The sequence below is a fragment of the Anolis carolinensis genome, chromosome 6 (genome assembly GCF_035594765.1).
Source record: "Anolis carolinensis isolate JA03-04 chromosome 6, rAnoCar3.1.pri, whole genome shotgun sequence".
NCBI classification, from domain to species: domain Eukaryota; kingdom Metazoa; phylum Chordata; class Lepidosauria; order Squamata; family Dactyloidae; genus Anolis; species Anolis carolinensis.
This window is the reverse complement of record NC_085846.1, coordinates 31,555,560-31,627,648: the sequence shown is the minus strand read 5'-3', so window position 1 is coordinate 31,627,648 and position 72,089 is coordinate 31,555,560. Positions and strand designations below refer to the sequence as shown.

The 72,089-nt window shown below is 39.7% G+C and overlaps 3 protein-coding genes across 4 annotated transcripts in view; all 3 read right to left on the bottom strand.

Moving 5' to 3' along the window:
• Positions 1 to 4,474: 4,474 nt before the first annotated feature.
• On the bottom strand, positions 4,475 to 13,756 carry LOC100553064 (keratin, type I cytoskeletal 10). The gene is made up of 8 exons (XM_008113391.3): positions 12,941 to 13,756; positions 10,193 to 10,275; positions 9,730 to 9,886; positions 9,055 to 9,219; positions 7,913 to 8,038; positions 7,511 to 7,734; positions 6,392 to 6,822; positions 4,475 to 4,816 (listed from the first exon to the last, which is right to left on the bottom strand). Exons 1-8 carry the CDS (start codon positions 13,700 to 13,702, stop codon positions 4,791 to 4,793), a joined length of 1,974 nt encoding a protein of 657 aa, XP_008111598.3. The 5' UTR covers positions 13,703 to 13,756; the 3' UTR covers positions 4,475 to 4,790.
• A 16,274-nt stretch (positions 13,757 to 30,030) lies between these two features.
• LOC100553253 (keratin, type I cytoskeletal 10) lies at positions 30,031 to 50,157 on the bottom strand. Of its 2 annotated transcripts, none has more exons than XM_016994584.2 (9): positions 46,995 to 50,157; positions 44,463 to 44,545; positions 42,148 to 42,304; positions 38,329 to 38,490; positions 37,388 to 37,513; positions 36,023 to 36,246; positions 33,666 to 34,411; positions 31,542 to 31,630; positions 30,031 to 31,434 (listed from the first exon to the last, which is right to left on the bottom strand). In XM_016994584.2, exons 1-8 carry the CDS (start codon positions 47,871 to 47,873, stop codon positions 31,587 to 31,589), a joined length of 2,421 nt encoding a protein of 806 aa, XP_016850073.2. In that variant the 5' UTR covers positions 47,874 to 50,157; the 3' UTR covers positions 30,031 to 31,434; positions 31,542 to 31,586. The 2 variants fall into 2 exon arrangements, with proteins under 2 accessions (XP_016850073.2, XP_008111680.3); XM_008113473.3 differs by having other exon boundaries at positions 31,542 to 31,633; positions 46,995 to 50,155.
• A 20,685-nt stretch (positions 50,158 to 70,842) lies between these two features.
• Positions 70,843 to 72,089, bottom strand: part of LOC100553450 (keratin, type I cytoskeletal 19) — a 10,960-nt gene continuing 9,713 nt past the window's right edge. Inside the window, exon 7 of the mRNA XM_062983889.1 lies at positions 70,843 to 71,118. Within this exon, the coding sequence (XP_062839959.1) occupies positions 70,998 to 71,118 (121 nt within the window). The 3' untranslated portion in view covers positions 70,843 to 70,997. The remainder of the gene's footprint in view (positions 71,119 to 72,089) is intronic.

The window sequence follows — 72,089 nt, the reverse complement described above, 5'->3', positions numbered from 1 at the left end:
AAATGTGAGAAGCATACAAAGAAAATTATTAATATCTGAAGGGTATGTAAGGGTTAATACTGTCAGAGTGAATAAAGGAGACAGTTCCTGTGTCTTTAATCGTCTCACCAAACTACAACTCCCAGGAGTCTGTAGCATTGAGCCATGGTAGTTTAAAGTTGAGTGTCAAACAGCATTAATTATTCAGTGTAGATGTGCCCTGACTCATTGTTTTAATTTGTGTGAGATTTGTGTGAGATTCCTATCCCATGGAAGAGCCTGTGCTGAACTCTAGCACTCTTCTAGAAACAAGCTTAACTCGTCTAGCAGCAAGTAGTAAACACATTATTAGAACTTAATGTAATAATAACAAAAATATACCTTAAATGCACATAGACCTATATATTTACTGTTTCAATAAGCATGTGTGTTATATTGGCTCCTGCCTGGTTTTCGAGTGCTTGCGCTGCCTTGGGGTGCAACAAGGTCCCTGGTTACTTAAACAAGTGTTCAGTTTGTCTGGAAACAAAATAAGGACATAGTTTTTAATTTACTAAATAATGATTGACATAATAGAGAATGCAGGTATTGCCAGTTTAATCTTTTAGAAGATTGCTATGAGTTTTCTTCTCACACATAGTTTGATTCTTTAATCTATCTAAATGCTTTGCTAGTATTTCAAAACCTAACAAAGAACTCGGAAATGAATTGGCTAGCTAGTTCCAGTGTTTGGGGTTTTTTTTTTTGAAGGGGGGGGGACTTCCGTAATAGAGATTGGAGAGGAAAGCCCAGTTTTTCCAATGTGACATCTCTTTAAGATCAGTGTCTACAGTCTTCTCCAGAGCAGTAGGATTGAAGGGGAAAGCCCAGTATCTCCAAAGTTTTTTCCCAAGGCTTTTTAAATAGAGTAGACAGGAACTGTGCTTGCTTGTGTGATAAATCTGAAAATGGATGGTTTTGGAAGAAAAGGGAAAAATCAACATGTGATAAGGAATAACAAATGGAACTATGTGCTTTGTAATGCTACAGAACTGACACTCCCCTCACCTCACCCCACCACATAGGATAACATCCTAAGGGAGATTTACTTTGGGAGCAGTGAAAAAGCAAAATGGAGTTAGAGAACAGAGGAAAAGCGATCCCCAAAGAATAGAGATCCAAAGATGTATCTACACTAGAATAATGGTACTGTAGTTGTAGTTTTACAATGTCTTTAGTCTTCTCTGCCAGAGCGCTGTTGCTTTACTCAACAGTGTAATGCACACTAAGAAAAGGATGAGCGGTTAAGACATTAGGAGATTTTAAGTGACATTAATCCTATCACTGCTTCGATCGTTTAGGGCTCATCCAGACAGGCCCAAAAACCAGGACCTGTCTCAGTTTTACCGGAGGCATCCAAATTGGCTTTCCTGGTATGTCATTTCCTCGTGCCAGAAGAGTGCAAGGAGGAGCATAATAGTGGCTAGGTAAGTTTTTAAAAAAACTTTTTAGGGGTTATTTTGGGGGGGCTTCAGGATGGCTGCATGCCATCCCGGTTGTTATCAGGATGGCATGTAACTACCTGCCCCGGGTTTAAATTATGTCTGGAAGTGCCACTGAGGTGCATCTACATTGCAGAATTAATGCCGTTTGAGCCAGTTTTAACTTCAATGTCTCAGTGCTATGGAATCAAGGGAGTTGTAATTTTAAAAGATCTTTAGATTGCTCTGCCAAAATGCTGGTGCCTTCCCATATTATAACTTCCAGGATTTCATAACACTGAGCCATTGTCAACAACAACAACAACAACAACAACAACAACAACAACAACAACAACAACAACGCCTAAAAGTCTACTTTTGGTTTGACAGACAGGTTTTTAAATGTTGAATATTGCAGAGGGGCCCTGAACTTATTTAAAAAGCAAATTGGCATTCTATGAGGCAATTCACATATCCCACAATGTTTTATAGATAAAAGTCTGGACATATGTAGCCAAACAACAACAGAGGGTGGTCAAGGTGGCAAAAGTTATTTCTTGGGAAGAGCATACAAGTTAGGAGATGCTGCAGTAGTTTGTTTTTGCCAGACCCATATGGGATCATGAGAATAACTTCACTATTTCATTTATTTTTATTTTTATTTGCCCATTGAGTCATTTTAGGCAAAAGAAAAACCTTTTCTCACAAAAAAGTGAAAAGTAATTTTCATTTTCTTTTTTTTCCTTTTTTTAAAAAGGCCTATCTAGGGTTAAAAAAGCCAAATATGCCATGTGCCCTAGAGGGAATTTAAGCCCAAGTGAGAGCACTTAGGAATGTTTGTGACTCTCGGACTCACAAAAATAAATATGAAAAGCAGTAACTTTCCTACATAAGATTGACTTCTTCCACGGGATGGAGAGCACTTATGGCCTGGTGACACTGTTAAATTGTAAAGTACATTTGAAAGCTCTGATATATAGAGCAAAGCTTCTTAAACTTTCCCTAACAAAATGTGGGGATCATGACAAATATGGGTACTTTACCACCTAGTGACTCTTTTATACGTCTACATGAATCTGTTTGCAATGGCATGCAGCAAATATTTATTTATTTATTTATTTACAGTATTTATATTCCGCCCTTCTCACCCCGAAGGGGACTAAGGATGGATCACTTTGCACACATATATAAGGCAAACATTCAATGCCATAACATAGAACAGAGACAGAGACAGACGCAGGCATGGACTGGCCTCGAACTCATGACCTCTTGGTCAGAGTGATTTGTTGCAGCTGACTGCTAACCAGCCTGCGCCACAGCCCAGCCTTCTTTTAAGCTGTACTTCTTTTTTTAAAAAAGGAAATATGCCCGCTTTGTTTGGTAAGCCTTGAAAATGCTGATTTTGCTTGATAGCTATTTTCTATACTCATACCTGGAGTCACATAAAAATTTCTCAGACAAAAAAGGGTTGCCAGTAGAAAACATTTAAGAAGCCCGGGTGTAGAACAATTAACTTTATCTTAAAACACCTAGTACACTATAAAATCTTTGTTTATACACCATCTATTTAGGCATCTGATGATGGATCCTGAGCTATCTGTATTGTGAAATTTTTCAGAATACTTGCTTAAATGTAATATGATGTCTTGGGGATGGAACTCTAGACTAAACACAAAATTCATGTATGTTTTATATACATCTTATACCCATAGCCTGAAGTTAATTTTATGTACAATAACAAAGTTTGTGTGTTCTGAAACCTCAGAAAGCAAAAGTGTCACTATCTCAGCCACCCACATGAAGAATTTTGGATTTTGAAATATTTCGGATTTCAAAATTCCAGATAAGAGATGCTCAACTTGTACATTAGCTTTTCAGAACAAAATGGGAAAGCTATCTCTTACTACATTTGTATAGGTCAGTTTCAACAGGTTTGGCTATTCACAGCATGGAGAAGCCTGAAAACTTGGCTCTTCCAACAGGCCTTTGGCGAATGATTTTCACCCTCATGGTTAGGGATTGTCCTGTTGTTTATAGCATCTCTGCAGCACTTTATTCCATTCCTTCAGTCGGACATAGTTTCTGTGTTTACGCCTTCCCGAGCATCTTATCTGGATAACAGTTCTGGGTATCTACCTCTCCCCCAGTTTACATTTTATGCTATATGCACTTTCTCTGGCCCAGTTCATTTTTAGGAGCCTTCCCAGGTTTTTATCAAAGTATGTTTTACTGTAAATGTGATTTTAAATATGTTGTATTGATTTGTTTTTATATTGTTGTGTTTTTTATACTGTCTGTATTCACCTGGGCCTAGCCCCATGTAAGCCGCCCCGAGTCCCTTCGGGAAGATGGAGGCCGGGTATAAAAATAAAGATTATTATTATTATTATTATTATTATTATTATTATTATTATTATTATTATTATTATTATTATTACCTGACTGCCATGAAATTCTAATTAGAATGATTGCATAGTCTGCCCTCTACATTTATTATGATAATGTGCTCTGAACTCCTGCAAAAGTGGAAAAAAAGAATTGCTGCCTCTATATATATATATATATATATATATATATATATATATATATATATATACACACATACACGCCGTTCTGAGTGAGAAGGGCAAGGTATAAATATGGCAAATAAATAAATAAACACAAATTTAAAAACTAGAGAACATCTTTCTAGTAATTGTTAGATCATCAAGCATAATTCCAATGAAAGTTGATCATGGGAGTTACACTGGAGGACCTAGAGATTCCTGGAAAAATCATTTTAATCAAATCTGTGAACGTCAGTCAAACCCACACATGTGAAGGGCCACAGTGTACAAGGATTCAAGTGCAGAACCTATCAGTTTTGGTGTATCCTCTATTTGAATTTTCAAAACTCTCATCTTTTTTCTATCCTAAAATAGTAGGGCTAACAAATTTGGGCAAATTCTTATTTTATAAAAACAAAATGTTATATGTGTATTTCTTTATACGCTCCTTGAATGTTTGCTTGTGAAATATAACACGGGACACACTGATTTTCTGTTTGCAACAAGCAGCAATAGACTTTATTGGGTGACAACCAGCAATATCAAAAGCTGAAAGTCAGCCATTAATAAAAAAAAGTGAGAACAAGTTCTGCAAGAAAGAACTTTAAGGAAGAAATGAGTGGTAGAGAGGATAATTGGCTGGCACTTATATGCAGTAACAGCCAAAGCAGAGTCAAATAGCTAGAGGGAGCAATCCCCTCTATCTCGAGAGTCCATGAAGACAATTTCAGCAATCGTGCTTTTCCTCTTATTTGCAGAACGACTTAGAGGGTTTGAGACTGGATTGTCACTGTAGGGCAGCCGATTAGTCAAAGGATTTCCTTCCGTGACCTGTTGAGAGAGAGGGAAATTGATAAGTTTTTAGAGAACACAGTGGTAGAAGTGCTATAAATCTTACCACTGAAGAGTCAAGAATGCCTCAGTGTGGGCAGTAGTAAAAGATAAATAATTGTTTGAATGACCCAACGTGTCTTCCCTTCTTGTTTAGCTATCCTGGCCCCTCTGTGATAGAAGCGGATACTCGTAGAAAATTTCCCCCTGCTTCTCTTCCCACCAATCCTCTCTCAGCTCTTTCCTAGAATGAAGCCAGTTTAGAAAAATAGCCTGAGTAACTTTCATATCTTAGAATGGAACTACTATAATAAAACTTTTAGTTTTCTTCTCTGAAACTTTGGTGACTTTGATTTTTAATCAGGATTTCTAGCCACAGCCTGCACTATCCACAAAAATCTACAAAAAGGTCAGGATTCTGGAGGGGCTTTATGCCGAGTAACTGGCCACTTGTCCAAATGGCTGCATTTTATATGGCTTCCATCAGTAGATGTAAATCAAGATGTAAATCACCAGACTCAAATCAAGGAAGGGCTTCATGAGAACCACGACTCCTCTTGATGTTCCTCCAGCAACAGCAAGGGTGTCCCTCTGGGCAGCTAAACCTGGCAATTCTAACTGGATGGCCCCCCAAGAGGGTCTTCCTCCAGGGGCAAACCAAGAATGGGCAACTTGGAAGTCCCTAAACAGACTCAGAAGTGGAGTGGGCAGATCAAAAGACAACTTGGCAAGGTGGCATTACCTGGAGGAATCCTCCACCTTGTGTGACTGTGGAGCTGAACAAACAACTCAGCATATGTATGCTTGCCCACAATGCCCTGCCTCATGTACGGAGGAGGAGTTGTTTAAAGCTACAGACAATGCGGTTGCTGTTGCCCGCTTTTGGTCCAAAACTATTTAGTTGCTTGTGATTTCTTTTTTTTTAATTTCCATTATTTGAAATGTATTTGTTGTACAATGCTTTTGACACGAAATAAATAAAAGTAGATGTAAAAGACATACTTCCAAAAGTGTTCCATCACGTTGTGCAACAATCTATCGTGTACTCTGAAATGTACACACTACATAGGCATAATTCTACTCTCCATTTACTGATCTGAATATTTGGTTTGCTTGCAATCTCATGAAATTGCAAGAACTCACTATCTCTTGGAAGAGCCCACTAGCTCTTAACTAGATCCTGGCTAATATCTTCAGATTTACATTGTATTTTTTTCACCATAAAGTTAAAGACATTATATAACATTTGAAGCATTATGTGTTCATGACTTTCCTTACTGCCCCATGAAAAGGTTATAAAGACATGTTAAGACACAAAGAAGCAAAATTGCCCTTGTATTTACAGGATATTTCAAAATGATGAACCCACTTTCAAAACAGTATATTGCATAATAGCAGAATGTTACAATTACTCAAAAAGTCACACTCACTCTTTCAAGTGGTAAGAGTTTCATTCATGGGAGATTTGTGGTTGCAGGGATATAGTGATTTCAAATTGGGTTCATCTTTCTGAAACACCATGTATTCTCACAGTTCCTTCCCTTGGTCTTGTAAAGAGTAAAAAAAATGACTTACGTGAAGACCCTCCGCCTCCTCCAATCTGACTTCCACCACCACCACTTCCGATGCTTCCTCCTCCGATGACTCCTCCGCTGCTCATGCCACTACTGCTCATGCTTCCACTCATTTTTCCTCCACTGCTGATGCTTCCTCCGCTCATGCCTCCTCCACTCATGCTACCACTGCTCAGGCCTCCTCCACTCATGCTACCACCACTGATGCCTCCTCCGCTGATGCCACTACTGCTCATGCCTCCTCCGCTCATGCCTCCGCTCATGCCTCCTCCGCTTATGGTGCCACTGCTCATGCCTCCTCCGCTCATGCCGCCACTGCTCATGCCGCCACTGCTCATGCCTCCTCCACCAATCCTGCCAATGCTACCCCTTCGACCACCTCCGTATCCTCCTCCGTATCCTCCTCCATATCCTCCACCGCCTCCTGAACCACTGGAAAAGAGAAATGTCATGATTAAATTCATCGCAAAATCCTTTTTAGAAAAAGAGCATTAGTTCCTATGATTAATGAACCTGCTTATGGACTAGACGTCAAATGGTGACACGTCAATTTAGTCTGGGAAAGATATGTGCCCAAAGTTATGGAGAAATAATACATGGGGACTCAACAGTGTAACTTTGTACTAGTTTGGGGGTGAGCCATTTGTGTCTTTCCAGATGTCGTTGGGCACAGTTACCATAGTCAATGATGAGTAATGGCAACAGTTGCAATCCAACAAAATCTGAAGAGTCTCAAGTTGACCACCTCTTGTTAAATGGATTATTAAATCACTCAATGTGAGGCAACTGATATGTTCACTCGTCACATCCATCCATTTACCACTTATTCAGTATAAAAATTGTAATATGATTAGTAACTACGTAATAGAAACAACCAGATTTCTCTAGAAGCTTTTGTAGGTAAGCTTGTTGAGGTCCATTATTGGCAGCATCAGAGCAACAAGACAGATATAAATATTTGTTGTGAATGGGCAGAGCATGAAAAGTTTCTTCTTTTTTTTTAAACCAAACCTCCCATAATCTATGAACCAGCATTGCTAGATTCTGATACTAGGATCTTTGCAGTCAAAATTTCACCATAATGGATTAAAAGGCCTAAAACATAACAGAGTAAACATACATTTCTTGCTGTCCTTCATCAAGCAGTTGGCGATATTGGGCAATCTCTTGCTCCAGGCGTGTTTTGATACCAAGGAGGGATTGATACTCCTGACTCTGGCTTTCAATCTCCCCACGGAGGCTGGCCAATTCTCCTTCTACCGGTTGGATCATGGACTGTATCTGTTGCAGTTGCAGGTTGTACCGACGTTCTGTGTCTTCCAAATTGCTTTGTAGAGACTGGATCTGAGAGCAAAAAGGAAACACACATGGGAATTAATCTTCAGGCATATAGGCAGACATGTTTTGATGGAAGGTAGAAATAAATTTCACTTTTGCAAACATTAAACCAAAGCTAAATGGAAAAAAATCAGATGGATGAGTCTCCTATGTACAATTTCCCCAAATGTTCAATGTCACATACCATGCTGAGTGCAGACTGCAGCTCGATCTCCAGTGTCTGATATTGCCGTCTCAGATCTGTAACTTGCTGGTTGCCTGAGCTTATCTCTAAACCGCTTGAGCTGACTTGTTGACGAACCTCCTCCATCTAAAGGACACAAATTAAGATATATGATTTCCATTTTGAGACAGAACATGTTTGTTTGCATAAGGAAGATAAAATAACATGTTAAGTATTATGCTAAGCATCCACCTGTAATGGCACCCTTTTTCCTGCATCTAAATATTGTTAATCTTTAGATATTTTGTCTATTCTCTTTAGGAAAAAATAGATATGTGTTCATTCCTAAATTTGTCTTGTCTCGGTTTCTAAATCATTTGTGCTTCAGAAGAATCATTTTTTAAAAACCCAAATCCAATTCATTTTGCAATAGGTCAGTTTGAATTTGACTGAGGAGCCCTTTGTATTTTCTCACTAAACATTTGTTCTAATGAAATTTTCTCACAAAACTGTAATCTGATAGATAATAGTTTTGTATACTTTTAGTTCGTACTCTATAGAGGATAACCTATTCCTTAAAATTGTCCTCTCTTTGAAGAGTTGCCCAGTTTAATTGCCCAAGTTTAAGGCTCAAGAAAACTAAGACGGAAGTGCAGTAGCAGTCTTGAAGTTTTAGCATTGCAGTCTCAGGGTCTGGGATAGTTCTGACCTGAGAAACATAGATGTTAATAATATTGACCAAAGAGGGATATGTCTTCATTCCTTTCAACTGGATGGTGGAAATAGATTGACCACTTCACTGTTCCCACTGGGGTCTTCTTGACTTATAGTAAACTAGTCTGCTGCTCATAAGTTAGATCACCATCTTCTCTTGCATAAGACTCCATTATTACATGTTCTTTCTTTTGGGCTTCAACTTCCTTTAGCATTTCCCTTATCCTAGCTTTCCCCTGCTGACCCCTCCAAGATATAGAAATCTGTGACATTGGGTGCCAACCCAGATACAGCCCCACCCTAATTTTGTCCTTGGGACAAGACTGTTGTCATACTCTTGCAAGAAGCTCCCTCAAAGTATCCCAAGAGTGTAGATCGAGCAAGAAATCATATATGGTGCAATAATCACTATTGAGTACAAATTGATATATAAAATATGTATTACTTGCCTTGCTTTCAAACCATTGCTCCACTTCTCTGCGGTTGTTATCAATGATGGCTTCATATTCAGCCCTGAGTTGATCAAGACGTTGCTTCACATCTGGACCAGGAGCAGCATTCACCTCAACATTGATGTCACCATGACCACGTTGGCTTTGCAGTTCTCTAAGGGCCTGTAAAGTTGGGAAAGGAAAATGCATTGTACAGTGAAATATACACAATAAACAATGTTCATGACTCTATGAAACATAGATAAGGGATGTCGAAAGCATTATCTATCTCTGTGCAAGGGGGGGGGCAGTAAATGTGGAATCAAAATATAGAGATACATATTACAATTTGATGGCCAAAATCCAATGAATAGTCCTAAATAGAATAGAACTATGTAAATAGATTTCTGAATGGTGAGTGAATCCTATTGAGTCTAACCAGGAGTCACAGCAACTGTTTGAATGCAAATCTTTCTTTTAATTATTTTTGATTGGTCATATTATTGAGTACAGCCTATTTTAAAAAAGAAGACAATTGCTTGATTGGTAAAACGGATGTTTATGAAGTTGGAGGCTTACCGACAATATATGCCTACTATGAAATGGTAAATGAAAAAAATGGTGGTCATACTTGATAAATTACAGAAGACATGATTTTTTATTGTTTTGTTCATGGGTTACTAGCGTGCTTACCTCCTGGTGGTTCTTCTTGAGGGTGATCAACTCCTCTTTCGCAGATTCAAACTGAGCCTCCAGATCAGACCTTGCAAGGGTCAGTTGATCCAACATTGGGCGCAACCCATTGATATCAGCCTCAACATTCTGGCGGAGACCAGCTTCAGTTTGGTACCTAATCCAGAAGAAATGGCAGGGAAAAGCCATGAATGATGAGCTCAAAAGAAAAGCACACTTTAGGGAATGAGGGCTAACAATTTCTGAACAACCCAATTCAACACTTGGCATGTTCCAAGGTTGCAAAATGCTGACTGACTGTTGGGGTATTCAAATGGAAAACTGAGAAAGGAATTGAATGAGCTATTTTGGAGAAAAGGTATGGATGGTTGGTTGCAGCTGTGTGAATGTGAAGGACTGGCTGTATATATTTATCCTGTAAAATCTCAAAGAAAAGCTAGATTTGAAAACTAGTTGAACTTACTTAATCTGGAAATCTTCAGCAGTCATCCTGGTGTTATCAATATTCAGAAGAATCTTGTTATAGTCATCAGTTTCATTAACCAGCTGGAATTGATGAATGAAAGAGTTTATAGCTAATCAAGATGTTTGCTCCTCTTATTAAAACATAGCAGATCCCTGCAGTTTGCCTTTTCCAAATCTGGCTCCTTCCAAGTCATTGCCAGACAACATGCCATTGCCCTTCATATATGTTTAGATTGACCTGGGACTAGGTAAAAGCAAACACTTTTCTGTTTTGATCTAAATTAAGCAGTTGAGGTAGATGGAATACAAATCTAGATCATTTTACGAATTACTTTACACATTGTCTTTTTGTTGTTACACGTGTTTGTCTGATCTATATAAGCTAAAATAGATAGATAGATAGATAGATCAAGTGATTCATGACCTCATCACATACAAGGAGAGAAGTGTCTTCTCCCTGCTTATCTCCATTGTCAGCATGGAGTCTCCTGAAGCCCATCACATGATGCAGAGCTACTTCTAGCAGGACTCAGTGGAGCTCCATGTCAGCAGTGCTGATCTCATAGAAAAAAGACAGAAGAGCCAAAGAGAAAGTGGGGCACAGCAGGGAAACGTCATGTGAGGCCCGGGCTGTGGCGCAGGTGGGAGAGCAAGCCAGTGCAATTAATTGCAATGAATCACTCTGACCAGGAGGTCATGAGTTCGAGCCCCGCTCGGAGCCTATGTTTGTTTGTCTTTGTTCTATGTTAAAAGGCATTGAATGTTTGCCTATATGTGTAATGTGATCCGCCCTGAGTCCCCTTCAGGGTGAGAAGGGCGGAATATAAATGCTGTAAATAAATGCTGTAAATAAATAAATAAATAAATAATGTGAAGGGATATCATGAACCCTACACTGCCCCATGGTCTGCACTTTACATAGGGCCTTCTGATGAGGTCCTTAGAAATGAAGACACCTTACAGAATTTATTGTATCTCTCCCTCTGATGTTGTCCACTGAACATGGATGAGGCTCTCCAAGAATGTGTTGGACTATTGTTTATTATTTATTTACTGCACTTATATCCCGCCTTTCTCACCCTGAAGGGGACTCAGGGCAATTCACAACAAAGGCACAATTCGATGCCACATATACATACATAAGATAAAAACCAAACATATACATTAAAACCAAAAAATTAAAAATGTATCAATCTTAAAAGCAATTACTTTAAACCATGTAATCCAAAGACATATTCAGGGAGCCATTCCAGTCATATATTGCACTGTTCCATAGTCACATATTGCACTGACACTGTTCAAAGGTTTGGTCCCACATCCATGTCTTCACTTTCTTTCTGCCTGTAGACTACAGCTCCCATTATCTTTGAGCAATGGTTATACTGGCTAAGGCCACTAGGAATTAGAGTTTAAAAAGATCTGGAGGGCCAGAGATAAACTTATGTCTCTTGATTTTACCTGAAAGTCTGCAGTTTGACTTCAGATAGAAACTCATATGACCTAATATCTTTAGTCTCTGTACATAGAAAATTAGTTTCTACTAGCCCTTATTTCCCTTTGACATGCTAGTTTTCTGTAGTGCTACAGGCCTGAGATCTTTTTTTCTTGTTTTGAGAGGCATTTATTGCTTCATATTTACAACCAACAAGAAAAGAGTTTAGGGTAGAAGAGATATGGAATTGGGGAATTCAGGTTCTGTTAAGAAAGTTGGAATGCTAAAATGAAATTGCATATAGAAACAGGGTCCTTTTTAGATACTTTTCCCATGGTTCCTTTACAATTTAAAAATGAGCTCACTGTAAAACCAAAAAGGCAAGACCAAATCTCGAACAAATTATCTTTGGAATTACAAGTTCCAGAATACTTCAGCCAACATGCCAGGGAAATCAGGGAGTTGTAGTTCAAAAAGTAACTTCTGCTCAAGGCAGCTACTGATTACTTTATGCTTTGGGTACTCTGGTTAGTCTTTTCTTACACCAACAGTACATTAATTTAGGCTTCTAATTCCTAGTTTTACCTTAAAGCATTATATTACATCACATAGTCTTGCTACATCATGCCTTTCTAAGAAGGTTAAGCAGCTGTACACCTCCAGACGTTAGGCTATATCTCTCAGCATCTTTTGTGAGCATACCATTAGACCACAGATTGCCCATTGCTTTTCTGTTAACCCTTTTTGTGCTCCTTTCCTCACTCTAAGATCTAAGATGGATTTAAACAAAGAAATTCCACCTAAACTTTAGGATGAACTTTCTGAATGTAAGAAATGTTCAACAGTGGAATGCACTGCCAGAGAGTGTGATGAAGTTTCCTTCTCTAGTGGTTTTTAAACAGAAGCTGAATGGTCATCTGTCAAGTGTGCTTTCATTGTGTACTCCTGCATAGCCATGGATTGGACTGGATAGCCCTTGCGATTCTTCAAACTCTATGATTCTATAATGCTGTATGTACAAGTGTTTAGAATTTCTGTGACTCATCCGAGACATTAAAAATAAACATGCTATTTATAACGTGCTCAATACTGCTGAAATGTTCCTTAAATATGCATCAAATATTGTACTTCTCAGATTAATAATAGTCTGGGAATCCAAGGATTTAGAAGAATGACTCTCAAACTCTTGCCACCTGGGTGTTGTGGACTTCAGTTTCTAGAACCCACAAAATTAGTAGAAAACCCAAATACCTACAGAAACAAGAGGCTGGGAATTACTGCTTTAAAAGGTCTGTTTAAAATGGGAGATCATACCTCATTGAAGAGTTGGTCGATTTCTTGGTAATGATGGGTGTAGTCCCTTACGGTTCCCACATCACCATGTTTCTGGTACCATTCTCTGATTAACACTTCAAGCTGAGCATTTTCGTCTTCCAGGTATTTCACCTTATTCATGTAAGCGGCCAGGCGATCATTCAGGTTCTGCATAGTTGACTTTTCATTGTTGGAGAGGAGGCCCCCATCGCCACCCCCCATCCCAAAACTACCACGTCTGAATGGGTAATAGCCACCACCATAGCCACCTCCTCCATAGCTACCACCACTAAAGCTGCCACTACTGTAGCCTCCACCACTACCATAGCTAACTCCACCATAGCCACCACCACCATAGCCACCACCGTAGCTGCCACCACCATAGCTGCCACCACCATAACTGCTACCACCATATACTCTCCCCCTGCTTATTCTGCCAGCGCTCCCACTGCTGAAACCACCACTCCTGGATCCTCCTCCACCATAACTTCTTCCAGAATATCCCCTGGAGGATGAAGAAGAGCTTGTGATTCTGACACCTCCTCCACTACTGCTGCCACCACCACCACTGACACCACCACTGCTGAGGCCCCCACTGCTGATGCCACCGCCGCTGGTGCCACCACCGCTGATACCCCCGCTGCTGATGCCAGTGCTGCTGATACGTCTAGAACTTCCTCCACTGGCGGTGTGGCTGCCTCCTCCACTACCATAACTTCCACCTGCACTCCCTCCACTGCTTCCACCTCCCTTAACACTCATTGTAAAAGATGTTTAAGATCCCAAGAAACCCTTAGAAAAGCCCCAGAATTCAGCTGCACAGCCTGGGATTGGGATTCCGACTGCAAAGTCTTCCTCCTGGTTGATCCTTATTTAAATCCTCCAGGGAAGGTGTTGCCACAAAGGGTGTTCCCCCACTCCACCCATGGCATTTGCCAATCCCGTTGTTTATGCCAAAGATGATCCACCAAAGGGAGGGTGATTTTTCTTTCAGGTTTCAAATTTATCAAAGATAATCTAATACATCCCTGGCATTTTGTCACTCTCTCTCAAAGGGCTTTTCTAGCAAAGATGCAGTGCCTTGATGTAAATTTACAATGGAAGAAACACTTGCATTATGACTTTCAATTTTGCTTCCATCTCATGTGAATTAGCTGTCAACTTCTCCATGTACAACAAACCATGCAATTATTCATAAAGGTTTACCTTTGCAAAAAAAATGGATGTTCGGGTGGGAAACAGAGCATCATGAAGAGATTGTTGTTGTTGTTGTTGTTGTTGTTGTTGTTGTTGTGTACCTTCATGATATTTCTGAGTTATTGGGACCTCTTATAGAGTTTTCTGGATTGAGAGTGTGTGGCTTACCAAATGTCACTCAGCAGGTTTTTATGACCAAGCGGGAAACTGAATCCTGGTGTCCAGAGTCAAAGCCCAGTGTGCAAACCACTACACCAAACTGGTTCTCTTTGTCTTATTTTAAAGCACAAAAGGCTGAACAGAATATAGAAATTCTGGATATAATGTATAGAGAAATTGTTTTTTTCTGAATAGGAAATACAATTCTCTAGTGTATATTTGGTGCAGATAGAAACTTTGTTAGGGACATAACAACATGCAAAGACCTATCCTAAGGAGTATAGATTGGGACGTAATATACCCCTCTAGTCTGCTATGGCCAGATCACATCTGGAATACTGTATCCAATTCTGAATACCACAATTTTCAGAGAAATATTGACAGGCTGTAACATGTCTAGAGAAGGGTGACTAAAATGATCAATAGTCTGGAAACCATGCCATATGAGGAGCGGCTGAAAGAGCTGGGTATGTTTAGCCTGCAGAAGTGACATTGAGAGGAGACATGATAACCCTGTTTAAATATTTGATATGATGTCATAAGGAAGCGGGAGCTGGCTTTTTTTCTGTTTTCCTAGAGACTAGGACTCAGAGAAATAGGTTCAAATTACAGGAAAGGAGATTCCACCTGAACATTAGGAAGAGGCTTCTGACTGGAAGAGCTGTTCAACTGTGGAACTCATTGTCTCAGCGTGTGGTGGAGGCTCCTTCTTTGAAGGCTTTTAAACAGAGGCTGTATAGCCATCTGTCAGGGTGCTTTTCTTGCATGGCAGGAAGTTGGTCTGGATGGCCAATTTGGTCGCTTTCAACTTTATGATTCTAATTACTGTAATCACAAGGATCAGGCATCAATAAAAACAATCTCTGAAGGAAAATAATTGAAAAATGAATATACTCTCAATCTATGGACTCAACCAATAGTGAGGGAAAGAGTCAGAATCAGAACTTGGAAAATTTACTTTTTGGATTACAGTTTCCTCAGTCAATGTGCTGTATGTACTTTTGGGTTGCATGCACTCTAATGTGTTTATTCCATTACAATCAAATTTAGAATCCAAAGTTTAGAAACTTTTTTTGAAAGTTTCAGGATTAAACTAGAATGCCACTTAAGTAAGATCAAAAGGGCCAAATTGATTACTGATTTGCATAACATTTGTATAGACTACAGGTATTGAAGCAAATTTAGTGGCAGCGACAATCAAATAGAAACCGTATTCATCTTTACAGTGGGTAAAACTGTAGTTATTGGGTTATATTGATCTTGATTTACTTGTTTACTGTCCTAGTTTCCAGCACTTTATTGACATTCCTGGTCCTATTGTCCTGCATTTTTCATAAGCCCTGCCCTTTCTCTTGCAATTTTATTTATCCCACTTTATGATCTTTTGATGCTCATTGATGTATTTTATGATGCATTTATTCTGTTATTTTAATTGCTTTTAATTACTGTATATTGTTGTTATGCATTTTATTTTACATCTTATACACTTGTTTTTGGGGCTTGGTCCCCATGTAAGCCACCTAGAGTCTTCGGGGAGATGGAGGCGGGTTATAAGAATAAAGTTATTATTATGATATTGATGCTCTTGAAGTAATTTCTTGATCAAGTTTTCACACACACACACCAACAAATTATTGGGAGATCTAGAGGCTACTTTAACTATTACAAAATGCATTGCAATGAAAGATTAGATGGACTAGGTAAAGATAAGATTTTTCACCTGACATTAAATCTAGTTGTGTCCAGCTCTGGGGGCTGGTGCTCATCTCCATTTCTAAGCTGAAGAGTCATCGTTGCCCATAGACACCTCCAAGGCCATGTGGCCAGCATGACTGCACGGAGTACTGTGACCTTCCTGCTGAAGTGGTACCTATTGATCTACTCACATTTGCATGTTTTCAAACTGCAAGGCTGGCAGAAGCTGGGGCTAACAGTGGGAGCTCACCACGCTCCCCAGGTTCGAACCTCTGACCTTTTGGTCAGCAAGTTCAGCAGCTCAGCGGTTTAATTCACTGCACCACCAGGGACTCCATGATGGACTGGGCTCCCTGGATTCAAAACCTTCTGTGAGAATATTCCTTTTGTACATGCATGGTAGCAAAGATTTCTCTACTGATACATATAAATGCAGCATGAGGTCATTGTCTCTGTTCATACCTTTTCTAATAAATTGCACTCTCTGAATGTAACTCAATTCAGATGCATAAATTGCTAGTTTTCTTTTGTAATTTCCTTGTTCAATAACTGCAACCTTTAAATCTCACACTATATGCCCAGGTGGCAATGTTCTGCAAATAGTTTTTGAGTATTGCCACAATAGATTTCAAGTAGACGTACTGAAATCAATGTGGCTTATGTTAGTTATGACTAATTTAAGTTATTGATTTCAATGTGTCTGGAGTTGGCCAATATTTATACTGTAATTGCCATTTACCAAGTGTTTCATTTCCAGTTCGCCTGTTTTGGGATGCATTGCACTGTAGAATTAATGTAGTTTGACACAATTTAATTGCCATGACTTATTGTATGGAATCCTGGAATCTTTAGTCTGGTCATGCTGTACATGCTATATACATGCAGGCATATTCTGTTGGCCTAAAGTTACATTCATCACAAGAACCATATTAAAAATGTTGTTGCCAGAAGTGGTTTCAAAACATGTGATCAAAGTTCTGATTTTGTATGTCTAGAATGGACAACTGTTATGATGAAATAAAACTGATTCAACATTATAAAGAGTGGAAAGTGAATATAATTCTAACTCAGAGTTGGGAAACATTTTTGGGGTTCCAGCTTTCAGAATCCCCCAACTAGAATAGTTAATGGAGACTAGGAGATTCAGAGAGATCTATATCTTGAGGTTGCTTCAGATTAATCTTCAAATTAATATGAGGGTTTTCCAGAAAGTAGATTACGTTTTGGAATTAAAAATGAACAAAGTATAGGAGAAAACATTTACCATATGCAGTTGAAAGCCACACCCAAATACCACATCTCATGTAGTCGCCATTCAAATCTAGGCACTTATCATAACGATAAATGAGCTTGGAAACCCCTTCCCCACTAAATTCTGCCACCTCCATCCTCAACCCTTCCCCTTTTCACCTTCATGCAGCTGCGCAGTGTCGCCAAAACGCTGCGTTGCCAGCTGCGCCCCCATTGTTGGAAACAAGTATTTGGGTGTGGCTTTCAACTGCATACTTTGTTCATTTTTAATTCCAAAACGTAATGTACTTTCTGAATAGCCATCGTACTTGGGCAAATTGCAACCCCGTTTACTAACTGGCGAACTGTAACTCCCAGTATCCCCTATGATGGATATGTTGTCAAAGGACCTTATCACACACACACACCCTCTATTCTGTTTCGCCAGCAAGTGTGGCAAAACGGCAGACGTACAGGGTGACTCCATAGCCCTACGTGCCACTGTGGTACAGTGACGCTTTCTCCATCACACAGGTGAAGCTTCAATGGATCCAACACGACATGAGAGCCTTCCCATGTTGACAAGGGAGCATCCTAGGACACTTCTACACTGGTTAGGGGCAAGGTCTCTGCTGGAAATGGAGGGATGTTGTGTGATGGGCTGCATGTCCATTTGTCCCTCAGCTAGCTGGCAAGCATCCTCGGACACTTAATTTGGTAAATGTGATGAGGCCCAAAGTTTGCAAAGAGAGTTGATTCATATTTTGACCACTCCATCCTAAATCAATATCCCAATAGTTGAATCTGTACATATCAGATTTGGATCTCTCTTAAATGTAGCACCATTTCACATTTTATATTTTAAAAATAAATAAATAATTGATTGGTACATGAGAGACAGGTACAGCTGTATCAGTCTTGCTGGGTGTTACTCATGTAGACGAAAGGAAAGAACAACACTACCATACCTCTTTTGTTCAATGGGCTGGGCTGCAGTATGTAAGATGGAAGCAACTGATAAAAAGAAGCATTTTCACCTTGTCTGCCACCCACAAGAAGCACACCCAGAGTTTCTTCATCAATTAGCTTTCCTTGCTGAGAAATCATGCATTTAGTCTGAAGCTCCTGAATAATATGGACGATGTCTTGGTCACCCAATGCATAGCCTGCAAATGTGGTGGGCATGGATTCCAAACATAAGCTACATGAGAAGTGCTCACTCTACTTATTAAATGACCAAAGTCAATTTTTACTTCTCCTCACACTTCTGACATTCCACATCTTCATCCTTCAGAGTCACATACCATTCACAGTCTGAGGCTTATCTGATTCCATTTTTGGGAGGTGCCCAATGGAATACAGGTGTCATGTTGTAAGCATTTCTTTAGTTGATGATGATGCAAACATGCTTTGAAGATGATTGTCTTTGCAGTGACTATCTTGTCACTTGCTTTGTTTAATCGCTTCATCATGAGGGAGTGGTTTCAACTCCTTAGTGATCTGATGATCACTTGTCCCCATCCCATAACCCAGCCATGAGCATATTATCATTAAATACACCATCTTGTAGGCTTTGGTCTTCAATTGTAGCTTCCACACTGAAGATTTGGCATGATGAAAGTTACAAGGGTGTACTGGAGTTCTGCAATTCTTCTAAGGAAGGAGTCACAAATATACAGCCCTCCAGATGTTTTGGAACTCCAATTCTCATGATTTCCAACTAGCATAGCCCGTGGTAAAGGATAATAGAAGTTATGATACCAAAAAATCTGGTCAAAGATCTTACAATCTGACCCTAGAACAAGTGCAGAAACATGCCCCCCACTTAGAGCTGGTTTTTGTACGACAATAAGCACATTACTGTCTGTTTTTAAAATCTTCAGTCAGGCTCCAACAATAAGGGTTATTAAATAATCTCACACAGAGAGTTACTCCTTAGTTGTATTATACCATCTCATCACAGAATTGTGACTAAAGGCACCCCTCACATCGATGTACAACTCACAGTGAGAGAAACCACGCAACAAATGTACAAAAATGTTCTAATATGCAACAATTCACAATAGCAGCAGATGCACAACTCTACTTCTATAACAGTCAAGTGAATATAGCTATTAGACATCAATCATATTTCTACCACTCTATGTAATAGAATAAACACATACTGGTGTAAGAGACCAATAGATGCAATCTCCATAGCCCTGATCTGGCTATAAAAATGCTGGTAAGGAAATTCTTTCCCTACTGTTGGTATCATTCTCCACACATGAAGGGAATGAAGGTTTATACAGGACCCTCCTCTATATGTTGAAATAGAGGAGGTGGCATTTCCTTACTTTCCAGTTGGCATGTTTCCTTTAATTACATCACAACCCATTTAGTAATTTTTGGATGATCTACTGAAGAACTGTCTTCGTGAAGCCAGGTTGCACATTGCCACCACTTGTCTGTGACCTTTAGCTAACCCCCCTCGGTCTGCTCTTTGTGGTGTCCACCAGGCATGGAAATGTCTCTTTTCATTCCTCGGGACCTGGAGTGACGATATCTAGAGTGGTGAAGAAATGAGAGAGAAGGGAAGGGGAAAAGGAGAAATTACATGCTTCTTTCAGGCCTTCTGGTCAGATCTGCCAAAACTCAGGGAAAGCAGGATGCTGGTATATATTGATTACACATTCTCAAATCATGAATTTGGAGAAAGCTCTAGAATTTCCTACAACTTCTGTTCAAGACCAAGTTAACTGGCCTTGGCTTGTATGGCACCAAATCTGTGCTGTGTGCAACTGCTACAGAGCTATATTGGCACCCCTTTGGCATAAAGTGCCAGTGAAGATGCACTCTGAGATTCCCATAATTCAAATGAATAGATAAGGGTTTGATACTTTTATTTCTTAAACTATACAATAGTCTTGTGCAAATCAGCCAAAAGGCATGTCATTTCAGGGCCCACTTTCGGAGAATCCCTCATTATGTTGACCAGGAAGTTACTTAAATTGGGAGGAGTGTTGTCATTTTCATTCGGCAAAGGTTTGGTCCATTGGATACAATGGCTGAATTTATTATTTATTGTCTATATTAATTGTACAGTTGTATTATTTTAAGATTGTTCTTAATTTTTGACTATGTAATGTATGTTGTTGTTTTTTATTGGAAACCGCCCTGAGTCCCTTTGGGGAGATAGGGTGGTACATAAATAAAGTTTTATTATTATTTATTATAAACTTTAAAGGTACAATCCTCAGCCATTTTAAGATCTATCTCATGAAACCTACCTCAGTTTTAGACCCCATTTACAACTGCAGGCCTGCCAAGTTTCAGAACAATTCACCAATCTACTAATTTTTTAGAATTATTGAAAGTTTTTGCCATAACATTTTTTAAAATAAGACAAACCACAAGAGAGGGTTCTGGGAATTATAATCCCCAGTTGTGTCCATCCTCAGCCAATCAGAGCATGGACACAACCAGGTCTTTTATTGGCTGAGAGACAGAGAGAGAAAAAACTTCAACTCCCAGCATGCTCCGAGAGAAACCCAGAAGCTTTTCAATGCCCACCCCATGCAAGTGCTACTGGGAAAGTGAGTTTTCAGCAGGGCCCTCGCTGGAGGAAGAGCCTAGGGAACTTTTCCACTGCCAGGAAGAGAGAAACGATGCTACAGTGAATCCAGTTCTTCTTCAGGAGCCCCCTCAGTAACCCCTCCCTCTGGTATGTTGCAGATTTAACTCCATACTCTCCAGTAACCAATAAATCCGGCTCTCTTGATCCATTTTGGTTGGACATCTGGTTTCCGCTTCTCTGTTCTGTTTTTGGGGGATTATACAAAACGAACTACAGTAGAGTCTCGCTTATCTAACGTAAAAGGGCCAGCAGAACGTTGGATAAGCGAATATGTTGGATAATAAGGAGAGACTAAGGAAAAGCCTATTAAACATCAAATTAGGTTATGATTTTACAAATTAAGCACCAAAACATCATGTTATACAATAAATTTGACAGAAAAGGTAGTTCAATACACAGTAATGCTCTGTTGCAATTACTGTATTTATGAATTTAGCACCAAAATATCACGATATATTGAAAACATTGACTACAAAAATGCGTTGGATAATCCAGAACATTGGATAAGCGAGTGTTGGATAAGTGAGACTCTACTGTACATCAAACTGATCCGGGCCCAAGCCTACTATTCAAGTGTGCTGAATAGCAAGTTCCCCACTGAAGTGTCTTCTTTTTGCAAATGAAGTATCTGTTTATTCTTATACCTGGAGCAAGTAGCTAGAAATTTCATAGCTTGAAAAATACTTGAACAAAGGCATTGAAAATCCCATATCCTGTGTGTCATGAAAATTTTAGTCACATCACTAACTGTGAGAATTGCAAGCCCCCAAGCATTGTTTATGCATAGGAAGTTTCAAAGCTTCAAAGGTGTAGAACCTCTTGTACTTGTGGTAAGTGTAATATGTAGTTGGCTTTTAGCTTTCATACACAGAAGATCATCCCAATCCCTTATAACAGACATGATGTTAAGCAGAGCTTGAAAAAATTTAAGCATCCTTTGGGCTAATACTTCCCATTTTGGCTGGAGGATTCTGTGGATTCTGCTCCCAGTAACTTTTCCTAGTTGTGGTGCAGTTTATGTAAAATGACTTTGACAGTTTCTCTATTCAGAAACATAGTCTTTGTACCATTCTTGTTGCATTAGTTAGTTTCGAAGATAATAGAAGAGCAAACCAGCCAAAAGAAATGCAGTTAATTTTTGAAATAGGCATTTGGCAAACTGTAAAAATTGAGTCTTTTCTTTAATTTTGTTGCAAATAGTTTTGCTACTCCAACAATTTCTATGCAACCTTTCCCCATTTCTTCCAAATTGAGCTCCCTTTCCATTTATAATTCACCTCACTTACAATCTTTTTGATGTCTTCTTACACTTAAACCTTTCACTGCACACACTTTGAAGAGCATTTCGCTGATCTAGTAAAAAAATATGTCTTATATCTCTGTATGAATGCAGGTTTCTTTTTCTCCTTGATTGATTTTTCTAGTTCTTTAAAAATATAAAAATATGAGAACTACCGTAGTGTGATGTAACTTTGGGTACTATGAAAATTGCATGGAAATAAGAGAACCCCACCAAGATAGCTGATGGTAAATGACAATGAGGATTGTAGTCCAAAACATTTGGAAGAAAGTGGATGCCTCTACAGAAGAAAAAATATTTCAGTTTTGTTGCTTCCACCTTTGAATGTTTTAAATCTCAAGATTCAGCATGGATTTCAGTTCGGGTGGTGAGATCTGCAAACAACTGAGGTGTTGGAAAAGATTATTCTAACACAAAAGAGCTTCCTAAACTCCTTCTTTTTTCTTTCCCACAGAGCAATTCTTCTTTACTAATTTTACTCCCGAAGGTAACAATGAGAATCTTTGAGCTTTCCCCCCAATTTTATGACGATCTTCAAAAACTGTACAGTTTTCAAAGACTATGTGATCTACACACTGGGAGAGCAAAAATAGTGTTAGAACAGAAAACAGTATTTGTGCACAAGGCAGCTTTTTCTGCAGATGAAATGAGATTTTCTGCATAAAATATTTCATCATATCATAGAATAAATATTATGAATATTTTTTTCTGCACAGAAAACATTTCTTCTTATGGAAAAAATGCGGAATCATGTACAAAAACTCTACATGCACAGAATAAGTCCCAAACTGTGAAGCTTCTTTTTCGTTCCATATATTCCTCATCAGGGCTTCTTGACACTCTAGAAATGTATTTTCAACAGTTTTTCAAACACTATAAAATAGGCCTTCCATCCCTATTCCTTCGTTCCTTTCATGTCCCAGAAAAGTTATGCTGTCTTGGCCATTCCATGTCTTCTCAGAAGAGTTCAGAACTTTGTGACTCTCTAATTTGTACATAAACAACCCTGGGCAATGGGAAGTTTGAACATAAAAATTTAAATTATTGTCTTTGCTTGTGCCATAAATGAATCTGCCCTGAAAGCTGTGGCATCTGAGATACTACTTTACTCAGTAAGTGAGGTTTTCTTTTTGCCAGGAGACATTCCAGTAGGCATGAACCAACCTGAGTCTTACTGAGCAACCTAAATATAAGTGGCTGATAGGATCTGAGATGTTGTGACACTTGATGCTCAGTAAACAATTAAACAGCTGATTGTGCTTATTAGAATGTTGCTTTGCAATAGCAGGTACAACGTCACATGCCCACAGCGGCTTGGTATTGGCTTTCCCATGATACATGCCCAAATCTAACCTACCAGGGCCCTGAGATTCTCAGTAGTTAGAATGGTCTCAACATAGTGTAATCTTCATTTATGCCTAAATATTTGTGGTTTTGGACTACAAAGTTTCTTTGCCACTGGGGCAATTGTGGTCACAGCTCCATCCCCTCAGCCACCAAATGTTGACAGGGTGTGCCCGAATGTATGCCAGGGTGTGCCCAGCTGCATTTCAGGTGGAGGCTGCTACTACGTCCCCAGGTGTGCAAGGACAATCCGAAGGTTCCCAGGTACACCTTATGGCTGATCAATGGCTGAGGGGACAGAGTTGTCCTCATACAGTGCAGGTGGTCCCAGTGGTGATCGGCACATTGGGTGCCATGCCAAAAGATCTCAGCCAGCATTTGGAAACAATAGACATTGACAAAATTACGACCTGCCAACTGCAAAAGGCCACCCTACTGGGATCAGCGTGCATCATCCGAAAATACATCACACAGTCCTAGACACTTGGGAAGTGTTTGACTTGTGATTTTGGGAAACGAAATCCAGCATATCTATCTTGTTTGCTGTGTCATAAAATAATAATTTTATTTATTTATTTATTTATTTATTTATTTATTTGCTATCTGCCTCTCTTTATGGCTTGAGGCAAGGTACAATGATGTTAAAACATCCAGATAAACCACAATACTGTAAGATAAATATATTAAAATACATCATACAAGTATTAAAGCACAATACAATAGATGCAAATGTAAAATTCATAGTTTATAATTGACTGGATAGGTCTTCCAGAAGAGATAGGTCTTTACTTGTGTGTTAAAATTTGATAGCTTATTTAGCTGTAAAATCTCTTCCAGCAGCAGGTCACTACGCAATCTAGGGCAGTGGATGAAAAGGTCTTCTGGGTGCTGTTACCAGTTAGGTTCTCGGTGGTTGAAGTAAATGTACCTCAGTGTACAGGACAGGTTATATGGGAGAAGGGAATCCTTTAGGCAACCTGGATCCAAACCATGTAGGGCTTTAAAAGTCAAAGCACACTGGATGGTGAGAGTTGGCACCTCCTATATCAGGAAGTAGTGAAAAGGGAACAATTATCAGCACCAATGATATAAATTTATACTTCTCCAGTGTACTTAATGGGTATTTAGATTATCTTCATGATTGTCTTCCAGAATGGGTGCATGGTTCAGCCTAATGGGCAACAGCTTGATCAACTGCCGGGCCAAGTTGTGAAGCCTGATGTCCTATGATATGATATGATATATGATATGATATGATTGTTGTTAGTTATTGGCTGCTGTCATTAATGATGACAGTGACACTAGATGTCATCGTCATCATTGCTGTGATTTTTGATTTTCCAGTTAGTTCAGTCTAAAATATTTCTGTGAGACTGATAAAGGTTATTTCTGACCTATGGTGAGCCTAAGTCGATCTTATCACTGGATATTTGGGCTGACTTTATTCAGGGTGAGCTTGCTCTTGCCTTCCTCTGAAACTAAGAGAGTGTGATTTGCCCAGTCTTGCCCAATGGCAATTCCTTTATACGTACAAGCTTGGTCACTATGGAATGACACAGCATGGTTGGTCAAGAAGGAACCAGGGGAGGGGCAGGGGGAGGGTTCTCTGGGTTCTTGTGCACAGGATCAAAAAGCTGACTCTTGTAATAATTACGGCTAATTACAAATTGCATGTTACTACATCCATGTTGGGTTGCAACATGTTACAATACACACTCCTCTGAATATTCATGATATATCATTGCAATACCAAATAGGACGCATCCTTTATATGAACCTAAGTGTAAAGAGAGTACAGGCTAGCAGGTTTCCATTACCTTCCTTGTGAGACAAGTCTCTCATGGCCTTAATGCTCCAAATGAGACAGCACAAGCCAGCATTGAGAGCAAAGCTTGTCATGTAGGATCTCAAAAGCTAATATATCTGATTTACAAAAAGTTTCATGGACTTCATCTCTTGCAAATAAAACTCATTAACCTTTCAGATGCCATACAACTCTTTGACTTGTGCAACTTCATTAAGTGCAACCAATGAAGTAGGCAGCAGTCCACAAAAACTTACACCAAATCACGCTTGCTAGTCTTTTAGGAGCCATAAGACTCTTCGCAGTTCCTATTGCAAGAAATGAAAACAGCCCCCTCCTTATGATGAAGGTAAAGATGCATCAGTATTTAATGTCTTAACAGATGAGAAAACAATGAAAAATGTATTATTTGTATTCAGCATGCTAATAAGGAATAAGATTTTAATCCTGGGGAGTTTATGAAAATCATTCCTCTTCTTATGACAGGCCCCACCTAGAGATTATTAATAATTGCTCAAACAATTCAGTGCCTAATATGTCAAAATCAAAATAGCACCAAGGGGTAAGACGGCTCCAGATCAGGCTGGATATAATTCTATGTTCCAGAGTAAACACAGGGCTGCTAAAATTATGTAACTTTCACAAAATGTATTTGCAGAGGATTTGGAACAGAATGGTTTGCTTATTGGAAACTTATACTACCTCATTTTTTGTTTGTTTGTTTGTTTGTTTTCAGAGAGCTGGACTGTCCCAAAGCTCTAAGGCTAGAAATAAGAACTGAAGAAGAAATGGTGCAGTGAGCATTTGGCATTTGCAAATAATCCCAAACAAATGACTTCACAAAAGAAAAACTGGAGTAATCTATTAAAAGACAGTTTAGATTTTTAAGAGTAGAGATTGACAATCTGTGACTCTCCAGAAGCTGTTGAATTACACCTTTTATCATTCCAAACATCAGCATAACTGTCCTGATATTCAATGCAGAGTTTGAAAAGTTGAGAACTTTTGAATTGCAGCTCTCAGAATCTACTAATGGCCATGCTTTCTGGTGGATTCTGGAAGCTGTATTTCAAAAACTGGAATTTTAAAGTTTTGGGTGAAGGACTGTAAATGCTTTAGCCCAACAATCTATAGAAAGACTCACATTTTTCATTCCTGCTATGGAGAAAAGGGGAAAGAAGGATATTTTCAGGCAAGATGTTGCAGACAAGTCTGCAAAGCAAAAATGTATCCTGAATCATCTAAGCAAGCATTTCTAAACCTGGGGGTCGGGACCCCTCAGGGCGTCATGAGGGGGGTGTCAGAGGGGTCACCAAAGACCATCAGAAAACATATATTTCTGATGGTCATAGGAACCTTTTGGCAGAGAAAGCTGAAGATCTTTTCACCTGCTGAACTCTTTCAGTATTTTTGGTTGGTCATAGGAGTTCTGTGTGCCAAGTCTGGTTCAGTTGGTGGAGTTCAGAATGCTCTTTGATTGTAGGTGAACTATAAATCCCAGCAATTACATCTACCAAATATCAAGGTCTATTTTCCCCCAAACTCAACCAGTGTTCGCATTTGGGTATATTGAATATTCATGCCATGTTTGGTCCAGATTCATTATTGTTTGAGTCCACAGTGCTCTCTGGATATAGGTGAGCTACAACTCAAAAACTCAAGGTCATTGCCCACCAAACCCTTCCAGGATTTTCTGTTGGTCATGAGAGTTCTGGGTGCCAAGTTTGGTTCAGTTCCATTGTTGGTGGAGTTCAGAAAGCTCTTTGATTGTAGGTGAACTATACATCCCAGCAAAATAATCCCCCCCCCCCAATCCCACCAGTATTCAAATTTGGGGGTATCGGGTATTTGTGCCAATTTTTGTCCAATGAATGAAAATACATACTGCATATCAGATATTTACATTATGATTCATAACAGTGGCAAAATTACAGTTATGAAATAGCAACAAAAATAATTTTATGGTTGGGGGTCACCACAACATGAGGAGCTGTATTAAGGGGTCACAGCATTAGGAAAGTTGAGAACCACTGACCTAAGCAAAGCCCAGTCTGAGGATAGCTTTGGAAATAGAGAAAGAAGTAGTCAATGGGATGGAGAAGGAAATGATATAGCAGACAAAGGTGTGGATCATTAGAGATAATTAGATAAACTTAATTGCAAAATGCAGCACTCTTCCTCCATACACACCCAGGATAAAGAGGTAAGAGAAATTTATTGGGTTAAGCCAGGTCACAATTTCATTACTTTTATCCATGGAGATCTGCAACACAATCACTCTGCAGAAGACTAGCTGGGGCAGGAATAGGCTTGTGACTGGATCAGATCTGAAATGTCTAAAAAGACATATATAAATTGAGGATCTCTTATCTGAAATGCTCAGAACCAGAAGTGATTTGGATTTTTTTTGGGGGGGGGGAGTATATTGCAATACTTCTATTTTGCATATGTGTACGCAAAGAGATATTTTGGAGACGAAACCCAAGTCTAAACACAACATTGACTTCTATTTCATTTACCCCTTAGACAAATAATTTCTAATTGTACACATTTTTTTTAAAAAAATGTTGTACATGGTACACAGTTTGTGTACATTAAACCTACAGAGAGCAAAAGCATTACTATCGTAGCCACCCAAGTGAATAATTTCAAGTTTTGAAATATTTTAGATTTAGAATAAAGGATGCTCAACCTGTGTGCGCATGTTGTTTTTGAGATTTTTCTTCCATTTCTGGCCAGCCATCTTTGCAAAAATTTGTTTAATAATTTCTATCTGTCCTTTTTTTTTTTGGGTGGGGCTGGCATCAAATGCTCTTTGTCCAGTTTACCATACCTCAGATTGATGTTGAAGAATACAAAATGGTGGCCCTATAGTCAACGTAGTTCCTGTAACTACCGCTTGTATCAAGAGACAAAGTCTGGCAATGTTTTAGGGGCATCTGGACCCTGAGGGTCAAAGGACACTGGTTCTTTGAATAGCAGGGATACTTAAGTTAACTTCTATTCCTCACTTCCTTAAGGTCCCCATACTGAGCTTATCTGCAATCCTCACAGAAGCTGCGGTGAAATGAATTTTCCCATCGACAATATAATGTTGCACATGAACCCTAACCCACTGGCTCCTCCTATACTTCATGTTCATTTGCTGAGATAAATTGAAAGATGCCTGGTTGAAAAAAGTATAATTTCTATATTAACTTTGAACTACACCAAACCAGCTTGTGAGCCCTTGGGATGCTTGTACTAAAATTGTTAGGTAGTAGGGCTGTGCAAAGATCATTTCTCAAAACAGATGTTGATTGATTCGGCTCTTTTGGCCAGCCGTAACGGCACGGGCACCACCACCACTGCCCATTATTTTCAGCCACAACAGACCACATGGCTGCCAACTACTTTCAGTTTCATTTGGCTACACACGGAGCGCAGAGAGGTAGCCTCATACCTGCATGGGGTTTTTCCTGTGAACCCTGCCTGCTGAGCAAATCAGAACAGAAGAAATCTATGACTCAGCTTAAATCAGCTTCAATGAAAGGGTGTTGAGCATCCAACTTAAGAAACAGTGGTTTCTTAAGTCGGATGCCTTAAACCCGGGTCTTATTGAAGGATCTGAGGAGAAACGATGCCAGAAAAGGTGATTTCTTAAGACTGATGCCCTAAAAATGATGGAAAGTGGAGCCTGGGAAGTTCCCCCCTTGCTGCCAGTGGGCCAGATCTTCCCCGAGCAAAAACAGACATTTTGGCTCCTCCCCCTAAATTGTGCTTTTTCCCGGGGGGGGGGTATCTAAATGCCCTCCCAGTACCTTCTGGGAAGGCACTGAGACAACCAACCCCCCCCCCCCCCAGCATTAAAATAGATAATAACTTATCCAGCTGCCTTTAGGCCTTCCCAATGTAGTGGCAAGAGATATTTTTCATGTCAGGAGCAGCTTAAGAAACTGCAAGCACTAAGAAATGGGAGGCAGGAGTGATTCCCCCCTTGGTCTCTTAACGCTACATGGGTACGTTCCAAAAAACATGCTGAAAGGCATAATGGTGGTAAGTTTTTATTTTATTTTAAAGGTTTTAGGGGAGGATTTGGGGAGGGGTGGGTTTCCTTTTCTCTTCTCCAGGTCCGCTAGCCCAAAGAAACAAATTGGACTGTGCAGACCGACCCCTTGCTAGTCCCAGGACTACCGAGAGATCAGTTCCCACAGGGTATTTCAGGAAGACCTGGGTCTAATGTAGAATCAAATTAATTCAGGACAAAGCAGGGTTTTCCTGCTTTGTCTCGGATTAATCCAGTTTTGCCAGAGATGTCATTTGGATGCCTCCTTTAAAACCGCGGGAGCTCCCACATTATGGGCCCTCTCTGGATGGGCCCTGGGATATAGGATATAGGGGTGGTGTGGAAGGGGCCACAGATATATATTTCTCATTCCTTCATTCCTCCATTCATATGTACAAGACATCTCAGTGTTATGTATACAGTTGTCAGAGTATATACTGAAGTAGCCTCTATACTTTTAATGGCTATGTGACAAGCAACACATGCTGAAATTCCCTCTTCTTCACATGTGTTAAACGCATAGAAGCCCCTTGTGTTTTTCCTCTGGCAACTCTAACTTGTGTACAACTTGTGACCTTTTCACAACTGACATTCAGATGTTATCTTGACTCTTTACCTATATTGGTTATGAAAGCTGTAGAGGTAAATGGCAGTTAAAATTGATGTTTGTGAAACAAAATGACTTAGAAGGCTTAGATTTCTGATTGCTTTCAAGCAGAGGTAAAGCTTTAATAAAGGTACAGGCAAAAAAAATCAAAGACAGGAAGAGGGATTTGAGAGCAAGACCCATGGAATTTGATGAGACTGTTTTCAAAATAGATATTAATAGGATTGCCTTGTTAATGCATTTATCACATTAAATGAAGGAAGTTTAAACAATTCATAAGCAAGAATGTGAACAATTCTTAAGTAACATCTCTAAGTTTCATTTTGTGTGTGAACTTGTAAATGTATTTTCATGTCACAAACTAGTGGGGGGGGGTTAACATTCCAGATCAAATATGCTGTTAAAAATAGTAGGATGGGCACAAATTTGTGTATCTGTACATGTATCTCTATAAATATCATAAGGTTTCAAAAGATACAGTATTTTAAAATATCATTATCTTAGTGTTCAAAGTAGGAATTAAGATTTCTTTTTAGGTGTGAAATTTCATAACTGAAAAATGAATATTCTCACATCCTGAAGGTAAGATTTTAATTCTAAAATATTACTGATTTGTTAATTTAGGTGAAATTTCATCTCAATTGCACTATAGGATCTATTTTCTTTGTTGTCATACAATATCTGGTTTCATTTATCCATGTCTGACAAGACATGTCCCCTCCAGGCATTTTCTAGGTCCTTCAGCATATGGAATTCTTGGGCTAAAAGTCCTTCATTTCAATAGAGTTTTCTATTATTTCAGATATCCATGCAAAGATATCTACCACCACCCCATGGATATGGGGACCATACTGTAATAGGTTGTGTGTCACAATCCAAATGTAAATTTAATTAGTTCCCACACCAATAACCATGTTGACTAATGACTAGTGTTGATGGGAAGTGCAGTCCAACACATCTGGAGGGCAACAAATTGGGGAAGTCTGATACATATCTTGTAAAAGAGACAAAACAAATTGCATATGGAGACAGTTGGAGGCAGGCCTGTAGCAAGGGGTGGGTGGGTTAGGGGTTCACCCCTCCCCCTAAATTTTTCAGGTCATAAAAAAATGACCTGAAATTTTAACTGGTTAACCAAATCCCCATGCTAAACCTATGAGACGTAAAACATTAAGAGTCCCTCCAGGCACTATCTCAAGCAGATATTGACAGGTCTGAACCCGGGGGGCGGGTGGGTCAGGGGTTCAACCCCCCCCCCCAAATTTTCAAAACCCCTCCCGAAATTTTTTTCTGGCTACAGCCCTGGTTGGAGGTTATGTATTTGGGACCAAGTCTTTTGAACTGATGACACCAGCAGCATCTGTGATCTGGAAGAAGAAACTCTGGTTGCTCCTAGTATTGTAGAAGGTCTTGCTTAATCCATTATTTGAGTTGGAAGGATTTGTAGGGAAAGGGAGATGCCAGCTTTGCTTTCGGCTCCATACTTGTGTTGATAATCTATTAAACAAAGAAAGATTTTTTTCACACTTATAATTTATGTAATCAGCCACTATGAAGTAAAAAAGAAATTGGATAATGGATGCTATGTGCTGATGAAACCTTACCAGAAGTCATTGTTGTGAAGGATTCTTTCATTTTCGTTCCTCCTTCTATTCCTCCATTCCCTTCTGAGCATAAGCTTGGCATTCATCTGCTTCTGAAGAAAAAAAATATGAGAAGTCAGGAAAAAAATGTAGGAATGTGGGAAAAACTCCATTCTGAGTTTCACCAAATTTCCTCCAATTTGTTTTGGATTTTTTTTCCTGTAGCTGCATCATAGTGAGATGCAAGGTTATGTTACAATTTTCCAAATGCACAGACTTATTTGCACAATTGAATTTATCCATTTGTGTTGATAAAGTGTGTTTGCTGTAACATTTTTTTCAACTAAGCAAATTTTCACCACTCACGTTTTAAAATATGTGCATCATTTTATGCATACTTTATTTCTCAGAACAAAGTGTGACAAAAAGCTTTAGGCAAATTGTACTTTTCTTTGTAGCAAGCCTCAGGAGATGCAAAAAGACTAGTGTTATTACCTCTACCTTTCCCTGGCTACTAAATGACTATTCCATTTCTGACCATTAATTTGCAAAGTGCATGAATTTTGCCTTTCAAGCGCTGTTACAGGGCAGGGGAAAGACATTGTACAATGATCTATTGAATAATATCTTGTACAGTGATGGTAAATGGATATATGCACATAGAAAGTACAGGGTGTTTGAAAAAAAAACTCCCTATTCACCATTTAAATTAAATGGTGAATAGGGAGTTCTTTTTCAAACACACTGTATACATCTTCAATAAAATTTCATCCAATATCTACTTGATTATGACATTAATAATGATGAAGGTACTTCCTTGCATTATTGTTCATAGTCTGATCAAGCATCCTTTCTCAAATTCTCAAAATGCTTTGCATTAGAATTGTTTAAATTCAGATCTCACACACAGCAACTTCTGAAGTTGACTTTTAAATGTTTCTACATGGTGTTAGGCAAAATTTCAATGAAAAAAATGTTGAATAAACAACGGACTTGTTATAACACCAAATGCAAAACAGATGAGTTCTTTTATTATATATATGGATAGTCTCCTTAGGCAGTTAAAATAACAATCTTAGGACTTCATCAAGTGTGATAAAATCAACATTTCTACACATTTAAGAAATGGCTACTGACTGGGCCATCACATGATACAAGCTCGTACAGTGTGTTCCAGGTATTTTGCTTTTTCTAAAGTGTGCTTTTCCCCTGTGCTTCCTAAGCCAATTGGCAATTGACTTCTTTTTCAATCCCCTATATAGTAAAGGTAAAGGTTTTCCCCTGACATTAAGTCTAGTTCTGTCTGACTGGGGGTTGATGCTCATCTCCATTACTAAGCCGAAGAGCCGGTGTTGTCTGTAGACACCTCCAAGGTCATGTGGCCGGCATGAGTGTATGGAGCGCTGTTATCTTCCTGCTGGAGCGATACCTGTTGATCTACTCACATTTGCATGTTTTCAAACTGCTAGGTTGGCAGAAACTGGGGCTAACAGCGGGAACTCACCCCACTCCCCGGATTTGAACCACGGACCTTTTGGTTAGCAAGTTCAGCAGCTCAGCGGTTTAACACAGGGGCTCAATTCCCTTCATAGAGACATGTAAAAACACCCAGTTTACTGTGTAATGGGAATTCCCCCTTGCCCAATTGTAAACATAACTATGACGTCATCCTAGAAAGAGGAGGAGAGATGGCCAGTATTAATTCCTTTCTTCTGCCATTATCATTTTGGGACCAAGGAGGAAGGAACAGTAATTTATATCTCTTTTTAAAAATAAAATAAATAGACTTAGTTTTTTTTTAAATCAGGACCTATTTGTACTTATAAAGAGGAATTGTAATATCCAAAGAAAATGGGGGAAGAGACAGTGAGAGGAGAAATATGCCTCCCATGTGATGAGAATGCAAACGGATAACTAGAAAAGAAAGCAAAAAGAGGAAAACCATGTGATGGGGTTAGGAAAATCACCTATTTAATTTTAATACAGGGCTTTGTGAAGCTTAAGGGAAAAACAATGACCGCAAATTCCTGTGGGACAAAGTCCTTAGAATAGAATTAATAACTGTAAATATTTGCAACTTGATTTGTTTCTAAATTTCTATAAATTAGAAAAAATGAAAGGATTTATTAATATACTTATTCTCACCTTGTTCTACATGCCAGCCATGAGATCCAGATTGAGACTGGGAGGAGGAGGATGAGTGGCTGTGAGTTAATGAAGGCCTACTTTGGGATGAAGATGAAGATAGGTGGTGACTTCCTCCTCCAGAACCCCTCCCGTGTGAAATTCCACCAGATGAATGTCCTCCTCCTCCTACACTGCCTCTTCCTCCTCCAGAATGTCCTCCACTAGGTGACTGTCTTCCACTTTCACTTCCTCTTCTCCCAGAACTTCCTCCTTGTGAGACTCCACCAGATGATGGTCTTCCTGCACTTCCTCCTCCAGCACTTCCTCCATGTGAAATTCCACTATGTGACTGTCCTCCTCTTCCTCCACTTCCTCCTCCTCCAGAACTTCCTCCTGGGGAGATTCTACCAGATGAGTGTCCTCCTACTCCTCCACTTTCTCTCCCTCTAGAACTGCCTCCTTGTGAAATTCCACTAGAACTTCCTCCATGGGAAATTCCACTAGTTGAGTGTCTTCCTCCACTAGTACTTCTTCCACCCCCAGAACTTCCACCCTCAGAAATGCCACCATATGAATGTCCACTTCCACTTTCTCCTCCCCCTCCAGAACTTCCACCTCGGGAAATGCCACCATATGAATGACCTCCTCCACTTCCTCCTCCTCCTGAACTTCCTCCTGATATGCCACCAACTGAATGTCTTCCACCTCCTGAACTTCCACCATATGATCCTGTGCCTCCACTTCCGCCTCCCTGTACGTTGGCCCTTTAAGAAATAAGAAAAAAAACAGAGACATCATTGTATGGGAGAGAGGTGAGAGATAGATGTACTGTATGTCTCTGTTCTTATCATTATGCCCTAGCCTGCTTCATTCATTTCAGGTCAGATCATTAACTATGGAGCTAAACTGGCTTTGTGAAGGAAGGGATAAAAGCCTTTTTAGGGAAAATATTTGTGTTGATATTTGGTTATAAAACTTGGAACATACTTGGGATAATGCATTGCAGAGTACATTAGTCATTCAGAGGTGTTACTGAAAACAATGTGAAAAGCTTTTCATAAATTCCACTGATTTTGATGTTATGCAAGTGCAAGTAAGTTACTTTTGAATCCAATTCATGGTCTTTTAATTATAATTGTTGTTGAATGTCAAAGGTAGGTGACTGAATGATACAGCTGGTGCTTTTTAAAAACTGTCTTCTTTTTTTAACAAAGACTTCAGATTATAGTTTATAAAATGGAATCTCCAAATTGCTAAATTATGAGATGACGATACAGAAAACACCAGAGGCCAAAACCAACACCAAATGAGATTGAATAAATTGAATGATGTGTAAACAACTTACTGTATATGCTATAGTAAAGACATATATACAATCAAAACACAGGCACAATATCTAAATTATTTTTTTAAAAAAAACACCAGTGAGTTAATTCTGCTTACTTTGTAATGTCATAGGGAAGGCCTGGATATTGTTTTTCTTACATTTATTTTTGTTCTTCTATCACTGTGTTACGTATGCTCATAATATTGCTCTGGTTAAAATAAAGTTTTGCACTCAGTATTGGTTGCTGTAAATATTCTTTATATTTTCAGACCTTTTGGTCAAAATGTATTGCCCAATATGTCTTAATTAAATTATCCTGTATATTGTATATGTTTTGATTATAGCATTCTTTATGTTGTATACAGTATAATCCCTGTATCTGTGGGGAATACAAGCCAAGACTCCCTGTGGATAACTGTAACTGTCAATAATACCAAACCCTATCTTTTTACTGTACTTGGATCATCAGAGCCGGCCTAGGTATTTTTAAAGTGTAGGCGAACAGAATTTTGCCCCCACCCCAAAAAAAACCAATCACTGAAAAATAAAAGCGTTGGATAGGTGAAAATGTTGGATAATAAGGAGGGATTAAGGAAAAGCCTATTAAACATCAAATGACATTAAGATTTTACAAATTAAGCACCAAAACATCATGTTTTACAACAAATCAACAGAAAAAGCAGTCTCGACTGTGCCCCTGTATGTTTTGCACCCCAAGCGACCGCTTAATTTACCTCATTGTTGGACCGGTTCTGTGGATCATGAGCATACTATAGAATCACACTGGAAGACTTAGAGGAAGGGGGAGGATTAATTTTTGGAGTATTGTTATTGAAACCACGGATATCAAATCTGTGGACGAAGGGATTCGTACTGTACATTTTGAATGCATTATTCTCTTTATGCAATCCTGCTCATTTTTTATTTTGGCACCTCAGGTATTTTATCTACTATAATTCCTTACCTAATTTGAACTCTCATCTTCTACAATGCTAGTCTGACTTTTAAACCATTACATGACAGTTACATCTTCATAATTTGTACATACGCAAGCTGCTTCCCTTCCTCTAGCAGTTGACGGTACTGGTTGATCTCCTGTTCCAAATAGGTCTTGATGCCAAGGAGTGTCTGGTACTCTTGAGTTTGATTCTGTATCTCTCCTTTGATGCCAGCCAGCTCAGCTTCCACTGGCTCTATTTGGCTTGCAAGCTGTTGCAGTTGCATATTATATCCCCCTTCGGTGTTATTCAGGTTGTTTTGCAGAGCCTGGATCTAGTGTTGCAAAACAAAAACAAAGCTTTCAGAAAGTGGAAGTGGACAGAAATAAGAATGAGAATGGGACAATAGATGGAAGAACACAAAGACCATGCTCAAATCTGGCTGTAGAACAGCTAGCATAGCAATAGCTACTATGGCTGTTTAGTCAGACTCCTGACTGTCTGGGGCATCACCAAAAACAGAGTAAGAAACTAAAGTAATGATACCCAATCACGTCTTCCTTATCCATTTTGCCTTGGCCACTTCACCTGGTCAGAGATGGAGGTATTGTGGCACACAACAGTATATGATGGGTATTGCCATTGTCACAAACATTATGGCCAGAATTCTATTTGTGCATCAAGTGAACATAATATCTGGTTACATTGGTGACTGCACTTCTTTGCGAACTTGTGTATGAAAATATCTGATCCCCCTTGATGCAAGCAGCTCACCATTTACCCACAACTTAAAGGCAGCTATGGGTTGGGATCTTGAATGGTACACAATGGTTCCATTGGTGGAATTCCACTACATCTCTCTACTAGTAAACACCCACCATTAACTCTTGACCCAAGGTAGGAATCCGACCTATGATCCATTCAGTTGCTCGTGGACATTGTGTGAAATTAGAAAAACATTAAACAGGACACAGACTTATCATCAGTGAGAGGCACTAGAACCCTTATGAGACAATCACATTGTATCTGGCTACAGATGCGTAGCCAGACATTTCACCCGTACACTCCCCCTCCCCCCATTTTCCACTACTCAGTGAATGCCTTTAAAAGGGTACAGAGGTTAAACAATGGATTGAAAAGTATGGTTTTGAAAGAAAATAATAAGCTCTGTAATTACTGGCAATCCCCAAGTTACAAACATGATAGGTTTTGTAGGTTGGTTCTTAAGCTGAATTTGTTTGTAAGTCGGAGCAGGTACAATATACAAAGAAGTATTACTAAATAATTTGGGGCATTGGCTGTAAAGATTTCTTAGGGCTTTCCAAAAAGATACATTAAAGTATTTCTTTAAAAAAAAACCTTTCCAACATCTGCACTAAAGGGTATGAAGACCCGCTACGCCAAATGATTTAAGTGAACCAAGGAGTGGAAATCTTTTGCTCAACATAGTCATGATATGGAATCACATCACATACTGTGCTAAGCTGAGTCTGGAGTTCGATCTCCAAGGTCTGATATTCTCGGGTGAGCTCTGTGATTTGGTGGCGGCCAGACCCACCCTCCTGACTTTCTGGGCTCTGCTGCTGACGAGCTTCCTCCATCTGAAAAAGACAAACAGTCTCATGACTTTTAGATATTTTCATGAGTATACAAATTCCAAGCAAAGCAGGAGAAGATTCTGCAAGCATTGTCCTCAACCAAAGGCTTTCCAAGGATCTGCAGAATAGATAATTGCAAAATGATATCTGAAGGGCTCTTCCAATTGTGAAGAGTTTTATGACAAGTCATTCATACCCAAAGATGGCTTTCCAATTGTCTTGATCTGTCCCAACCAACTGGCACTGCAAAGCTAAAAAGGCAGGGTTTGTCAGAGTGGCATTTTCAGATGTGATAACAGTGGAGTTCCATCATTGTCAATACATCTAATGAAATGGGATCTCGTCCATTCTTTCTAAACATATACCACATTTTGCAAAGCTTATCTCAAACCTTGAAGCTGACTTCCAAGATGACTTTGAATTTTGTAAGGAGATATCTGAATGGAGCAAGGTAGGTGCCATCCCCTGCCTCTGGGCTGCCTGGGGAAAGTGGGAAGGCAATGGAAACAGCCACAGCCAATGCCCAAACAAAACGTGATTCGCCTCCACCATAGTACTTTGGGAGAAAGGATCAATGTAGATGGACCCCTTGGAAGAACATATTAATCAAATACATGTATAAGCAAAATGACAAAAGTGAAACATGAAAATGTGGAGGGCTGATTGTACACACAAATAGTAAAACCTACGCCAGCAATTATGTATCTTTCCATTGTGACTTATTAGACAGAATAACATGAGTAGTAGGTGTGGTAGCAATAGGAGCAGATGCAACAATGAGAGAAAAACTCTTGTCATTGCCATCCCAAGTAACTCACCTTGGCTTCAAACCATTGTTGAACCTCCTTACGGTTTTTCATAATGATCTCTTCATATTCCTGTCTCAGGTCATTTAGTGTCTTTGTCAGATCCTGGCCTGGACTGGAATTGACCTCCACGTTGACATCACCACCAGACTGGTGATGCTGACTTTTCATGACCTTAAGACCCAGGGGAAATAAAATGGACAAGTACATGATGAAACAATGAGTCAATGTCCTAAAGCAGTGGTTCCCAGCCTGTGGGTCCCCAGATGTTTTGACCTACAACTCCGAGAAATCCCAGCCAGTTTACCAGCTATTAGGATTTCTGGGAGTTGAAGGCCAAAACATCTGGGGACCTAAAGGTTGAGAACCAGTGCCCTAAAGCCACTAGGCCTATCTGATCTTGGAAACTAAGTAGGGTTGGCTCTGGTTAGAACCTATATGAGAGACCACCAAGGAATAACAGGTGCTGTGGGTTATATTTCAGAGGACAGAACTGTCAAACCACCACTGAGTATTCATTGGGTAAGAAAACTTTATGAAATTCATGAAGTTGCCATAAATCAGCAAATAATTTGACATGCATATACATAAACACACCATAGTTGTGGTCTGGGACAAAGATTGATGTTGCCAGGCCAGGACTATCCTAGGTCCTGCTCCTGAAGCCGATGGACAACTCTTTATGATGTTGTGGAAGCAAATCTTGGTGATATCATTAAGCATGACACTTTAAGCATCAACCACAATTGCAGAGTATACCATTAAAGTAAAAAAAAAAATCAGTTTTAGTAAATGAGGTGTATGTGTGTTTTTATGTATTAACTTTTCAAGGCCATGTTCTTGCTCTGAAGTACTTCCTTTTTATCCTAAGGATCAGAAAAGGACTGGGCTCTGAGATTTAGGAACCCCAGATTATTCATGTATGTTTATTTACACATGAAATGTAGATGCAGAACATAAGAAAAGCCATGCTAGATCAAACCAATGTAGTCTAGGATTCCGGTCACAGAATGGCCAACGTAAGAAGCCCTTAAGCAGCCGAAGAATACAACAACCCATTTTTACCATCTACTGCTTGTGCTCCTCAGTGACCTTATCAGAATTTACACTACTGAAAGCAGTGATGTAAATTAAGTTCTGCTGGGATTGGTTCTGGTACCCCATGATACCAAAGTCCCATTATATACAGTACAGTAAAATAGTGTCCCTTATATAAAATAGCAAAAATCAAAGCTCACTTTGTTGAATTTAAAAATATTTTAAAACTATGAATGACTAAATCTATGGATGTAGAATCTATAGATGGATTGTGCTGACTGTATATGTTATGGTTGAGCCTTCGGGCTCCGGTAATGAAAGAAGGGGTCATAAGACTCCTCAAGAGTCAGACACTCTCGAGGAGCGTGAAAGGAAACGGTTCCGGGATTTGTTTGCAGAGCCGACAGATGAGGACTCATTTGAGGGTTTTTCTCAGGGTTTGGAGGAAGAGATGGCCAGCTCGGAGGAGGATGATATGGAATGGACTCGTGTGAGGGAGGATTTGGGTGTTGGGGAAACAGGCAATGAAAGCATGGGAGGTGATTGGCGGGTTGCAGGATCAGACCCATGGACTGGTTGGAGGGATGGAGCGGGATCCACAGCTGGGGATGCTGTGGGGCGTAGTCGAAGGTGCTTAAGCTCTGATGAGGATGATGATGTTGGGGCGTCTGGAATTGGGATGGCAGCTGACAGCGATGATGAGCTTGAACTGTGATAAAATGGGGTTTGGGACCAATGTCTAATTGCGTTGGGCAAGGTAATCTGGACGGACGCTTGGGCTCTTGCTGGGGAATTTCCTGAAGACGGGTGTGTTTCATTACTGGATACGTAAGTTTACCAAGGACGGGGCATTGACGGCGGGAGGAACTGTGTGGGGTTTTTCTCTGTGCAACTTGTGTTTAATCTTGATAGCTTGGACCTCCGTCGTCTTTTTGATGGGCAATATCTACTTTCACTGGATTGACGCTGGACTGACTGACTACGATTCCGGATTAACCCTTCTGCTGGCTATCGGTGTGACCTTTGGATTCCTTGACGACTACGCTTGGCTTTTGATCTTCTGGACCGGATTGGGACCCTGCTGACTGCCGTTACCCTAAACCTGAATCTTGACTACAACCACGCTCTCGTTCGCTGCAGGAAGGAGTAAACAAGCCTGGTTTACTCCCCTGCTGTTCCTGAGTAGCAGAGAGGAATCTGCCGCCAGTCTTTTGTTTACATTCCAACTCCTGTTGATTCTCTTTTGTTTGCATTGTTTGCCAAGCTGAAGTAAGCTCTTTGATTTAATCCGGATTATACTCCTGTTTAACCCGGTTTTTCCCTTTGAACTGTTTAAGCTCAAACTGAGCTGCTTTTTGGTTATTTAGCACACTGAAGTCAAGTGTTTGCCCTGTTCTTGTTCCTTACGGGCGTTTTTAGTTCTGTAACCTCAATAAACTGAGTTTTGTTTTACTTTCTGGTGTTCTGTCTATGACAGTATAATTGTTTTGTAAACGTCTGCATGTGCAATGGATATGAAAAAATATCAGTGGCTGCTAACCTTTCTAGAAATATGTACACAAAGATCTGTAGACATTTGCAGATCTCTCTAACTCAGGCATGGGCAAACCAAGGCCCGGGGGCCGGATGAAGCCCCTGGGTGCTTACCTCAGGCCCTCCTCATTTTCCCTGTCCTCTTGGCAGAAAGACATGGCGGCCCAATGCATCTTTATGCCAAAAAGATGGAGGAGGAAGGCACATAGCAGCTGAAAACCCTCTGGAGTGCTCTCGGCCACTGTGTGTCTCGACCTCCTCCTAGCATAAGGACGGTGTGAGCGGCCCCATCCTTACGCCAAGAGGATGGCTCGAAGAAGGCACAAGGTTGCTGAGAGCTCTCCAGAGCACTGTTAACCATCACCTGTCTCTCACTCCTCCCTGTATAATGCCAAGAGGTCAGCACAAGAATTAGGGGGAAAAGATGGGGAGGCAGATCGGGGGGAGGATTGGGGCAGTCGCCATATGTCCAGCCTCTCTCTTGGCATAAGGATAAGATGAACAGTCCCATCATTATGCTGGGAGGACAACTTGAAGATAACTCAGGCCCTGCCCCATCCTGGCCCCATCCTCTCCTGGACCCCCACCCAGTGTGTGCCTGGTTCCCTTCCTCCTGGCCTGGTCCTCCTGGCTGGGCCCGCAATGCAGCCCCAACACAAAAAAGTTTTCCCATGCCTGCTCTAGCTGGATCAAGTAATGGCATTCAATATTTCTGTCACTACCATCCCCCCTGCCATTCATATATTCAAAAAAACCCACAATTGGTCATTAACAATGGAAAAACTTGTGGCACCTAAAAAAACTGACATTTTTTAAAATGGAATGAGCTTACAATGACCAATTTCTTAAGCAACCAATGAATGGCATCCACAAAAGTTTCTGCTGTAATTCTGGTAAATGTTCAGCAGAACTAGTCCAGTTTTTTTGCCTGAAGTGACAAAGGCATGAATATTACTTCAGCACTAGCAACAAGATAGTCCATTTCCGCCCAAAGATAATAGTCTGGCTGCAAGAGGCATTCTGCAGAACTGAAGAAGAAAGGCCCATTCTACCCACAAGCATCTCATCCATGAAGCCATTGACTTATAGTAGACATTTCTACTATTCAGATATATTTCCAGAAATATTGTTCAAAATTGCTAAAGAAAAATAAATAATCACTACAAATGAACTATACTGAGACAAAGAGATACTATCTGCAATTAAATACCTGAATTAAAATCTTAAATTTACTGGGCAAAAAGGAAGAGGAAATCTTACCTCATCATGATTCTTCTTAAGATGTACCAGTTCTTCATGGAGAGACTCATATTGCATCTCCAGATCAGACTTATCCATAGTCAACTTATCCAACAAGGGACGTAGACCTTGGAGGTCAGCCTCTACATTTTGACGCAGGCCATACTCGGTCTCATATCTAATCCACAAGGAAGGAAACCAGAACATCAATTACAAATCCATGAGTCATTTATAGGAAAGTATATTTTTTACTTTGTCTTTTGCTACCAATATAGTTTCTTGACTTGGGCACTGATTTTTAATCTTTACTGATGTTTTCTTATCTTACCTCTTTATCTCTAATTCCATTGTTATGACTTTCCAGTCCCCTCAGAATATGTGTATATGTATATGTATGCATCCATGTGCACACATGTGTATACTGCAATTGCCCCTGCCACCACATTTGCCACTTGCTTCAATGCAGTTTGTTGATGTTGGATATAAATGAACAGATTTGCAAAAATGTTCAAATTTAACCTTCATCCAGTAAAGTTAAAAAGTAAAGGTTTTCACCTTGACATTAAGTCTAGTTGAGTCTGACTTTGAGGGGTGGTGCTCATCTCAATTTCTAAGCCAAAGTGTGACCAAAATATGCATATATGATATGTGGTATGAATGGAAGAATGAGTGAGTTAGTAAATTTGAAGACACCAGTCTGTAGACTAAGGCCTGGAAAACTACCTGCTCAGGAATTGTAATTAAAACCTGCTAATGAGACCTGAAATAGTTGACCTGCCTGGCAAACTGTGATAAGAACTGCGACTGATAAGAGAAATGTTTACATCTGTTAACATCTGTCAACATTTGCTAACTTGATGAACTTTTGGGGCAGAGCTGCTTGTGTTTGCTAACACCAATCAAGTTGAATCAACATCTGGTCCAGGAAACTGAGGATATTCCAGGATGGAAGACGTCTATCACTCATTTACAACTTTGGGACAACATCATCAGCAAAATATTGCTATATAAGTGACCTTATGACAGTCCAGAAGGTGTGACAAACAGCGACGCTGTTCACCCGCCATGCTCAGTGGAGATGGTGTACTTGGGAGTGGCAGATCTGCTATGGGAAAGCAGGATTCTGTTCACTTTTTGGGGCCTCTTTTTCTCATGGGAAGAGAAAAGAGTGCGTTTTGAAGTCATGGTCTTTTTGAAGTTTTGGCGTTTTGGCGTTTTGGAACTATGTCTTGGCAGGCAGCAGTGGAAGCTGGGTCTGGCCTAAGCAGGTACTTCTCCAAGAAGGGAGAAAGAATATGGTAATATTTGTGTGCATGAAGATGGATACATGTTGCGTGTGAATGAAGAATGAAAATGTAATCCCCTCCCCTTGTTTGTTTCTTAGCCAATGTAACTGTAGGTTGTTTGTGAATCCAATGTAGTTGCATAGAATCTGTATGTTTGTATGTCTAAATGTTGTTCTTTGTTGTTTTGTAAAATTCTGCTATACCTCTCAGACTGAAACTGCAATAAAAAGAACCTATGCTTTAAAGTTATTGAAAAGTTATTCATAACAAAAGAACCAGCATTGTCCATAGACACCTCCAAGATCATGTGGCCGTCATGACTATATGGAGCCCTGTTACCTTCTCGCCAAAGTAGTACCTATTGATCTACTCACATTTGCATGTTTTTGAACTGCTAGGTTAGCAGAAGCTGGGGCTAACAACAGGAGCTCAGCCCATCCTGCCGATTCAAACTGCCAACCTTCCAGTCAGCAAGTTCTGCAGCTTAGCGGTTTAACCTGCTCTGCCACCGTGTCCCCAAATTACATCTATGTATGTACCCTCAAATTTCTTCTAATGAAAACATCAGTATTTAACTGCTTCTGAAATCTTGATTTCTTCTGACAGAGACAGGGGGAAAATTATTTCAGTTCACTTTAATACAAATATACAGTAATGTTTTCCAAAGTGTGTATTAAAAGTGCATCTAAATAGTGGAAATTGTAAACAAATATGTGTGCACAATTTAAAAAATTAAAACAAATCGCACAACAACTTGATATTAGGGTAAACTGCCTGCATTTTCTGTTGTTTTTTTTATTCATTTGACATGTATATACAAACACACATATATATCTACTCATTAAAAAGCATAGTCCAGCAAATTCACAGGAGCAGGGGATAGGGCAAGATTGAAGAAATGGAACAGAATCAAGACTGAGAGTTTTTCACATCTATAGTTGGAACATTCCTTGGTCAGTCTCCCTGTATACATCCCTTTACTCCTTTCCCTAGATCATAATAAGGAGAAATGTAGAATAAAGAAAATAAACCACTATAGGACAGACTTACTTGAGTTTGAAGTCTTCAGCAGCCATTCTTGCATTGTCGACATCAAGGAGTATCTTGTTGCTTTCAAGTGATGCAGAAATAAGCTGCAAGTGAAAGAACAGGCACATTTTTAATGCTCCAGAACAATGATATAGCATTCTTCCTCCCTCGCCTTTTCCATCCCTTTGTTGCAATTTAACTTACTTTTTTCAAAACTGCATGAAAAGCTCATCTGATAGTGATACTACAGAAGATACCTAGCTTTGCAATAGAGGCTATGTGTCACGTTTTGGACCAATGTGAGTTCCTTCCTACCCATTTCCAGTGAGGGATATCCATCAGGGATAGAAAGGCCAAATCCATTCCTAATCCAGACCTGAACCCAGACTAAAACCTAAATCCTTTGAGAGTCCTTAGATCTGAGTCATCACTCAAGAGCCTTATGTTATTTACACATTCTCCAATTTTTCCAATTGGGTAGGGACGGTCCTGATCAATACTCTATCGAACCACTTTTTCAACAAAGATCCCAGTTTCACTTTCCTCTGCTCATTGTCCTATCCTCAGCTTACTTCATTGGTTTGCCAACTGAGTTCAGAATGCAATATTAATTTATACCCAATTAACTCAGCAGGGAAGAGGAGAGAAGAGGATGTAATATGTCCATTCTCCAAATGTTCAGGCAAAAGTGAACTGCTGCACTCCCACCTCACACTAGTTTGTGCTTTCTTCCTCATTAATAGCATTAACTATCTTGACCACACTATGATATTGCTTAGGCATATGTGTTTGCCTGGTTAAAAAGCTGGATACCCAGGTTCCAGGCCAGCCCAGACAGAAAGCTCTAATAATATGCTAAAACTCAAGTCGGGATGGCACGTGATTGTTAGTATCACTGTAGACATCTCAGCATCATCAGGCTAGATCAACCAAAACTGATCCCTCAAAAATCAGATAAACTGCATTGAATATTTCACCAGGGCTTTTTTCAGCATTAGTGTCAAACCTATTGCAGAGGCATGTGATAAATAATTAAAAATAGTTATGTGCAATTTTGTAGCTTGACTTCCAGGATTTTCCCATCACCTAATTTTGCCAACCAGAGGATTGTTGTGAGGTTAGGACATGCTGATCACACTGAGACATCTGACACAATTATGTAAAGTGGGACCTGCAGCAATATATTGCAGCATATACTCACCCACTTAAGAGATGGGTTGCTGTTTGAGGTTCAGACAACTATGCTATCCTCTATAATACTCCAAGCTAGTGGTTCCAAACTTTTGGTCCTGCAGGTTTTTGGATTTCAACTCCCAGAAGACCCAGGCCCCACCCTCACAGCTGAATAAAGTCCCACATTATCTGCTTTGCACTAGAATATATGGCAGTATGAACTCACCCACTTTAAAGCAGATATTGTGGGATTTTCTGCCTTGATATTCTGGGTAATATGGCTGTGTGGAAGGACCCCCAGTCAGCTTGATCAACTGTCATGAATTATGGAAGCTGATGTCCAAAACATCTAGAGAATCAAAGTTTTTTAAGTCTTATCAAGAAAGCAACCACCCCCTTCTCTGGGTAGTGTGGTTATTCCAGGAGAGCTTAAAAAGAAGCACCCTCTATACTCTTTCCACAACAGTGCTTCTTCTGGCTTTTTTGAATGTCTGGGCAGGAAATAATAACTGCCAGGTGCACCACACCTCCTGAAAAGGTATTGATGTCTTCCCCTCTTTGTGAAATGACCTTCAACTTATCCATGGGTCACATCAAAATCAATAATGTTGGATCCAAAACCAGTGCTTGACTTATACTTGAAGTCAACTTATACATGAGTATAGAGGGCAAATAAGTTGAACCTAATACTACACTAATCCATGACAGTAAAGCCCCAACGTTTTAGAACAGGAAAGAATAACTGAAACTCTAGCAATCCATTTAATCATCTATAATTCAAAGCTTTTTGTTTATGGTGGAAATATTACATATGTTACCTTTTAAATATAGACACACCATCAAAAATCCTTTAAGCATTTTTCCACTGAAATTTTCCATTACAGAAATCAAGTATGAGACTATGCTCTGTGGGTAATTATAATATTTTTTCCTAGAGCACAAACATTCGAAGAAATGAGATTTGGTGATGGACAGGCACAACATTTTAAAATGGTCTATTTGGGACATAAATCCCATTATTTGTCTCAACTAGAAAATATTCAGTAAGTGGGATTTATGTGAGTACCATATTGTGGTACTGGTGAAATGGTTCACCATTTTGATTCAGTTATCTGCTCTACCTGGAACTATCATTTAGGAGTTGACTACAACACCGAAAATCTGCATACTGTATTCTGGGAGCTATAATACAAACAAGTAACTTTTCCAGGTATTGGGCAGTGCCCATGCAGCCACACTCAACACCTATAACCGATATTTTATTACCTCAAAGAATGCATCAGGATGAATGAAGATGAATCCAAGCTGCATTGTTGATTAGAGATCCAAAGAGAAGTGCTTCTGAGAAAGCTAAAACAATGCCTAAATATGATATCCTACCTCATTGACGAGCTGGTCAATCTCTGTATAATATGAACTGTAATCCTTTGGTTCGGAAGTCTGGCCATGTTTCTGGTACCATTCCCTGATTAGGGTCTCGAGCTGATTGTTTTCTGCTTCCAAGCTTTTCACTTTGTTGAGATAAGATGCGAAGCGGTCGTTGAGGTTTTGCATGGTGCTTTTCTCATTGTTAGACAGGAATCCAGTATCATCACCACCAAAACCAGCCCCTCCAAAGCCACCTCCTAAACTGCCACCTCCAAAGCCACCAGCAGGGCCAAATCCTCCACCAAAGCTGCCACCTCCATAGCCACCCCCAAAGCCACTGCTGCTACCAAATCCTCCACTAAAGCTGCCACGTCTCATGCTGCCACCTCCATAGCCACTGCCACGACCAACTCCTCCACTGAAGCTGCCACCTCCAAATCCACCACTGTGGACACTGTCACCTCCAAGTCCACCACTGTGAACACTGCCACCTCCAAATCCGCCACTGTGAACACTGCCACTTCCAAGTGCACCACCATGGACACTGCCACCTCCAAATCCACCACTGTGGACACTGCCACCTCCAAGTCCACCACTGTGAACACTGCCACCTCCAAATCCTCCAGAGGCACTATGGCCTATTCCGGCTCCAGAGCGACGTCTGGATCTTCCTGCATCATGGCTTTCACCAGAGAACCCTTGGCTGTTTCTCCCAGTGGAGGTGTGCCTTATTGAGGAGCCCGACGAAAACCCTCCACCACCACTTCCACTGCCAGAGTGTCCACTACCACTGCTGCCTCCACCACCACTACTTCCACCACCAACACAGCTACAACCACTTCCACCTCCACTACTAGATTGTGACTGCCTGAAGTTATAGCCGGAGCTCATTTTGACAGCTGTGAGACAACTCTATTAAAAAATGTTACGTGCAGAGCTGATGGGATCCAATCTGCCCTGCTTTCTCCACAGTGGACTTTATTTATACTTTCTCTCCTGGGAGGTTCTATATCTCATGTGGGTTTGTCCAGATTTATTTGTTAACACCAAAGGCAATTATTATCACTATAAAATTTTTAACAATCTCAAACAATGCAGTCTGGGGGTGTCTGTGTGAGCTTATTTATTTAAACGACCAGCTGTGTAATTTTCACCTGGGTGGTTCTGAGTGTTGCATTTTGATAAATTCTATGATCTAATCTGCAAAGACTTGAGTTTCTTGCATGTTTGGACCTACCACTTTTAAAACGGTAATACAATCCACTATGCAGGAATCATTCCTGAATGTTGTACTATCTCGATATCACTGGGAACACAATTATATATACATCCTCTTTTATTCAAATAAGTTGTGTGGACTGTTCCTAGAGAGGAACTGGAAACTAGAACTACAAAAAATTGAAATAAGTACGGTAACACAAAAAAATGCAGTAAGGACAAATGTGTTCATTTCACATTGTAAAAATGTATTTTTATGGCAATTTTGCACTTTTGAGCCAATGTTTGAACTCCTAATTGCATTTTGCAATGCAACAAAAGAGTAAAACCAATCAAATATGAACAAAAAGGGGGGAAAGAGGAAAGTATAAAAATGTGTATATCAGCCTCCATACAGAATTCCAAACATATGATCAAATATTGCATGATTGGCAATACTATATACAAAAATTTCTAAAATAACAAGGAAAATGCTTGAAAAAAATTGCATATTGCTCAACAAAAATGTTCATAGTTAGCGAAGTACTCTAGAAATGTCTATGAATTTGAATATAAACTTTAAAATATATCAAGCATAAAACTTTGAAAAAGTGACTTGAACGTTGAAATTATGTTCTAAAGCACTGTGTAGGAAGGCCCTAAAGATATTGTTGAACTACAACTCCTACAATTCCTTACCACTAACTATGCGGGTTAAAGCTATATGAAGTTTCAGTTCAACAGCATCTGGAGGGCTCAAAGTGACTGACAGATAAAATCCCTCTGAAGGTAGTCTACCCTATATCCAGTTCTAATTCCAATCAAGTTACCCAATTGAATTGTTGAATGGCATGTCAAAACTTATGTAAATCCCATTTCTTCAATGAGTCTTTAATTGGGGGCTAGTAATTGGATTTAGGCCAATACAAATGAATGGGTGTGTGTGTTGAAAAGAGAACGAGAAGCGATGCTGTTTACACACATTGCCAGTGAGCGTTTCTTGTTGGCCAGACCTGCTTTGCAATGCAATGGAATGATTGATAGCTTGAGTTCTCTTTGGGTGGCCTATTCTATAAGATCAGGGCCTGGTGGGAAACAAATACAAGATCAAAATTAATTGCAGTATCCTTCTTGGGAAACTCAGTGTCTAAATAGGACATCTACATGGATTTCTCAGGAAGGAGGATCCCAAATTTATGAGTCTTATTTCCTGAGAAATATTTATGGATGACTGGATGCCTTCATTAACATTGCTCTGAAAGATGTGCTCGGGTGTTACAATTTACCATATGTGGGAAATCAGCTTTTAGCCTAGTTCTCGCATTGGGTCCATGATATCTACTCTACAAAATGATATACCCTGTTTCCCCTAAAATAAGACATCCCCAGAAAATAAGACCTAGTAGAGGTTTTGCTGAATTGCTAAATATAAGGCCTCCCCCAAAAGTAAGACCTAGCAAAGTTTGTTTGTAAGCATGCCCGCCGAATGGATCGGTAAATGTATGTACCATAAAGTGTTGTACATGGAAATATTGACAGTAACAAGAAATTCTTGATAGGGTTCACAGTTTGTTTGGTTATGCTTGTTTATGATGACAACTACTGTACAGTCTATATATATAAAAGAGTGATGGAATCCTGGCGACCGACAAAACAACAAAACTAAACACCGCACAACCTCAAAAATTGACAGCACAACCCCTCATCCATGCCTCTAGGTTGATACAACAAAAAGAAAAGAAAAATAAAGTCCTAATTAGAGGGAGAGGAATAATTGTTTTTATCCAATTGCTGCCAGTTAGAAGGCTAAGCTCTGCCCACTTGGTCTCCTAGCAACCCACTCAGCCCAGGGGACAGGCAAAGTTAGGCCTCACTTAGGCCTCTTCCACACTGCCTATAAAATACAGACACCACCAGACAATGCCACAGCAACGCGTGGCCGGGCACAGCTAGTATATAATAAATGTTCATTGTTTTGTTTAACAATAAATGTAAATTTTTCTTCATGGAAAAATAAGACATCCCCTGAAAATAAGACCTAGAGCACCTTTGGGAGTAAAAATTAATATAAGACACTGTCTTATTTTCGGGGAAACACAGTAGGCTGAATTTGAATTTTAATCCTTGCATATTGTTTGTTGGTGTACAGTAATAATTGTCTCCTCTATTATCCAGCTTTCATCGCCATACATACAAACGTGAAATACAAGTGCATGAACAATCCTACATTCAGTGGTTATTGATATGATAGCCATATACAAATATGTGAGGGGAAGTCATAGGGAGGAGAGAGCAAGCTTGTTTTCTGCTGCCCTGGAGACTAGGACGTGGAAAGAAGATTCCACCTGAACATTAGGAAGAACTTCCTGACAGTGAGAGCTGTTCAGCAGTGGAACTCTCTGCCCCGGACTGTGGTGGAGGCTCCTTCTTTGGAGGTTTTTAAGCAGAGGCTGGATGGCCATCTGTAGGGGTGCTTTGAATGAGATTTTCCTGCTTCTTGCAGGGGATTGGACTGGATGGCCCATGAGGTCTCTTCCAACTCTACGATTCTATGATTCTATGATTCTATGATATATCTTACATGTCAATGTCTTGTCTTGTTCCCTCATAGCTGTATTTCCAAGCCCTAGGGTTTATCTGCACTGACCATGTAGCACAAAGTGGCACTGCATTGACCCACAGAATCAAGAGCAAACTATGATTTTGGGTCCACGTAAACACATGGGCTGGTTCTGAGAATGAACTGGCTGCAATTGGGTAGCCAGGACCATTCTTTTCATTGCAGTGGCCAGAAGATCAACATGGGTTGTGCTAACCTCTCATCAGCTGGAATGGTCCCAGATGAAATTATTGGAGAAGGAAGGGGGAGAGGAGGGTGCAATTGCTTCTCTCCCCTCTCCTCTTCCCTCCCCATTACTTTGGTGCCACAGCCAATGCCTTTCCACGCAATGAATGTTTGGCACAATTGATGTCATGATCACTGGTCACCATTATGAAAAGAACAAGAAAGAATGGTAAGGACTCCCTCCAGCCTCTGCTTGGGTGGTGGTGGTCTAAACCAGTATGGTCCAAATTTTAGTTACCCAAGGGCCAATCAAACTTTAGTATAGGAATGAGAAGACCAGAGATATTCTAGAAGGAAAACAAATTACATATTACTTAAAACAGTAAGAAGGGTAAACAATTTTTTCCAAATGTTAAATTAAAATATTTTTCCAGTAAGAAGGGCAAGGGCCAACAAAAATGAATTGGTGGACCGCATGTGGCCCATGAGCTGCGGGTTGGACCACACTGGTCTAAACCACACTGGGGCCAATCAGATCAGCACTGGGATTAGTGGCCCCGCCTTCTTCTGATTTCTTAATCACAGTCTCCATACCAGGGGTCCCCAAACTACGGCCCGGGGGCCAGATGCGGCCCTCCAAGGTCATTTACCTGGCCCCCGCCCTCAGTTTTATAATATAATATATTGTATATACATATAATATTGATAATAATATTATAATGTAATACAATATAACACTAATAATAATAATACCATACAATAGTCTTAATTATATATTACTAATAATATAACAGTATAGTGGTATAGTTCAATATAGCAATATATAATGCTAATAGTGTGTTATGCTAATAATATAACATATTGTATGTACATATAATTTGTAAGCCACTCTGAGTCCCCTTTGGGGTGAGAAGGGTGGGATACAAATGTAGTACAGTAGAGTCTCACTTATCCAACATAAACGGGCTGGCGGAATGTTGGATAAGCGGATATGTTGGATAATAAGGAGAGATTAAGGAGAAGCCTATTAAACATCAAATTAGGTTATGATTTTACAAATTAAGCACCAAAACATCATGTTATACAACAAATTTGACAGAAAAAGTAGTTCAATACGCAGTAATGTTAAGTAGTAATTACTGTATTTACGAATTTAGCACCAAAATATTATGATGTTTTGAAAACATTGACCACAAAAATGCGTTAATGGATAATCCAGAACGTTGGATAAGTGAGTGTTGGATAAGTGAGACTCTACTGTAAATCAATATAGTAAATAAATAAATAAATTGTAGACTTAGGCTAGCCCAAAGTCTGAAATGACTTGAAGGCACACAACAACAATCCTAATTAACTTGACTATCTCATTGGCCAGAAGCAGGCCCACACTTCCCATTGAAATCCTGATAAATGTATGTTGGTTAAAATTGTTTTTATTTTTAAGTATTGTATAGCTCTTTCATTGCTATTTCATTGTTCTTGTTGTTGTTTTTGCACTACAAATAAGACATGTGTAGTGTACATCGGAATTTGCTTGTATTTTTTTTTCAAATGATAATTTGGCCCCTCAACAGTTTGAAGGATTGTGGACTGGCCCTCTGCATAAAAAGTTTGGGGAACCCTGCTCCATACTAATTGATGATTGAGCCTACGTACAGAAAATTCTGAGCTATTTCTACATCTTTATCATCTAAACATGTATGTCATCATTATTTTTTGTGTTCTAAATATTCCATTGTAAATCTGCCATTGCACTTTCTGTCTTAACTTTCTTCAATAGCTCCAAGTCTTTTTTTTCAATATTTTTTGAAAAATGTACTAAATCTACATATTTTTAGATATTCTAGCAAAAAATCATATGACGCTCCAAATCTTTGAACATAAGAAAAAGTAGAGAGATAGATTTTGCCATCTCTTTTGGTCTAGTGCTACTAAAGAGAACTGTAATCAGGTCAATGAGTGAAGTGGTTAGTTGTTACACAATTATCATTAATTGTTACACAGTATCATTAAATAATAATTAATTGACATTTAATAATTATTATTTCATGATTACATAATTTGCAATATTGTTAACAGAGCTTAAAGAGGTAAAAGAGGGGTAAACTATTTTTGGGACTGGGAATCCCAGAAACCCTATGAAATACCTTTTCCAAGCTCTGATTAATCACCATGGGGTATTCATTGTCAAACAAACAGACCTTCTGAAGGCTTTATTTTGAGGAGGGTTCCTTCATTGGGGACTCTATTTTTCACTTTGGAAGTAGTTGAAATATTTATATGACTATGGAATGATGGATTTCTTAACATAATCATGTTGGCTCCTACTGATGACTACATTGTCATCAAGGTACTTGCTGATAGACTCTTGAATAATCCATTCCTAGAATCAAAAAGGTTCTGTGTATGTCTGTCTGTCATGTCTGAGTAATGGTACATCTGCTTTAGGCTATAGATTGAACTTCAAATGCATTCTCTAGCTTGCAGAACCCTATTCTACAAAGAGGCATATTTTTAATGTTCAGATTAAAACCTAGAGTGGTTATATATCCTACTGACATGAAAACCACCAGCTGAGGCAAATCTGTATGCTTTTAAATTTAATTTGGGACTTTAGTCACTCCACTCTGTAAAAAGATCCTAGCAAAAACATGAGTTTACTGTCAGTATTTAGAAGGACTCACAAAATAATAATTTAGACACTGAAAGAGTTGCATTTGCATACTTATATACACCACCTACAACATTCAGCATAGGCTTTAGCAGCTGCTCAAGTTTAGATTGTTAACAGTTGAGGTATGACTTCTGCTGTCTCTCCAATTGTATGTTTAGAAAAGCCTTCTTAATTGTATCTCAGAAATGTGTTCCTTGTGATATATGATCATGTTTCTCTTTGTTAAGTGTTTCTTTGATAAAGAGAGACAGGCCTTATCTGTTGTTTCCGGAACATAATATTCTCTCTGAATAGGATTTGATTTATGCTTCCAGAATAAAGTTTGAAAAGGAATTGGGATGGAATACCTGCAGATGTCATAGCTGTCAACATCTCACAGAGGAAAACTGGAGCCTTGTCTACAATACTCAAAAGGTGGACTCACCCTGAAGTGGGTGCTGCAGTTCAGATGACATATGACTACTTCCAGGGAGGGTCCACCCCTCTTTTTGGACTTATTCCAACTTTTCTTTGAATTAAACAAAATTGGTGGAAAGTCCAATGTTTTCTGGAAACTCTATAGAGTGGTCTTGTCAAGAGTCAGACGCCAATTAACGAACAAAACAGAGTTTATTCAGGAGATAAGCCAAAAAGTAAACATAAACACAGAAGATATCTTGAAACACATTCACTATCAATGTTTCAAGAGCAGTCCGAACAAAAATATAACTCAAAAGTATGTCTTAACAAGCCAAGCTGTTTATCCACGCAGGCATTCAAATAAAACTAAAAAGACACTTCAGTTCAGCTTAGAAAACCAATTGAGTTGACTACTAGAAAATAGGCAAAATAAGCAACAACTTGAAACCTTCCAAAAGCTGCAATGAGTAGCTGAAATCCGGAACTCCAAGCAGGAAAAACAAGGCTAAACAAACTTAGTGCAAAAGGCACTTTTGGTTCCAAGCCGTTACTGTAACAGCCAGCCGGCTCTGTGGATTTAAAGGGACAGATCCCAAAAGAAAACACCAAACTGGTCTAAAAACAAACAAACTAGGAATGCAGTAAACTGCTTCCACGGTGCAGATAAAGCCAAGAGCTCCAAGAGGAGGGTGAAGAGACGTCGTCAGGAGGATCCAAGGTCAGGTCAGGAGACAACAGCAAAATCCGGAGGGCAAGCCAGTAGTCAAAAGCCGAGAGTAGTCGTCAATCAAAGGGCGAAGACAGAAGCAAGGTCAAATTCCAATCCAGGGTCCGAAGAGGGTGCAGTCATCAAAACCAGGTCCACGAAAAGGCACAAAGAGCCAAGCAACGATGGTAACAGCAGCTAGAAATAGTAATCAGAGTGCAGTCCAGGGAAACCCACACAGTTCCAGCCCTCCGTTGCAGAGCAATCCCAGATAACTTACATCAGAAGCACAGTCCCAGTCCAGTCTTCATGAATGCACAGAAATCCCAATGGCGCCTCAGCAACACCTTGCCACACGCAAAGTGAAATGGCCAAACATTCCCATTTTATTCCCCTTCCTCTTGGGTGACCAAACACTCACACCCAGACACCAGGTGTCCCAGATCTTACTCAGATTCCGAACTCCACACAGCTAGGGCTCGTGGATCAGGAGTGCCTAATAGTTCGTCGGAGTCCCAATCATCCTGCCCATACTTAGCCCCATGAACACTTAAAGAACCATCCTCCCTTCTCCAAGCATCCCAAGTGGGATCTGCTCCTGCAGACACCCCAGGTTCAGTAGTATCCATAGGCCCCAAATCCCCAGACATCTCCGGTGGCTGTGCCCATTCAGTGCCCACTTCCCCAGCCACCACCTGTTCCCCAGCATCCATTTCTTCCCCAAACTCCCCATCTGAATCTTCCTCAGAAGATTCCCCATTGAGCTCTCTAATCCGTTTCCTGCGCAACTCCTCCAATGAACCCTCACCACGAGGGTTTTTCCTTCCTCTTCTAATCCCATCACCATCAACCATAATCCCCGAAGGCGCAGTCACAACAGGTCTTAGGTTCTTTTGCCATGTGGGCAGCTGGATTGGACACAATCGGTTGTTCATCTGGTGGAAACTGCTCCATCCCTTTTCACTTTGTGATCAACACAGAGGGTGAGAGTGACAACTCCTTGTTGATTCAATGTCAACACAACTGTATCTGAACTTAGCTGAAGTGATGCCATGCTGGGCAAACTTTACGTGCGGCTCCAAGACAGGTAAGGAAGTGCTTAAGGTGATGCCAAAAACGGATGAAAGACCAGTGGGGCCATCACGGGATTGGGCTGCATGGACAATGACATGCCATCACATAGGCCTTGGCCTGGTATACGTGGCCCAATTATGAATGTGATGAGGTTGTAATGCTTTGGATTCAACCTAGATTAAATGGACAGTTAGACATGACTCCATAGCATTGGACTATGGCTAGTCATATGGTGCCAAACTGGGTTGCCAGCGGGTTGCCATAGAATGGAAATGTTATGAAGGAATACAACAACAACCAACAATACATGTTAACATAAAGGGGTGATTCTGATATATTTCCCCTGATGGGGCTCATAGTGAGTTTAGAGAAAGTAAATAAGGGAGGGCATAAAATAAATATCGACTTCTCTCAGGGTTGTGGTTTAATCAAATGGATAGTTCCTACAATTATCTGAAAGTCGAATACAATGAGATTTTAATCACCCTTCTCCCACATAATATGTGGTTTGTCTCACAGAAGCATTAACAAAATACACCCTGTTGCTGCAAGTAATTTGCAATGCATACCACATGGTAATCAGCTCCCATGTACTTAATCCCAGTCACCCAATGCTTATAGGTGACTAATACTATTTTTCTCTTCTAAAGGAAAGAAATCAATTGTTTGTTTTTGATAGAAATGTACCATATCCACCAACTTCTTCCCATGCTTCCTATGTGGAAAATGGAAATAAAGGCATTCTAATGTTGCTGAAGCCAAAATGAGCAATATCATCCATAGAGATCCAAATGAAGCCACTTCAGATGTTCAGGCAACTGCAAACCTCAAGGACACTCTGGAGTTTCTTGCAAAGTTTGGAGTTTTCCTTGATTTTCTTATTATGGAACAAACTCGGATTAAGGGCTAAAAGCTCTGGATCCTTACTAGACGTCGATGTGTGTCATATCATAAAGACTGCCAGTGCCTGCTTCAGGATGAGTATGGGTTGGTTTGTTCTCATGAAGACACAACCTTAGAATCCCCATATATTCAGTGATAAACTAGAGTTTTTTTCTCCTAGAGAAACTTTGCCATCTGTGTGGAAAGCAATTCCGCTCAATGTGGGTAGTGCAAAATGGGAGAAAATTTCATTGTAGGTAATTTCTCATAAAGAATTTTCAGAAAATCCACACTTTTCTTCATATTCAGGCCTGAAGTTTAAATTGTTAACACAGGACAAAGGAAAACTGAAAAGGTTTTGCCATTTTTACTCTTTACAGACAACCACTATTTGTGCTTGTTTTCTAGATGATATTCTGCTATGAATAAGATCTTCCATTCCACTTATCTTAGGTACCGTATATACTCGAGTATAAGCCGACCCGAATATACCGGTAAGCCGAGGCACCTAATTTTACCACAAAAAACTGGGAAAACATTGACTCCAGTATAAGCCGAGATACCAATAAAATTACATTAATTGAGGCATCAGTAGTTTAAATGTTTTTGAATCTTTACATCAAACTGTAATTTAACATATGACTGTTCAACTATGATTAAATCATTATTTTCTTCTTCTTCAATGCAAATGTGCTTATGTATCCTTTTAATAATAATAGAGTGAAATAATTAATGTAATAGTAATAATAATAATAAATGCAATAAAATAATAAATGTAATAATAGAATGAAATAATAAATGTATTAATAATACTAATAAAATAGAGTAAAATAAATGTAAAAGTAACAACAATAATAGAGTAAAATAATAAATGTAATAATAATAATTAATAGAGTAAAATAATAAATGTAACAATACCAATTATAATAGAGAAAAATAATAAATATACCATATATACTTGAGCATAAAGCCGACCTGAATATAAGCCCACCAGGACCCACACCCGAGTATAAGCCGAGGAAGTTTTTTTTCAGTCTTAAAAAAGGGCTGAAAAACTAGGCTTATACTCCAGTATATACAGTATTTCAAAGAGCACATAGTGTGTGAGATAATATCCTGGAGTCCTTTTGCAATGGTGTACCTGTTATCTGACAGACGGGATATTTCTCCAAATTATTCTATTTGAATGCATTGGTTTATGTGTTAGAATATTTTAAGCTTTTTCTATCCATCCAGTCTATTCTTCCAAAGGATTATTCAATACCAGCCCACAATTCCTTAAGACTGTACAGTGACAAATAGTCCTATTATTTTTGAGATGCCCCATGTGCTGGATTTCTTTGTACAGTTATTTCCGCTAAGCCTCTCTTTTGTCCTTTTGATTAACACTAATTTAGAAGGATAAGTGTTATTGCAGAATGATGTAGCAAACCTTTTGGAGAAGCATTGTTCCCATCCCAACTGTGCCAAGAGACTCACCCACACAACCAGACTCCAGTGATTGTGGTTAAAAGTGGAAGTGCAACTCAGTTTATTGAATGTATAGTTCAGCCCAATTAAAGGGAGTCCTTTAATTTGAAAACAATGGAATACCTGTGGTTTTAATGGAATCTTGGTTTGTGACTACATTGAAAGATAATAGTCACCTGGGAATATGAGTTTAACAATACTGTGTTACTAAAATTGTCCCATGGAAGCTCAAATCTGGTATCTTGTATGGAATTCAGCTTCTAACAACTTTTAAAAGAGAAGACTTCATAGTCCATATCGTTATGCAAAGTTGCTGTTGTTTATTCATTTATATCTCCTGCTTTTATAAACAAAAAGTGGCTTAAAATTAAAAAATTAAAACATTTACAAAGACAGAAGTGAAGGCTTATTAAAATTTTGTTAAAATACAGTTAAAGAACATATACTTAAAAACCTTTAATCAAGTCCATTAAAAGCAGAAGATAAAAATCAGCAAAATGGTGCACTATTAAGACAGCATAGCATTAAATGACCTTAAATTCAATTTTTTTAAAAGCTGGTTTAAAGTGAAACACTTTCCTTTGCAAATGAACTTCAACAGGGACAAATGCAAGATACTCCATTTAGGTAGAAAAAATGAAATGCAAAGATAAAGAATGGGGGACGTCTGGCTCGACAGCAGTACATGTGAAAAAAATCTTGGAGTCCTCATGGGCAACAAGTTAAACATGAGCCAACAATGTGATGTGGCAGGTAAAAAAAGCCAATGGGATTTTGGCCTGCATAAACAGGAGTATAGGGTCTTGATCAGTGGTTCTCAACCTGTGGGCCTCGGCCCACCGAGAATGAAAATCCAGGCCGCGAACTTCCTTCCTCTTTATTTATTTTATTTTATTTCCACTCCTTTCTGCAGAGGTGACTATTGCATTGGATAGACCACATCAGCTCTAGATTATTAAATATGGTTTTCTGTGAGAAAGCAGATGGTGACTACTGGATGGCATATGTTCTGTATCAAAAAAATAGAGCTGATGTGGTCTATCCAATACAATTTTCTGAATCAGCACCCCAACTAACCAAACTGAATTTTAAGTTGACCAAAACTGATTTGTAACCCTTTTGGTACTAATGTTGGAGAGTGGACCCTGGTCAAAGTGATCCCCATCAAGTGATCCCTGGTCAAAGTGGGCCCTGGTCAAGTGGGCCTTGATCGAAGTGGGCCCTGGTCAAAAAAAGGTTGGGAACCACTAGTCTAGATCCAGGGAAGTCATGCTACACCTCTATTCTGCCTTGGTCAGACCACAAATGGAATTCTGTGTCCAATTCTGGGCAACACAATTTAAGGGAGATGTCGACAAGCTGGAATGTGTCCAGAGGAGAGCAACTAAAATGATCAAGGGTCTGGAGAACAAGCACTATGAGGAGCAGCTTAAAGAGCTAGGCATGTTTAGCCTGCAGAAGAGAAGACTGAGAGGAGACATGATAGGCATGTTTTCTGCTGCCCTCAAGACTAGGATGCAAAACAATGGCTTCAAACGACAGGAAAAGAGATTCAGTCTGAACACTAGAAAAAACTTCCTAGCTGTGAGGGTTGTCGAGCAATGGAACTCTCTGCCCTGGAGTGTGATGGAGGCTCCTTCTTTGGAGGCTTTTAAGCAGAGCCTGGATGGCCATTTGACAGGGGTGCTTTGAATGCGCTTTTCCTGCTTCTTGGCAGCGGGTTGTACTGGATGGCCCACAAGGTCTCTTCCAACTCTATGATTCTATGATTCAGTGAAAGGACAGCAGGGCAAGAGCCATCATAGCCTTCTTATGGTGCATCTCCATTGTAGAATTGTTGCAGTTAGACACAACATTAACTGTCATAGCTCAATGCTATGGAATAATAGTTGTTGTATTTTGGTGCGATACTGGCATATTTTAGCAGAAAAGGCTAAAGAGTTTATAAAAATACAGTTTCCATAATTATATAGCATTGGGCCATGGCAATTAAAGTTGTGCTACATGGCATTAATTCTACACATATACCTCACCCTGGAAATGGTATAAGGACTGGAGATGGTGATGATTCCTCCATTTCTATTCTTAAATATTTAAATGTTTTTCTTCACATTTTAGTAGAGATATGTTTTCCTGAAGCTGAAGCTGAAATTTTCTGAAGAGATACACTTTTCCTTTGATTTATGATAGGGCAAGTTTGGGTTTTCCATACACAGATAGCAGCTCTTCTCAGTTTCCCATGCCATGGTCGATCAGTTCTAGAGATTATCATGAATCAACCACATATAGTGTGGGAGAGTTGGAATCTGCAAACGGAGCTGATTGGGTGTCTTTGACATCAAGATACGTGTAACTCAAATTCCTTGCAGAAACCAAATGAAGTAGAGCAGTGTGTGGGAGAAGTTGAAAGAGATTTGGAAGATGATGAGCTAGCAACTGATGATCAAACAGATGTTGCAATGCTCCTGTCAGGAAAAAAAAAAACAGGCCTCCTGATAGAATCTGTACATTGTGGCCTATTGGTCTTGTAAAATGATGTCTCAGCAGCATCAGATATTTTAGTCATAAATAGAAGGCTGCTGTGTTTTGGTGAGTACAATGGTGTACTAGGACCTGGAAGAAGCAAGTTCAAGTTCTTTCTGCACTTTTGTTGTTTATTCGTTCTGTTGCTTCCAACTCTTTGTGACCTCATGGACCAGCCCATGCCAGAGCTCCCTGTCGGCTGTCGCCATCCCCAGCTCCTTCAAGGTCAAGCCAGTCACTTCAAGGATACTATCCATCCATCATGCCCTCGGTCGACCCCTCTTTGTTTTTCCTTCCATTTTCCCCAGCATCATTCTCTTCTTTAAGCTTTCCTATCTTCTTATTATGTGGCCAAAACACTTCATCTTTGCTTCTAATATACTTCCCTCCAGTGACCAGTCGGGCATTATTTTCTGAAATATGGACTGGTTGGATCTTCTTGCGGTCCAAGGCACTCTCAGAATTTTCCTCCAACACCACAGTTCAAAACTGTCTCTCTTCCTTTGCTCAGTCTTCCTTATGATACAGCTCTCACATCCATAGATAACTACAGGGAATACCATTGCTTTAACTATGAGAACCTTTGTTATCAGTGTGATGTCTCTAAGTCTTCTAATTTCCTGGCTGCAGTCTGTGTCTGCAGTAATCTTAGTGCCTAGAAATTCAGACTGTCACTGCCTCCACATTTTCTCCCTCTATTTGCCAGTTATCAATCAGTCTGATTGCCATCATCTTGGTTTTCTTGATGTTTAACTGCAACCCAGCTTTTGCACTTTCTTCTTTCACCTTGGTTATAAGGCTCCTCAGCTCCTCCTTGCTTTCAGCCATCAAAGTGGTATCATCTGCATATCTAAGGTTGTTAATGTTTATTCCAAAATTTTTTAACTCCAGCCTTGGATTCATCAAGCCCCGCACGTCACATGATGTATTCTGCATACAAGTTGAATAGATATGGTGAGAGTATACAGCCCTGCCATACTCCTTTCCCAATCTTGAACCAGTCTGTTGTTCCATGGTCTGTTCTTACTGTTGCTACTTGGTCGTTATATGGGTTCCTCAGGAGACAGACAAGGTGACTTGGTATCTTTCTGCACTGCTTTACTGTAATAAACCTTGAGGGGCTGATCCTTCAGGTACCAGTTACCATCATGAAATAAAGCCAGGTAGGTCACAGGATTTATTGAATATGCCATGCTGGTATGTAGATATAGAATGCAAATATGTACACTCCAACATTTGACATATAAAAACAATGGGGAACACGTGGCCAAGTAACAAGATGTCAAAAGTGTGAATGAAGCAAAGTGTGTTGATGAGGAAGAATGACCAAGATATGAGAGGTTGCAACAGTATGCATTTCCCTGAACCTTCTTGAAAGGGAAAGATTCTGCCTCCTCTCTTCTCCATCCTACCGATTTAATTGAATGCAAACTCCAAAGACTCCAAAGAGCAATGCACAACATTTTTTAAAAAAAAAAACCAAATTTTATTCTACATCTTTGCTATTTACTGAGAGCACAAAAGAATCCTTCCAACTTCTATTAACATTTAATTCAACCTGCTCCCAACATACAGCATTGTCGTAGTACTCCTCCAAGATGGCTGCTGCTCTTGATATTGGTAAGAAGCAATGTGCTGTAACTAAGTTCCTGATTCATGAGTATGAGACAGTGGGGAACATCCACAAGAGATTGAAGAAGGTGTGTGGAGATGACACTATCGATCGCAATACTGTTAGTCACTTGGCATGCAGGTTATCTGGTGAAAAGAAGTACGCTAATATCCAAGATGCTTCACAAAGTGGCAGACCACACACCGCACAAACAACTAACAATGTGTAGCATATGAACAATATGGTTGAGGCTGATAGATGTTTAACTGTTAAAGAAATGTCACTCCAACTGGGCACTGTGGAAGCTAGTTTGTGCCGAACACTGAAACAGTTGAAGTTGAAGGTCTATGCAAGGTGGGTCCCTAGGAAGTTGACAGATGCATACAAGGAAACGCAAAAACCCATATGCAGCGAACCCTTAGCCCGGTATAAGAATGATGGAAATTAGTTTCTTTCAAGAATCATGATGGGAGATGAAACATGGCTACAACATTTTGAATCACAGGTGCCTTACTGTTTGAATAATTCTGAATAATTGGAGTGAATGCACATTACCACCGTAAAGAAAATCTACACCCCGCCCCGCAGCTAATGGGTACCAAAAACCTTCATACTATCAGCTCCCAACATGTACTTCCAGATTTCCAAAATCCCTTTCCAATAGTTTGAAGGAAAATATTCTCTGCTTTTAAACATCTTATATAGCTCTCTCCAGCTGGATGTATACTGCCCTATATCCCAGGATCTAGTCCCAAATTATCTGCTTTGAACTGGATTATATGAGTCGCCACTGCCATATGATCTGAGATAAGCAGATAATCTGGGTTCAAATATTGGGATATAGGGTGGTGTTCTTAAATTTTTTACAAAAGACAGGAGCTTGGATGCATATGAGAAGTGGCCCCAGTCTAAATACCAAGTGAGGGTATGGTAGGATTCTTCCTGCAAGAGGAATCCTTATCTCAAAATAATAAGGTAAGAGGCTGATATAACCAGACTTGTACAAAAAAATTTCTATCTGGATCTATGCTTGCATGGCACCAGCTAATCCATGTGAGAGGCCTCCCTTACAAATCCAAGCATGCACATCAGACTTGACATATATACACTAAGAATGCTGCATTGCAACTGTGCCAACAACCTTATACCATACAACTCCCATGTTACAACAGCTCCACTATCAGTCTATTTCTAGGCACAATTTGAAATAGTGCTTATGACTCACATGGCTTAGATCAAAACTATCTGACAGATTACATTTCCTGATACAAGTCCGACTGGTCCATCAGAATCTCAGACCCCCCTCCCTCCATGACAAACAAATTTGTTGGGCACAAGAAGTATGGTAGCTTTCTTCTCCCTAGGCTTTGGAACAACCTTTTCATCAGGGGGCACCAACTGAAGTTTATTGAGAAAAGTGGATATACATATAGATCATCATAATTATCTTTACAAATGAGAAAGGTAATTATATGACCCTCCCCCCTTTTTTTCCAGTCTAGGAAAAAGGCTTCTTTGCTATGGTAACCTTTGTGATTATGTGGAATTTTAATTAACAGTATACTCAACTAAGAGCCCCTGGTGGCACAGCGGATTAAACCGCTGAGCTGCTGAACTTGCTGTCTGAAAGGTCGGTGGTTCGAATCCAGGGTGGGGAGGAGCTCCTGCTGTTAGCCCCAGCTTCTGCCAATCTAGCAGTTTGAAAACATGTATCTGTGAGTAGCTCAATAGGTACTGCTCCAGCAGGAAGGTAATGGCGCTCAATGTTGTCATGCCAGCTACATGACTTTGGAGGTGTCTACGGACAACGCCGGCTCTTTGGCTTAGAAATGGAAATGAGCACCAACCCCCAGAGTAGGACACTACTAGACTTAATGTAAAGGGAAAACCTTTACCTTTACCTTTTATACCCAACTAATGCTTGAATGGACTGCAGTGCTTATATCAGCCCCGCATATGGAAGGCAGCATGGATAGAAACTGGCGTACCACACCAGGAACTGTGATTGTGTGTAGCCAGTAGCTAATGCATCATAACTGACAGGCTTGGAGCTGTTGTGTGCTGATGCTATCTGATACAGAGATGAAGAGGAGGAGGTTTGCTGCAACATTTAATCAATGAATTGTACTTGACAGGTGCACTTTTGTATTTCATCTTAAGCCTGTGACTGTAGACACACCATGATTTCAACTCTGTCAGTGTTTCTCTCTTCCTGTTTCCCACACTCACTCCCATTCACTTGAGAAGCTCATTTCCTATCTTAGCTTCCATTACCCACACTACTGCAGTTTGGCCTTAGCTTTTCTCCTCTCTACATCTTCCATTAGTGCCTCTTGTTTGACCCATTTTCCATCATGTTTACCAAGTTCTACTTGGGATAACCAGTTGCTTTTAATCACCCATCTTACACCGTCTTTGATTTCCAATCTTCATTATTTGACTCTGGATGACATGATTTTAATAATAGTTTTAATATTCCTATTGTTTTTTGGTTTTAATGTATATGTTTATTTTTTACTGTATGTATGTATATGTATGGCATCAAATTACTGCCTTTCTGTAAGGCTGCATTAACTCCCCTTTTTGAGTTGAGAAGAGCGGGATATAAATGCAGTAAATAAATAATAAATAAATAGTACACAAATATCCCTGCTTTTTCTTACCCTTTCTCTAATGAGATTGAGAGATCAGGAAAGCTTGCATAATTTTTCTGGCATTCCATTTTCCCCGAGAAAGGTATTACATTTGTGTAGATTTTGCATTTTTTCTCTTGTGTCCAAACAATTGCCATCAGGTTTATTTGTTTGTAGTTTAGAATCAGTTTATTTACAGCATTTTTGTGCTAGAATATTTTCTTACACCTTTATAACAGACTAGCTGTGCCCGGCCACGCGTTGCTGTGGCGTTGTCTGGTGGTGTTGGTGAGAAATTTGAGTTAGTGGTGGTATTGAATGTCTGTTGTATGGTTGTCTTTATGTTTAGTATGTATAGTAGAGTCAGGCCTCTCTGAGTATACAGCTATACTTTTTCTATGTGAAAAAGATAAGCAAACACTCTAAAGGTTCCAAACATAAAAAGAGATGTGACATGTAAGGGCCACAGAAATAGTCAGGCCTCTCTGAGTATAGAGCTATCTTCTTTCTATGTGAAAAAGATAAGCAAACACTCTAAAGGTTCCAAACATAAAAAGAAATGTGAAATGTAAGGGACACAGAAATAGGCCTCTCTTAGTATACTGCCATCTTCTTTCTATGTGAAAAAGATAAACAAACACTCTAAAGGTTCCAAACATAAAAAGAGATGTGACATGTAAAGGCCACAGAAATAGTGAGGCCTCTCTTAGTATACAGCCATTTTCTTTCTATGTGAAAAAGATAAGCAAACACTCTAAAGCAGGGGTCCCCAAACTAAGGCCCGGGGGCCGGGTGCGGCCCTCCAAGGTCATTTACCTGGCCCCCGCCCTCAGTTTTATAATATAATATTTTATATAATTTTAATAATATAATATATTGTATGTACATACAGCTGCTCTGAGTCCCCTTCATGGTGAGAAGGGTGGGATATAAATGTAATAAATAAATGTAGTAAATGAAAAAATAAATAATTAGACTTAGGCTCGCCCAAAGTCTGAAATGACTTGAAGGCACACAACAACAACAATCCTAATTAACTTGACTATCTCATTGGCCAGAAGCAGGCCCACACTTCCCATTGAAATCCTGATAGGTTTATGCTGGTTACAATTGTTTTCATTTTTAAATATTGTATTGTTCTTTCATTGTTGTTGTTGTTGTTGTTTTGCACTACAAATAAGACATGTGCAGTGTGCATAGGAATTTGTTCGTTTTTTTTTTCCAAATGATAATTCAGCCCCTCCACAGTCTGAAGGATTGTGGATCGGCCCTCTGCTTTAAAAGTTTGAGGACCCCTGCTGTAAAGGTTCCAAACATAAAAAGAGATGTGACATGTCAGGGCCACAGAAATAGTCAGGCCTCTCTGAGTATAAAGGTTCCAAACATAAAAAGAGATGTGACATGTCAGGGCCACAGAAATAGTCAGGCCTCTCTGAGTATAGAGCTATCTTCTTCCTATGTGAAAAAGATAAGCAAACACTCTAAAGGTTCCAAACATTAAAAGAGATGTGACATGTCAGGGCCACAGAAATAGTCAGGCCTTTCTGAGTATAGAGCTATCTTCTTTCTATGTGAAAAAGATAAGCAAACACTCTAAAGGTTCCAAACATAAAAAGAGATGTGAAATGTAAGGGCCACAGAAATAGTCAGCCTCTGCAAACATTAGGATTGTATGATGTTGTTGTTGTTATTATTATTGAGAGGCTGGGTGGCCATCTGTTGGGAGTGCTTGGATTGTGTCCTGCATGGCAGATCGTGGGAGGTGTTCGCTGGCCCTGATTGTTTAGTGTCTGGCATTCCTGTGTTTTAAGAGTGTTGTTTTTTATTTGGTGTTGTGATTTTAAGCTTGTTAAATATTAGGAGAGAGATTGTGTTGATTGTCATGGTTCATAGCATATATTTAAAATATAGAGTATTAAAATGGGCTGGATATTGTAGAAGGTTGGAGTGGAGATAAATGGTTTGGATGATGGGCGGGCGCTAGGCCCCAGGGGACAGCTTTTTCCCATTGCCTGCCTTTCCTGTTGCCGGCGGCCATGAGGGCTTCTCTTTTCCCTCCCGGGCATGGCTCCCGATGGGGCGTTGTGGGTTCTCTCCATGTGGAGGTGCGTGAAGTGATTTTGTGTTGTTTCAACCTTAAGGCATGGATGATGGGTTGTGTTGTCCAATGTCAAGGTTGGGGGGCCCGTAGTTTAGTTGCTTTGCTCGGTGCCGCGATTCCATCACTCTTTTATATATAGAGATTGATATAAACATTAGGAACTTCATCAATACAAAAGGACAATATGCCAGTTGCATCTGTAGCCTTAGCCCATCATAATTCCCTTTTCTCATAATTCTAAGAATGGAAAAGAAATGGTTGGGTTTTCATTCCTTTATGAAACTATCTAGTTTGGATCTCCTAAGGTTGGTAAGAGGAGGAGGCACATTTTACCTTCTAAAATAAATATAGAACATTTTATGCAAAATGCATCCAAACACCTTTCAGTCAAATGAAAGGTGCATTAAAATGGGACCTGGGGATGAGTGGGGAGAAACATATACTAAAGTATATATCTTCATTTGAAGAAAATATTTCATCCCAATACAGAAATAGGGTGGTGAAAAATGCTGGTGGGATCCCAAGAAGCTCAGCAGAAACAGGATTGATAATGTATTATATGCCTATATGCTTTTACCTACGGCACAGTCTTTGCTGCTACTATTAATCACAGGATTTGGAAGAGAGAAATCAGCTCAGGAATCAGGTTTGATCACCAGGCTTAGCTCTTTGAAATAGAATTTAATTATCTCATCTGAACTTAATCATCCCACACTTTGCTTGTAGACAGTCTTCATTCCATGTGTAGGCTGTTCCAATTTTTTTTTTATTCACTGGCTATTTAAAATATCAGCATTAAGAAACTAGGTATAATATTCTGCTAAGGAGGCCTTTTTCTGGCAATGACAATGATAAGCCTTGGCTTAGTTGTTGGAATGTCATCAAAGGAGACACCCTTGCTTATGAGACAATAGCTCTGCCGTTTCATTGGTGAAGACAATTGATATATTGCTCTTCCATCTTTTGCATTGGGAAAAATAGCTCCATATTCTCAAAAAAACCCAAAATAAGACATACCTAATCAATGTCTTTCATGATGGGATGAAAGCATAACCGATAAGATTTTTCTTTATGTTTAAAAATAGCAGGGGGGAGGGACACAATGGCATACAATATATTGTTCAAATTAAAAATGCAGACTAACAAATAAGAAGAATACAGATATTCACACACTTCTCAAAGCAAAGCTCTCCCTGAGATTATTTCTCCTCACCCTGAAGATGTGGAAAGAGGGTCTAGGACAGTGGTTCTCAACCTTCCTAATGCCACAACCCCTTAATACAGTTCCTCATGTTGTGGTGACACCCAACCATAAAATTATTTTCATTGCTACTTCATAACTGTAATTTTGCTACTATTATGAACCATAATTTAACTATCTGATATGCAGGATGCATTTTCATTCACTGGACCAAATTTAGCACAAATACCCGATACGTCCAAATTTGAATACTGGTAGGGTTGGGGGAAATGATTTTGTCATTTGGGAGCATTCTGAACTAGACCAATGATGGAACTGAACTAAACTTAGCACACAGAACTCCCATGATCAACAGAAAATACTTGAAGGCTGCACCAATTCAAGGTGCAGACCATCACCTATAAAGCCCTAAACGGTTTGGGACCCACCTACCTTCGTGACCGTATCTCCTATCATAAACCTGCCCGATCCCTTCGATCGTCAGGGGAGGCTCTCCTGTCGCCACTGCCGATATCTCAGGCCCGCCTTGTGGGAACAAGGGAGAGGGCCTTCTCTGCTGTGGCCCCCCGACTGTGGAACTCACTGCCCGGTGAGATTAGGCAAGCCCCCACATTAGCAGCCTTTAAGAAAGACCTGAAAACATGGCTCTTCCGTTGTGCCTTTGGAGAGTAATCACTACATACATCCCTTCTGCTGCTCTCTTCCAATATCTGTCCTCCAGATTGCACCGACACTTTATGACCCTGTCCTCTGTGGTTTTTACTCCTACTTCCTTTCTCACCCCGAGTTTTAACCTAGTGTTCATGTGGCCCGCCCTTGGTTTTATTGTTCTTTTGATCTTGTTTAATGTAGTGTATATTTTCTTTTATTATGTTGTTTAATGTGCTATGATTTGTTGTTCTATTATATTTTGTTATATTGTATTGTTCTGGGCATGGCCCCATGTAAGCCGCCCTGAGTCCCCGTTGGGGAGATGGTGGCGGGGTATAAATAAAGTTTATTATTATTATTATTGGGCATTGACCTTGAGTTTTGGAGTTGTAGTTCACCTACATCCAGAGAGCACTGTGGACCCAAACAATGATGGATCTGGACCAAACTTGGCACAATATGCCCAAATTTGAACACTGGTTGAGTTTGGGGGAAATAGACCTTTACATTTGGGAGTTGTAGTTGCTGAGATTTATAGTTCAACTACCATCAAAGAGCCCCTTGAACCCCACCAATGATAGAATTGGGCTAAACTTCCCACACAGAACCCCCATGACCAACAGAAAATACTGGTCTTTGGGAACCCCTCTGACACCCTTCTCGCACCCCCCCCCCAGGAGTCCCTACCCCTAGGTTGAGAAATGCTGGTCTAGGACTGGAGGCTCAAGTCAATGGCTTGAGCCCCGGGAAGCTTAACCCTAAGATGCCTGTTTGAAGGCACAAGAGTCATGTCTTGTTTTCACTCTGACAATCCTATAGAGAAGACTGTTGTCTCCAATTTTTTATAAAATAGAGGATTTCTCCAGGTGTAATGTTTCCCATCATTAGGAGAGAAAAGGCCAGACTTAACCACTTTATCTCCTTGATATGATTCATAAAGGAATGGAAAACCACTTGGAATTTTCATTTGGCAGCATGCTAGATGGAACAATGCCATAGATACATACATTCCAAACCCAGGAAAGGCAACACCTGATTAAAGGGTAGCAAACTATTTAGCAAGAATGTCAGATTGAAAACATAGCCAGCAACATGTTCATCCCCATCTTGTCTACATTTTTATTCTGCCACCAAAAATAGCATTAGCAAAACAAACTAAAAAAAAAACTGCCAGTATATGTTTGAATTTGAAGCCTGTGGTAGAGATATTAAGATGCACAAGACAATCCTAGCACTGAGCACCCTCTAAAGGGAAAATAAAGAATCACAAGATGGTACCTTATGTAAATATGAAGTCATTGAAAGACGTTACAGCTTTAATTTGCAATTATTTGCTGTTGTTGTATGCCTTCAAGTCATTTTTGATCTATGGTGACCCTTTTCACCCCCATGAAATGGAAAAACAGCAAATTAAAAAACACTATTCTTTTAACTGAAAGCTCTTTAGGGATTTCTTGGTTCTCCAGCATGAATTGCTCTAGAGCAGTGGGCCTCCAGGTGTTTTGGACTTCAGCTCCCACAGTTCCTAACAGCTGGTAAGCTGGCCAGGATTTCTGGGAGTTGAAGTCCAAAACACCTGGAGGCCCAAAAGTTGGGAACCACTGTTCAAGAGGATGTATAAATGCCCAGAAGATGTAGATGGCCTCCAGCACAACGCTATGGTTAACTTCTGCCAAAGGTCGACCATTGCATTGTGGTGAAGGACCTTGAAACTCCTAGAGAGTACATAGTAACCAAATTCTTGAATTATAAAATCTGAAAAACTGAAATCTACAACTGTACCTTGTTCTCAGTTCCACCTCTGTCTCCCTTCCAGGAAACCTAAAATCTTGAGCCATTTGGGTAACCCTATTTGTCAGCTCTAGCATTCAGAAAAACCTGTCACATCAGGATCTGAAAATATAACTCCCAGTGATCGTTTTTTGTGTTTACAAGACAGGGATACATGTTTGGTTTGCATCAGTCAGAGACATAGTTTTATTAAAAGCTTCTTTTCAGCAGAAAGTAACACGTGTGGCAAGAGTAATAGCATTCACTTTGTAGACGAAGGGAATAAGATGGTGAGCCTGGGAGCCACCCAGTGGCAAATAGCTGGCATCAAGAGAGTTCAGAAGCTAGAGGGAAGGCTCATGCTTCTAGATTTCAGGTCAGACAGCACTGAGGACAGAGTTGTCATAGCTCTACATATGAAAGATGCAAATTTCCTTCCATGTCTACTGGTTCTAATCCTGAAAGAAAGAAAAAGAAGAACTTCAAGATTAAAGCCTAACTGTGCAGCATATCTCAATGAAGCCAGTATATAATATTAGCTCTCCTGGTTTTAATAGCCATTTGATGACATTAAATTAGGCTGGCTCTAACTCAATGCCTAAGGAACCCATCCAAAGAAAAAGTAGTAATTATTTACTAATATAATAATAATAAATATTGCTTTACAATACAACCTTCAATATGATATCCACATAGTATCATTTGAAATAAATACAGAATATACTCAAGTATAAGTTGATTTCACATATAAGGGCAGGTTTGAGGGCCAACATTACAAGTTTGATATGACCTGTAGATAAGTCGAGGGTTAATCTGCCACTTTATTCAGATAAGGGAATGTTTCCTTTTTAAATAAGAGTTAGGGTACAGCACTTACACTGACCTGTCGATAAACTGAGTCTTTTTTAATTAAAATATGTAGACTTATACATGAGTATATGCATTAATAAAGTAATAATAATTTATGGAAATATAATGCAAAGTGCCCCAACTGGGCTTAAGTATTGGAAACATCAATAAAACCAGAATGGGATGGGATTCTGCAGAAAGGAAATAAGAATTGCCAAGGACAAGGTGTGTATTTGATGCCTCTTGACCATCCAGTATTCCACAGTTTTATGACCTTATTTCTCTATTTCTATCCGTGATTCCCCAAGGAAGATCTCCTTTGCTTTCTCAACACTAGAAGGAAAGTGTGTTCCTTTCAAGAGTCACTCACGATTCCCTTTTAAGTACAGGAACATTGTCATTCACACTTACCTTTTATATCAGATTGATAATGAGGTCACTGGAAAAAATGTGGTCATGTGAATGTGGGAGATTTATCTGCATCATCTTCAGTTTGCCTGAAAATAAGATTTAAGAAGGACTTAGGGTAACCCTACTGGATGTACCCATTCATTCTGTTTTTACTTCATCATTTAGTTTT

What these genes read in the sequence shown, in the direction of transcription:
- LOC100553064 (XM_008113391.3), bottom strand. Translation starts at nt 13,702, where the DNA reads ATGAGTGTTAAGGGAGGTGGAAGCAGTGGAGGGAGTGCAGGTGGAAGT. An exon ending in GCTGAAGATTTCCAGATTAA is followed by an intron (nt 9,887 to 10,192) that starts GTAAGTTCAACT and finishes CTTCTGGATTAG; the next exon opens with GTACCAAACTGAAGCTGGTC. An exon ending in TCAAGAAGAACCACCAGGAG is followed by an intron (nt 9,220 to 9,729) that starts GTAAGCACGCTA and finishes CCAACTTTACAG; the next exon opens with GCCCTTAGAGAACTGCAAAG.
- LOC100553253 (XM_008113473.3), bottom strand. Translation starts at nt 47,873, where the DNA reads ATGAGCTCCGGCTATAACTTCAGGCAGTCACAATCTAGTAGTGGAGGT. An exon ending in TTGACCAGCTCGTCAATGAG is followed by an intron (nt 44,546 to 46,994) that starts GTAGGATATCAT and finishes TTTCACTTGCAG; the next exon opens with CTTATTTCTGCATCACTTGA. An exon ending in GCTGAAGACTTCAAACTCAA is followed by an intron (nt 42,305 to 44,462) that starts GTAAGTCTGTCC and finishes CTTGTGGATTAG; the next exon opens with ATATGAGACCGAGTATGGCC.